This window comes from Pinus tabuliformis, chromosome 3_2 (assembly GCF_031772625.1).
Source record: "Pinus tabuliformis cultivar Carrire ecotype Pingquan chromosome 3_2, CPIR1, whole genome shotgun sequence".
In the NCBI taxonomy this organism is placed as follows: Eukaryota; Viridiplantae; Streptophyta; class Pinopsida; order Pinales; family Pinaceae; genus Pinus; species Pinus tabuliformis.
Window position 1 is genome coordinate 1,140,937,890 of NC_142302.1, and position 72,089 is coordinate 1,141,009,978.

Consider the following 72,089-nt stretch of genomic DNA (forward strand, 5'->3'; position numbering starts at 1 on the left):
ATGTGTGAATTCTTGACACAGCAGGGTAACTGACAGGGAGACAGTGACAAATTGCTGTGTAACAGATGCCCCCTAAAGCATGAAGACCGAGAGAGTGGGAGGGGTGAAATGCTTTACAACACGTTGCCGAACTGGACCACCACCAGGAAGGACCGAATATCTCTGATAATCAAGTACAGGCAGTCTAGGCATGGGCATAGCCATCCGAAAGACATGCGAAAAAGGTCTGTGGAATGGACGTAGCCATTCAGCTAAAGAGACCAGAATAATGATAAGGTATGGTCGCAGCCACCCATGAAGACTCAGGTATGGGCACAGCCATCCATCAATGAGTCATGTAATGATCATCCACAAAATCGCAGCCTGGACCATAACAGACATGGATCCAGGGTCTTGCGCTCCGTCCCGACCCGAACAAAGTACAAGTTCAAGCATGTGAATACATGAGTTGAAGTCGAACATGCGTGAACGTCGTCTGATTACCAGTCAATGATGAAAACTGTTAACAGACGCGAGAGGCACCACCAATAATGACAATGGCCCTCAAGGTACTATAGGTACAATCCGTGGAGTGTGAATCAATGAGCTGGTGTCGAACACCCATAGAATCATCTGATCGGAGGTCAATGATGAAAACCTCGCGTCGAACACGAAGAACCTGCCATTGAGGCATGCAGGCTCTAAGGCACCTGAAGGGAGTCTCTAAGTCACCTTCCCGGATAATGAGCTGAAGTCGACAGGAAGTGACCTTGACCGAAGGTGGGCCATAATGTTTCCCACATCATCGACACGAGATAGAGGTAACATGATTTGTGTGAGATAGCAGATGAGGTTGTATTATTTCAGAGGTCAACTTCTCTTGAACATATCGGTGGCACTATAGCGGATTTGGCAGTATTTTGACATCAAATGAGCAAAGGGTATGATGACGATAGCGATGAGCAGATGATAAGCCAAATAGGATAACCCAAACCCACGGAAGCCAGTGAAAGCGAGATGAGATGGTCCCACCCAGACACGAAGCAGAGGAGTGCCATGTTCAAGAGCGACATACTGCCGACACGACTACGATTACTATTCCTTTTTCCCCACCATTTCTGGCAGGTACCCCGATTATTTTTGGATGACAAGCTTGACGGGGATAGCATATGCTTGAAGAGTGTCATTTTGACAATGTCCGATGTCATCAAGGGTTTAACGAGCCTGACAAAGGAAAAACTCGGCGTCTTTTCTTATTTAGAGAGTCTGAAAAGACAGCGGAAAAGGAGACTCCAGGGGGGTCCTTTTTCGTGCAGTTGTGTCTCTCGAGCCCGAAAAAGTATAAAACAATGCCCGAAAGAACCGCCCGACCATTACGATCGAGGAGTACTTTTCGTAAATAGTGCTTTCGACCTGAAAAAGTAAAAAAGCGGTCGGAAACACGTCGTTTTAGAGCCGATAACGGGTGCGAAACGACAAACACCCGGCAATCTTTTTAAGTTACACGGTCAGAAGAAGAGCTTAAAATGACCGCCTTTCATTCCCTTTAACGAGCTGAAAGGAGGCTCGGCCATCTTTTCTTGTTTTGTGTCGGAAAAGAGCTCAAAGACGACATTGTTCGCGATCCAGTGATTTTAGGATCGTTATGATTTTCACCGTTTCGAAGGACCTGCACAACAAGAAACACCCGCATAAATCCGTTCGACATGTTAAAAACATATTAAAACATGTATAAAATAGTACAGAAGCGTAAAATCCATGGTAAAAACATGACCATAAACCCATATTCGCAAAAATTAAAGTCAATTAAGCCATTTTTACTATAAATAGAAAGGTAAATAGTCATTTTCACCATTGTTACCAAATTGAGCCTCTGAGAACGTTGTGAAGCTGTGAAGTTGACGGAGCCAATTCTTCCTCGTGCGGACACCATTTGGCGAACGGCTTGCTCCAGGTAGGTTCCTCTTGCCACGCGCCCTTTTTTGAGCATTTTTATTCGTAATTTAACGGTTGGATTGGCCCAATTGGGCAAGTTTTTGAGCCATGGGTGCGCTCTCGGTCAGCGCGGGTTTCCCGCTCGGGACCGCGCTGACCGATGAAAATAACACATACCAAATTTCGGGTCAGCGCGGAAAACCCGTGTTCTTCCGCGCTGACCTGAAGAAAATACAAAGGGCCGCCATTTTCAGCGCGTCTGTTTTAGAAACAGCCGCGCTGGCGCAGCCAAATATTATTTTTGATGATTTGGACGTGAAATTTTTATCCACCAGCTTTCTAATTGTTCTTATTGGCTATGCAGGGCACAATGGCCTTCCAGTGGCAAGAGAGGGCTCACGATGTTGAGGATATTGCCGCTTTTGAAAGAGCGGATTGTCGAGATGCAATGCGGGAATGCGGATTTTTAAAATTCTTCTTGACTCCACGCCTAAGAGCTCATCACGACTTACTGGAGTTCCTGATCCGGTCATGGAACCATATAGACGGTAAATTCACCATCCGCGGTAAGGATATTGAGTTCGACTTCATGGACATATATTTCTTGACCGGTTTGTCACGCCGGGGTGCGAGGCCCATTTTGTAGGGGCAGCGGCCTAGCGGCGAGACTCTCGACGAGCCCATGGCTCGAGTATGTCCATTGGCGGAGAAGACACAGAGTGGGAAGGTGGCAATTTCCACGGTGGGAGACATAGTTCTTCGCACCATCCTGTTTATGGTGACCCGGGTAGCGGGAAGCTTGGCCAACCATGAGGCCTCGAAGACCCACTTGCTGCTAGCTCTCGACTGTCTACAGCCTACAGTGTTTGATTGGGCCACTGCGGTGACCAACAACATGAAGAGGCAGCTCACCAACTGTCGACGCGGAGAGTCGAAACAGTTTGGCTATGGGTCGATCCTACTCCCACTCATTCTGGAGCGGGTACCAGTCATGCGGCTGCAGACTATAGCCGTGGATCCTCCTCAGAGTCCTCAGGAGACGCGGGCCACTCGATGGGCTCACATCATGCCACGCGGGGGTGGTGGCCGGCCAGCTCATTGGGGAGTGGTTTTTCGAGAGTGGTTGGAGCATCAGATTGTTTTTGTTGAGGATTGGCCATACGCAGGTATGGATTTCCGCAACGATCCAGACATGCCATTACCGCCGGGAGACCACTGGGATGATGGAGGTATGACACTTTGATTTTTTCTGAGTTTTTAAATGTTTTTGATTTTAATGCATATGTCTCAACAAATGTCGTCGTGTGCAGATGTGGGACCTGTCAGACCCGTCGGCTTAGCCCCAGAGGCACGGAGAGAGGGGCAGGGAGCCGATGTCCTTGCCTTGGTCCCTCCAGGAGTAGATACTTCCGAGACCATAGCTCGCAACCTTGAGGGGTTGCTGGTGGGCGTGCCAGACTATCAGGGAGTCGAGGAGGTTCCCATAGAGCACCAGATCCATACAGTGGGGGTAGCACCCAGGGTGCACCACTTGTTGAGGCGGGTGGCACGAGCGGCTGTGTGCTATAGAGAGCACAACCCAGCACAGTAGTCGCCTAGGTTTCTTTTTGATGTTTTGCGAGACATCTGTCTCGATGTATGGAGAACAGTGACTTTATATTTCGACACATACACTTATTTTTTGAGCGCCTTAGTGCGCCACACGATATATATATATATATATATATATATATATATATATATATATATATATATATATATATATATATATATATATATATATATATATATATATAGATATATATATATATATATATATATATATATATATATATATATATATATATATATATATACATACCGATTTTTTGGATGGATCTTGTTTACATGTGATGATGCTTTACTTATGTTATGCAAATGTTCAGTACAAATGTGATCTTATGTATGAATTGCACAACAGATGACCCATATATTTTTAATGTTTTTAATGCAAGCTTAAAAGCACACACTGCACGCATGCGAACTATGCTTGAGAAAATATTTACATATGCTTTACTCTATTATGCTTCCTATGTCTTCTTGTATGATGTTATCTATTTCGCAAATGTCTGTCTAATACATGATTCGCCAATGCATCAGTCAACGTGTTCAATCGTCTTGGAATATGTTGATATGTGATATAATCGAAATTCCTTTCTAACAATCGGACACGTAGGTACAACCTTAGGATACGTTGGTCTCTGACGGAATATCGCCCGTTAAGTTGATGAACGACCAGCTGGGAGTCCAGATTTACCATCATTGCTCGAATGCCGAGATCAACTGCTTCGGCTAGTAGCTCAATTACGGCACTGTATTCAGCAACATTATTAGTGGTGCGACCGAGACAGACTCCTTGAAGATCTAGCAACTCTCCGTGAGGATCGTAGATCGCCCATGCCGCAGAAGACAAATTGCAGGTACTACGGCAGGCGCCATCAGCGAAACCAACATAAAGTGTACTAGACATCTGCATGAGAAGAGGAAAACACAATAAGAGGCAAACACGCTTTCACACCAAGCAGAAAATGAAATCATGCACACAAAACACACTAAACACATGTATGTACAAACTGAGTGCATGAAATCACGCGTAATATTTCTTCAGATACAGCCCGTTGCGGGGCTTGTCAAGAGGGTTTCCTTCGTAATCAATCAACTCATATGCGCCCTTTTGTAAAACTCTTTTCACGATGTAGGGACCTAGCCACATGGACTCGAGTTTTCCTGCCCCCAGCTTATCTTTAGCTTGATCGTAGAGCAGTACTAGATCTCCCTCAACGAAGGAACGAGGATGAATATTCTGGTCAAAGTGAGCTTTGACTCTCTTCTTTTGCGCTTCGATGGCCAGAGAAGCTAAACGACGAGTCTCGTCCAACCGTTCTAGGTACAGAAGCCGTTCCTCCACCGGAGTGGTGTTGGGAAGCAACTCGACAGCTAATTTCAACGAAGGAATCTCGCATTCGACAGGAAGGGTAGCCTCCAGTCCATAAACCAATTGAAATGGAGTGAAACCGGTGGCATCCTTCACGGAAGTCCGGTAGGCCCACAAGGCTGGGAACAACATCAAATTCCAATTAGACTTGTGCGTATTGATGGTGCGTTGATTCCTGGCGCAAGCCTAGTTGGTTCGTTAGTTCTGTCATCATGTGATTACGGAAATGCTTTCCGTGATCTGTGACAATAGCCTGAGGGACTCCGAAACGAGTAATGACATGATTGAATAAAAACTGCGCCGCTGTGTAACCGTCTTCGTTTAATGTAGGCATCGCTTCGTCCCACTTGGTGAAATAATCCAGAGCAACGATAATGTACCCATGCCCCCCGGCCGAACGAGGGTTACAGGATGTATAATCAATGCCCCATTTGGCAAATGGTCCTACGGTGACAACAGGGTGCAGTGGTGCAACAGGTGCACGCATCTTCCGGTGGTAAACCTGGCATTCGTGACATGCTCGTACAGCAAGGATACAATCCTTGAAGATGGAAGGCCAGAAATAACCAGTACGGAGGATCTTTTGAGCGTTAGCATAGCCGGACATATGGCCGCCACAAGCGCCGGAGTGGCAGTCATTCAAAACCCGCTCTGCCTCCTCGAGAGTCAAGCACCGGCGGAGAACAGAGTCAACGCCGAGGTGATACAGGGTATCGCCCAAGATGCGATAGGGTTGAGCTTGGTGACGAATTCGCCGTCGAGCATATTTCGATGCATTCGGACGGAAGGAAGACGTCTGTAAATATACGATAATGTCCCCATACCACGGGTCGAGGGTGCTGATGAGAAACAGTGTTTCATCCGGAATATGCTCCTCTGAGCGAGATGGTGCAGATTGAGATGGTAAGGAACAGAGCAGTTCAGCAAAGACCAGAGATTTCTTAGACTTGGCTGCAGTGAATTCCAAGTCGAACTCTTGGAGGATTACGATCCACTTCGAGTATTTGCCCCCCAGCAACTGACGTGACAAAATGTAGGTCATGGGGTTGCAATCAGAGATCACGGTCGTCGTGCGCAACAGGATATAATGACGGAATCGTTGGATGGCACAGACAGCTGCCAATGCCAACTTCTCGACATATGCATAGCGAGTTTCCATATCCAGAAGGTTGCGGCTAAGATAATATACAACATGCTCGGTGCCAGCATCATCGTCTTGCACTAAAACCATGCCGATGGTGGTATCGGCGGCGGCCAGATAGAGGGTGTAGTCACGGTGGTAATTCAGAGGTCTTAAGAGCGGGGCTGAGACAAGAAGGTCTTTAAGACGCTCGAAAGATTCCTGAGCGATAGCGTCCCAGTGAAAGGGCGTGTCTCGTTTTAATAACCGTGTGAAACCCTTAGCCACCTCGGCATAATTTGGAATGAATCGTCTGAGAAAATTAGCTTTTCCCTGCAAGCTCTGTAACTGCTGTAGAGAGGCAGGGGGAGGAAGATTCAAAATGGCCTCGACCTTAAGGGGATCCAGACGGATACCTTCCCAGGAGACGATGAACCCGAGCAGTCGGCCAGATTCTACGCAGAAGGCACACTTATGCGGATTGAGTCGAATACGGTAGTGTCGACAACGGAGAAAGATTTCGCATAGATGAGATGAATGGTCTTGACGTTTAGCTGAATGAGCTGGAAGGTCATCCAGGTAAGGCTGTACGATGTGTCGAATATCATGAAAAGCATACGACATCGCCCGCTGGAAAGTGGCACCGGCATTTTTAAGACCGAAAGGTAGCTTCTTATAAGCGAAGGTGCCCCAAGGACAAATAAAAGTTGTCTTATGCTGGTCTGCGGGGGCTATGTTGATCTGGTTGTAACCAGAGAAGCCGTCCATAAACGAATAAATTTCGCTTCCTGCGCAGTCATCAATAAGCTGATCAATAAAAGGCGTAGGAAAGTTATCTTTTGGACATGCGCGATTGATGTCGCGATAGTCAACACAGACCCGAATAGTGCCCTGCTTTTTATTCACAGGGACTATATTGGATACCCATTCCGTGAGGGGAATGGCATAGATGAAACCAGCTCGAAGGAGTTTTTCAACCTCGGCTTTGATGGCTGCAGCCTTTCGAGGGTGCACTGGGCGTAAACGCTGACGAACAAGCTTAGCGCCGGGATAAGTAGGGATTTCGTGCACCACAATACTAGGGTCAATGCCGGGCATTTCCTCATAAGACCATGCGAAAACATCACGGAATTCACGAAATAAAGCGGTATAAAGTTGAACTTCCTCAGGAGTGCATGTGACTCCAATGAAAATATTCTCGACAATCCCTGATTTGACAGAGATGTCGATAGCCTGGGTTTGCGTGATGTTGCCCATATTGCCTTCCGAAGACACTTGATATAACTGAACAGGCGTTTGGAGAGGCAGAGATGGGACACATGAAGCAAACCGCTCGAGACATGCGACCATTTCCGAATGAGGGGGGAGAAACGAAGAGCGATGGTGGTGATCTAACCAAGGGAGCTCCTCGAGAGACATAGTCTCAATGATAGCCTCGTCGGAGGGAAATGATTCCTTCAGGGGATCCGAAGTGGCCTCCTCTCCCAACCAAGGGAAGTGGTCATATGAATCGGGAACACTGCTCGGAAAAGCAGGTTCAGGAGGTGGAGCCGATGCAGCGACAATCTCGATGTAGTTGAGCTCGGCAGGACTCAACGGCATCATCTCGCCCCAAGAGTCTTCCTGATTCAAGGGAGGGAGAACCCATGGATCAGAACGCACTGTGATCATGTTAACGGAGGTGAGATTCGGAGGTGGGAGGGGAAAGACTCCCATCAAGGAGGGATCTTTGAATAATCCAGCACCCACACTCACTAATGACTTGGAGGTATGCTCTACGAATGGCACATTCCCTTCAGAAAAGGAAGCAAAAAAGGACAGCTGGTCCACCGTGACGATTCTTCCTTGATGGGGGAAGTGAACGACATGGAACAAGGAGGAAGCCACGGCTTGCATGGCGTATGTCCAGCTTCGTCCAAGGAGGAGGTTGTACGTGAGATTAGCGTCAACGACTTCAACCTCTACTTCTACAGTTTTCCCTTCTAAAGAGATAGGCAATCGCGGGAGGATACCATATGGATGGGATTCTCTTCCATCGAAAGCCTCCAGGGTCGTAGGAGACTGGCTCAGAGCAGGAGAACCAATAGCCTTCCAGCAAGCAACAGACATGATGCAGGTTGAGAGGCACCTTCTTCAATGACTGTACGATGGATCGTTTTGCCGTTGATGAGAACCTGTATAAGGAAGGCCACCTGATGAGGCAGTCTTTGTGTGAAACCCTCAAGATCAAAAGAAATTAAATCCGAATCTGCCGGGTCTATGCCACCAATCCCTGATAGCAAGGACTTCCTCTGGGAGGGGCAGCTTTGGAGGACTTCTAATGCGGACATAGCAGACGGAGCCTGAGCTAAGTCCTCGACAATGCTATAATGCTGGGCAGCACGAGCATTGGGGTTATAAGATGACTTCCTGAGTACACCTTTGGGAGGGGGTCGGGGGATCCTCTCGGTGCTGGGCCGTTCGATGTGAAGGGGACCATAACTGGACGGAGGAGCGCTGGAGGGAGCCTCCGGCTCTTTCCCGGCTGGAGATGGATAATCTTTCGCTCGAGTTGAAACATGGATGGGGATGGTCCCAGCCATGAACACTTGAAAACCGAACGAGGAAGAGGATTGAGAAGGATCTACCACCTGATGTGTCTGCTGGGATGGGAAAGGCTCTTTAAGCACAGCAGGAGGCCCTGGAGCACCTTTCAAAAGCCGACTAACCTCGGACCGCCTAGGGAAATCCTTGGTGTAGTGATCCTCCTCGCAGATGAGACAAGGATACTTAGGCTTCCGTTTGGCTCCTTCCTCGGAGGGAGGTTTAGGAGGGTTCTGCTTGGGCTGTCCAGATTTATCTTTGGCCTTCCCTTTCTTTTTGCCTTTCGAGGATTTGTCTGCCGCGGTGGACTGAACGGCGTTTACCTCGGAGGTATTCCCAGAAATAGATTGGCCCTGAGGAGCATTCTCGTTAGAGGCGTTCTGTTTCTGCTTCCCAGGGTTCGCGGCCGATTTCTTAGATGATGAATTTACAGAACCAATGACTCCATCAACAGAAGGCTTTGGTGGAGCTTTGGGTTGTCCGGGCCTCGGGGCGTCTGGAAAATACTCATACAAAGTACCTGACTGAGAATACACTAAGTCGAGGTACTGAGCTCGCGCGATTGCTTGCTCCTCAGTCACACACGCTCCCATTGCGATATCTTTTGCAATTTTAGGAACAAAGGAAGTCGTGAACCAGTCGGTCAGGAGTTGATCAGGAATCCAAAATTTAATCAAGCGACGACGCCTTCTCCATTCATGTATATGATCAGAGATGTGCGTAGCCGTATCCTATTTGAGAGACGTGAGAAGATGGGTCCCAGTCTCGTACCGAATGGGTAACTGAAAATGAGTTAAAAAGGCCATAGCCAACGAGTTGAAATTTGAAAACATGCCGCGATTGAGTTCAATGTACCATTTAGCAGCTGAACCAGTGAGAGTCCTCTGAAAGAGGCGAAGCCAGATAGAATCATCAAGCCACAAGTTAGATGAGCACCAAAGGTGATAAGTCATTACGTGGGCCTGAGGGTCCTCACCGGCCTTGCCGTCAAACTTTAGATAGTCACCTGGTATTTTGGTTGGAACCGGTGGCCAATACGGATTATGCAAAATAGGGTCGTTTGTTAATTTGGACACATCAGGCAGTTCCAACGTTGCTAAAAATGGTAGCTACGGGTTAAATGACATCTGTGGCTGTGGATTCGAGGCGACATTAGGGTTCCACCCGGATTGTGGTTGCCCCCACGAACTCTGTCTGGACGGGCTCGGCCCAAAAGGGCCTGGCGCGTAAGAATTTTGTCCCGATGGACCTGGTCCAAAAGGGCCTGGCGCATAGGGAGTTTGTCCGTAGGGGTTCTGTCCGTATGGATTCTGGCCATATGCGGACGGCTGTCCCTGTGTCTGCCCCCCAGCTCCCCATGTACCAGCAGCTTTCCCGGCAGGTGCACCATATTGGTAATTTTGATAAGGAGTGACCTGTGGTTGCTGATAATTTTGATAAGGAGCAAACTGATTTTGCCCCTGGGGTTGCTGGTAGCCATATGACTGCTGGGCCCCATACGGAGCCTGGTAAGCAGGCTGCGTTTGGTAAGAAGGTTGATAACCTGTTTGAGTTTGAGGCCCAGGGTAATGTCCTTGAACCGGCTGGGGTTGAACCATATGTCCCGAAGGTTGACCCGGTTGGATTTGAGATGGACCTAGTTGGCTAGCATGATAGACTTGCTGGGCACCAGGTTGTCCATGTGCCACCAAGGGTTGTCCTTGCGGAACGGATGACTGAACTGGCTGGATAGCTGGTTGACGCCGAGGTTGGCCAGCTTGTCCAGGTTGACGATTAGGGCGGACGGCGGGTTGACCTTGCTGTATAGACGGTTGGCCCGTTTGCCCCCCAGTGTGAACAGATTGAGAAGAGGGTTGGGCTTGCTGCATGGCAGGCTTCCCTCCTTGGTGCATGGGCTGAGCAGAGGGTTGGCCTTGCTGTATAGTAGGTTGCCCCCCTTTCCCAGAAGGATTCGTGAATTGAGCGGTGGGTTGGCCCTGTTGAACATAGGGTTGTCCACCCTGCCCAGGGAGATGACCAGACTGGGCGGTAGGTTGGCCCTGTTGTACATAGGGTTGTCCACCCTGCCCAAGAGGATACCCCTGCTGGACTACTGGTTGATTTTGAGGATTATAAACTGACCCAGTTTGTCCAGATGGGTACCCTTGCTGGAAACTGAGTTGGCCTTGCTGAATGGAAGGCTGCCCTGGTTGTCCAGTAGGTTGACTCTGATGCGAATATGACGGACCTCCAATGCCCGTGGGTTGTCCCTGGTAAGGTTGACCCTGTGGGCCCCCAGATTGTCCTGGGTAAGGCGGGCCATAAAATGGTTGCCCCTGAGGGGTTTGCACATAGGGTGGCTGACCTTGATTGGGTGGTCCTAGGGGTTGTCTGGGAGGATCCCGGTTCCCATGGAGAATGTGAGTAGCGGGATCATACGTAACGTTCAACGGTTCCTCGTTTTCTTCGAAAGGACGATGAGGAAGGACCGAAATGTTCTCGAGGTACTCACCGTTTTCATCATAGTAAAAGAGGGGACCTTCGTAATCTGGGTCCGTTATGGTTTGCCCAAAAGCATCATACGGCCCCGCTCCTGGATTGCCACCAGAAAAGGGACCAGCTTGAGGGTTTGCAGATGAGGATGCCGGTTCAGCACTGACAACCGGAGTCGGACGTGCTACACAGACAGTAGGTTTAGTGGGAACTGAGGTAACGGGCGTGTTAAGCCCTGTCGTAAGGGGTGTACTAAGGGGCTGCGAAACAAAGGGCCTGGTGGAGGCAATAAGACTAGGATCCCATATAGTCGTAGAAGTCGTTCTAGCGGCTATCCTATCCCTCACTGATTGATATCGTGGAGGGAGGGGGGAGGAAGCCAGGATCGGGGTCTCGATGTCTGTCACCACGGGCGTCTCATCGGTGCTGGAAGCTGTCTCATCCATGGGGAAGGTAGACATTAGAGACGACATACCGAGAGGGGTACGAGGGGTATAATCGGGCTCCCAGATAGGATTCCAATCTTCTATGTAATCTTCGTCGCCTGGGGCACGTACGTTGATAGGCTGGATACTCGGAACAATAGGAAGAGTACCGCTTACAACTGGTACCTCTGGAGCAACAGAAGATGGAGAACCTTGATCACTTGGACCGGGAGTTGATGGGTCAGCCAGGATGACCAGACCCCTTAGAAAACCTAAAGGAAACTAACGATAAAACCCTACTCAAAACTATCACACACAAGATCCAAAACAGGTGATGTTATCGTGGCCAAATTAATTTTAAGACACAAGAACCAAACTTGACCTTTTCATGTTTCAGGAGTCGAGAAAAGGACGAAAAGATGACTCCAGTCTCCTTCGAATGTTTAATGAGCACGAAGTGACAAGACGCTCACAGGCACCTTTTCATTTAGGGAGTCCGAAAAGGATCAAAAGTGACTGCTCTGGAGACTCTAGGTATAAGGTTTACCAAGCAACCCGTAAAACTGCTTATACACCTCAGCAATCATATGAGAGCCAAGGACTTTCCGTACTGCAGTTAATCTTCCTGAATGCTGTGTTCGGTGCGTTATGGTTCACAAGGCGACAGACTCGGCTTCCTATGGATAAAGGATAAAAGCCTAGTGGGGTCTCCCTATATACGCGACGGTACGTGGGAGCACAGTCCGTGTTAGACCACTATCGAGTCACAGAAGGAGAAATCACCCAACCTAATGTGAAACAACAGTGACTATGTTTAAAGGCGCCGGAACACGTCTCTAACCTAGACCTCTAGATATTTGCGTTTAGTTCCAATGCGTTTTTAGATGTTTTTGGTTCATTTTACAGTTGATCTTGAGATTAAGTTTCGATTTCAAGCTCTATCATATGTTCTCTCACAATTACCTAGATGCAAACTACATGCCAAAGAATTTCATTTTGTTCGATGAATTCTAGTTTGAGAGGGCAAAGAATTTTGACCAAACAAAACAAATACAAGCAAACAAGCAACTTAATGCAGCTAAAGCGAGGAAAGGAAACTTTTTCTTTTGAAAATGCAAATCCACGAAATGTTCTTTTCCTTTTCAATCTTTAAAGCAAAGCTACTAGTTTGATTTCCTTTCAATGGCACAAAGCATCTAAATGAATTTGGAGGAACCGGAACACCAAGCAAATTACTTAATGAAGGCACACAAAGTTCCCAAAACACCCAACAAAAGCTTCCAAATCAAAGGAAAACTAAGTTTTGCACGAGCTATGTGATCTAAGCTCGGCAAGACAAGCAAGGAGGAAGCGAAAACCACTCAGAAACACAACCCAAAACACTTCAACAATCACTGAACAAGTGCATAAACAAATCTGAAATTGGCTGGTCAAACAAGCAAACAAGATTCCTACGGAAGGCTTGACACACACACGGCCTCTAGATGCCCTAGGGCTAGAGTGCGAAATCAATGGAGAAAAGCAAACACCCGAAGGATGAGAGTCACAACCAGTCAATTAGAGACTCAACACAATCCAGCAACTATAAAAGCAATGATGGAAACACAAACCAAGCAGTGACAGCAAAGAGGAAGGTATTTGCAAAACCGAAAAGATGAGCAAAACGAAACCTTGCGGAACAAGACTTCGTAAGCAAGCAGCTTCAGAGTTCAAATAGTGAAAAACAAGCCACAAACCAAGGGGAGAGAAGAGGGGAAAGTTAAAGGAGTAGGTTCAGTGGGCTGATATGGAAAAAATCAAATTTTACAGGATCAGCGCGGGTGGCCTTCAGCAACTTGGCGCTGACAGGAGGTGTCCCGTAGCAACTTTGCGACGTCAGCGCGGAAATACAGGGATAAAGCGCGTTGTCTCGGAAAAACGAGGTCAGCGTGGTTATAAATCACACAGACGCGATGACAGGAAAGACAAAGAAGCAAGCGCGCGACGTCAACGTGGAAGCACACGTATAAAGCGCGCTGTCTCCGAAAACGAGGTCAGCGCGACTATGGATGATACAGGCGCGACGACAAAGGAAGCACATAAGAAGGGACGCGACGTCAGATCGTCTGTTTTTAATTAAAGCGCGCTGAGGGCAAAAACCAATAAAGCCAAAACAAAAACTCCCCAAACCAAAGGTAAAGACCCTTTGACAGTTAAAACACTTCTCAAATGCACCCAGAAAGTTTGCAGGCAGAGAAACAATCCCAAAATCTCGACAAGAGAGAACAATCAAATTTCAACACAAAGATGGACTCAAGAAACAAAAAGGCTGATCCCCAGTGGAGTCGCCAAATTGTTGGAGAGGTAAATCCCCTCTACGGATAGAGGCGATCCCTACTAGCCCAGCAAGGGTCTAGCAACAATCACACAATGCTGCTATGCATGTTCCTAATTACAATTAAACAAGAGGTAAAGGGAACCTACTTGGATTCCTGCGCTGTCGTTTGACGAAGAGATGTTGCCTTCGCTTCTTCGCTTCGGCTGGTCACAATCCTCCGCGATCCCCGCGAATAGATACCTGCACACACGAAGAGGAAACAAACGCAAGCGTGAAATCTAGTAAAAGCAACCATACATCAGTCAGAAAAGATGTAATTCACATTTAACCATCGCATGTACAAATGAGAATGGAACAATAGTAGCAGTCATCTATTATTAATCAAAATAGAGAAGAGTACAACCAAATGTTCTGACGTCGGTATCCTTCTCAGGAGGGGCCAGTCAACAAGCGTCTCAAGCATTCACCTTTGAAAATGATTCTCCCAAGACAAGAAACTCTCTCTCACACTAGCAACACAAAACAACCTTCCCTAAGCTATCAATCACTTCCACACCTAGCACACCAAATACCTATAGTAGCAGCTATCTGAGCACAATAAGATCTACACAATCCAAGCTATTCCAAAAACTAGCTGCTCATGGTAATGGTGGCAGTTTATATAGGAGAAGGAGCCTCCTAAAAGGGTGGAAGGGTGAGCTTATCCTTGAGGGAAGTGGTTGCAAAGGGTCGAACAGACATGCCATAGAAGGGAGTTGACACTCACAAAGCCAACAACCAGGCCTGGAACAATCTGGAAGGCTGGCTGTTGGAACAAATTCGCCCAAACAGGATTAGCGCGGATTATAAGGCAACTGACGCGCTGACGTCGCGCCTCAATAACTGGGAAAGTCATGTCAGCGCGACTTAATACAAGTAGAGGTGCGATGGCGACCAGCGCGGAAAAGTCGTGTGCTTCCGCGCTGGCAGCGCGCTAAAAAAATTAAGAGCCGCCGGTCAGCGCAGATATTTTAGAGACAGATGCGTTGATGAGGAAAACTTTGGAAAAGTGGGGTTTGGGCCAGTTTAGAAGGCATGAAATTGATTATGTGTGAATTCTTGACACAGCAGGGTAACTGACAGGGAGACAGTGACAAATTGTTGTGTAACACTTCAACCTACGTCATGTCGGCTTCATGTTGGCTTGCCTTGGGTTCCCAAACCCTCTCACCACTGTCGAACTCCCTTAAAGCCTTCGACGGCCACACTTTTGTCCCAAAAGGATACTTAGCCAGTTTTCCCATCACTTTGGCTGGGAAAATAGTAACAGTGGATGTAGAAGTCGTAGACTGAAAACTTGACTATAATCTGTTGCTAGGTCACAGTTGGACATATGCCATGACGGCCGTCGTATCCACTGTCTTTTGTATCATCCTATTTCCTTTGGATGGAAAGGTCATAACAGTGGATTAGTTTTCTTTCTGCACCTCTGATTATTCACCATTTCCAAACGGCTCCGTACCTATAGTAGGAGGTGTAACTGATAGTTTTGTCAGTATCGGTACTGGTTTGTTGAAGGCTTCCTCCTTGATGGGTTGTTTTCCTCTTCCATCACCACAGGTTCCACAATTGGTCAACATGCTTTCATCAATTCCTCATGAATTGACCGATCCTTGGATCCTAATGGCGCCTTCAGACCTTGGCACATTCGGATACAAGATGTCGTTGTCATTAGCTGAATCAGCCTACCAAGGCATTCAATCAGCATCCACATCTCCAGTCAAGTTGGCTATTACCGACGGTACCACCCCCCTTCCCATAACCTCTCTTCCTTTAGATCCATGTGATCAAATCCCCTCAACGGATGAAGCCATTAGAGAAATCATGAGTTTTGGAGAGCTACATTAGGAAGAATGGCATATTCAGGGTCTGACCTTTGATTTGGACATGATGCCTCTTCAAGTCCTATCTTCTGACACAAATGAAATAATTTCCCCACCCTATACAAGCATTCAAACCTCTGGGGTGGAAGAAAATATGGATGACACTTCCAGGTCAATGCCCATATATATTTTAGTCACGACAGGCACCATGGAAGATACCCAAATGAGCATAGATTGCAGCCCTGAGGAAATTGCAAACTCCACCTGCCTACATGAGGAATTCCATGAAGAATTTGTTTGGTCTCAGGAGGAAATTCCCGACTTTAACCAGTCGTTTTTCGCACATGAGATCCAACTTTACGACGAAGAAAAATGGAATGGGTGGCCAATTCCTTCCCTCGATATAGCCGTTGAACCCATGCCCGGCCCTATGGCCGAAGAAGAACGCCTACTGTACCTCAAACAACTGGATAAAACCTGTAAAGCTACTAATTTAGCTCTTGCAGCTCACAAGGAGCGGGTACAAGCCAGATTTGCACAAGCGGTTAGGTTTTCTTCTTTCCAAGAGGGTGACTTCGTATCACGCTATCATTCAAAAGATAATCTCTTGGAGGCATGCACGCTTCGACCCATTTGGCTAGGTCCCTATGTCATAACTAAAGTCCTCCCCTTAGGGGCATATGAACTACAAGACTGGGATGGAAACCCACTCAAGGAGCCCACATACGGTCTCTAACGGAAAATGTATTTTGCCTAGTGTCATGCTGGGTAGGTACTTTGTAATTTTATGTATTCATAAGTTTTGCATCCCCTTTCTGATGCGATTGGATTGTTTTTTTTATTTAGTGGAGTACTTGTCTCATACATTTTGTTCGCAATGAAGAGTCGTCATTGCCCCTAGCATACGTAGGATATGCAGATGGTGCCAGTCATCACACATGGCACATTGCATCAGCTGCTTTGGTCATCTATACACCCGAGTTGGAACTATTTTGCTCCGGGGGAGTTTTTCTTGGTACTGCCACCAACAACATTGCTGAGTACATGTCCGTTGTTTCGGTTCTCATGGAAGCATCATCAAGGGGCATCTCCAATCCGGTGGTCAGGTTAGACTCCCAGCTAGTCATTATGCAGTTGACCAATCATTATCACGTCTGCAATCCAACCTTGTTACGTAATTATCTAAGGGTATGCCTCTTGGAACGCTGATTTGACACAATCACATATGAACATGTTCCTCGAGAATCAAATACTATCGCTGATTCGTTAGCTAACTATGTATTAGATTGGCATTTGTCACATTTTTTATAATAAGAATGCATGAGAAGTAAAAACATTTACTAAAGTTAAAAATTTGTCACAAAAAATATCAATATATATATATATATATATATATCTATATATATATATATAGATAGATAGAAATCCAATTTTTTACATCAAAAATATTCCAAAACATGGATGAGTTAAGTACAAAATGGCTCAAAGCCCAACTATAAACGCTCATATGGCTACGCTAGAACACTTTCTAAAATGATCCTATTTCTCCAAAAAAGCTAAAACAACTCTAGCTACCCTCCGAAGAGGAACCAAAAACTGCTCAGGTACACAAACAGTGTGTCGCTGCATATGAGCAGGAATCTCCCTCATAGGAAGGGGAGGGAAACCCATAGTCAAACCCTCTAGGTTCCTCAGAACCTCGCAGAGACTGTCAGCGTCACCCCCTCCAGCATGTAGTTTGCCACCACGTTGCATATAGCGAGGTTGGCTTGCAGGTCGTATTGTCGCCACATCTGTGTTAAAGCATAAAAGTTTCATGTCAGTTCTTATCTCATCGTTAAAAAACATTAAATATACATTCAAAAGTACAAAAATACTTAAGTAATATCAACATTATTCTCACCTTGAGGACCCTAGTTGGTCTCGGGCGATAGCATCAAGTCTGGATCGCCGATAAAGTCCATGCCTTCATAGGCATAGTCATTAATAATCACGATCTAGCTGCGAAGCCACTGGAAGAAGTCTTCGTCAAAAAAGTGTTGGAGTGGTCATCCTCCTATGCGAGGATCAAGTGATGACCAGCGACCCTGCCTCGGCTCCCTCAAATTAAAGGGACCTAAGCTCACCTGTGGGTGCATGACAGGTACCCTCTCAAGGCTAAAAATGAGACTATGATAGTACCGTACCTGAAACTGTGTTGGGTACGGGTCTTGCATGCTGTCAATTTTGCCTTCAACTGGCGAAGCACTGCTTAACACCAGTTGAGCATCTGGGGTTGGACACAGTCAATGGCAAGCAACAGTTGGGCCTTTGTTGCTACTTGGGGACTTTTTGACCCCTCCAAATGCACAATCAACCATAAAACTGCCCTCATAGACCGATATTGAATCCTCTCTATTGAGACTCTATTGCTGACTAATCCACTCCCAGGGATGTAGTAGATATATACCAGCTCTGAAGTAGATCATGGATCTAACCTACCATCGGTAAGGTTTTCATGTGCCCCACGGCACGACAAACCAGTCAAAAAATAAATGTCATCCTGGAAAATTGCCAGCTCTTGATCTCCAATCCTGAACAGTTGCTCGTGTTCATCCCAGTGTTGTATGATCCATCTCAGTAGCTCATTATGTCCTTTCATCAGATCTAGCCTTGCATACTTCAACAAACCGCAGCGGCGCAATGCAAGTATGCAAGTTGGATCATTTTGCATCAGTAATTCCTCTTTGTCGTGGGCCTGTTCTCTCCATAGGTGAGTCATTTCAGCTCAAAACCTACACAAAATAACCCTTAAATCAGTTAAAATGGGTCAAAATCACTTAAGGAACCCATGCATGAGGGTTTCAATTGTTCCCTACTACCTTAATGCCCCTCCTAGTGTTGCACAGGGAGGGTTAACGCCCTCCCATGGATTGTACAGAGCATTTAACGCTCCCTACTTGCCCGCTGAAGGGTGTTAGTGCACAAACATAGTTCTAGGGCACCTCAGATATGCAAATTTCCACCCAAAAAACTGATAAAAAAAGGTTTAATAAAGCATAGAGCAAGGTTTTAGCTCTCACCTGGGACTGACGGCACGTCGAATGTTTTCCCGGATCTCCTACAATGGTCCGCGGAAAATCTGCTCCTCTTTAGCTCCAACTAGCTCTCGCGAACTTCAAAATAGTGAAAATGATGCATGTGAAAGCTCAAAAAATTTCTTTATATAACTATGAGAGACATGATTTTTTGAAAAATCATTAAAGAGGAATAGTCCATTATACACGATTTTTTATCATGCATGAACCCAGATAATAGGAATTGCTACTTTTTTATTGCTTTTGATGAAAGTACTTCAGGAATGAAAAGTAGTAAAGCTACATGCAAGACTTTCTAGAGCACTGTTAGGGATATTTTATTGCTCTTTAAAAAATATAAACATCCCTGAGTTTTTGTCCTTGCGCTCGTTAAAATATATGCAATGATAAATAGAGCACTTTTGGAGACATTTTATCGCTCTTTAAAAAATATAAACACCTCCGAGTTTTTGTAGTAGAGCTCGTTAAACATATATACCACAATCCACAAAGCACTTTTGTGGGATATTTTATTGCTATTTAAACAATATAAACATCCCTGAGTTTTTCATCATTTGCACTCGTTAAATATATGCAAATGATGCTCTGAGAACCTCTCTTTTGATCTAGTTCCAGCTCATAAACTGAAAAATACTAATGGAGCATTCTTTTGAGGCACTTTTTTCTTTCTCTTTAAACTGAAAAAATCCCGAGCTGTGTCTTGTTGCTCGTTAAACATGCTAAAGATGACCCGAGCATTCTTTTAGGTACTTTTTTCAAGCTCGTTAAAAATTGAAAAATCCCGAGTTTTTCTTACTGAGCGCGTTAAAGTGTCACGACAAAACAAGAGTTTAGTCTGCCGCTTCGTACTCGTAACAAAATGAGGTCGACATCTACTAGAAAAATGTTTCTCTTTATCGAGGTCTAGTAAATTAAATACGGAAAAGTGATTGATACGGGTATACTATGAACCTTTTGTCACACCCATTTAACAACTATGACAAAGGGACCACCATGGAGTCTCTCTTTACGATCTTTTTAGACTCTCTAAATATGAAAAGGTCACCAAGTTGTCTAGTCTGGACTCTTTAAATACACAGACAAGATATAGAGTCGTTCTTTTTACGATACTTTTCAAACTCTTAAAAGATGAAAAAATCGACGAGTTTTCCTGTTTGAACTCATTAAACTAATCAGATAGGGCAAAGAGTAGTTCTTTTTGCAATCCTTTTCAGACTCTTTAAACATGAAAAGATCGATGATTTTACCCGTCTAGACTCATTAAAAATTAGATGGGGAAAAGTGGAAATACAACCGTATTCTGAAGCGTGGTTTGGCAGCAAAAGTTCCCTTGAACATGGCACTCCCTCAGATAAACCGTCATTTTGATAGCCTATCAATATGAACCCTATCAACCTATGAGTTTTTAGCCTATATACCCTGATGCCATTGCATCTTCGTATCTTAAACACTCTGTAGTGTTCATGAGTCTAGTGCTGTCTGGTTCAAACCGTTTTCGTGCCTTCTATTGTTCAAGGGTCCCTACTTGTTTCCTCAATCAACTGACCCTACATATCCTTTCATCATGCCCTCCATTGTCTAGACCCAAAAGCTCAAAAATTTCTTCAAAAAACAAAATCATCCTTGTCTGGTTTCGTGTCGACTGATGTAGGACACGTCATTGCCTACATTTCAACAGGTTCCTTCCTATCGACTTCAACACTCTATCTAGGAAGATAACCCAGAAACACATTCAGTGCCTTGGTGCTTGCAGACATTAGTGGCAGGTTACCTCGTGCTTGATCACGAGTTTTCATCATTAGCTCCTGGTTAAGCGATTCTACGAGTGTTCGACGACAAAAAATATTTCACACTCGCTAGTTTGCACTGTGCATCTTGGAGACTATCACCATTATCGGTGGCCTTCCTCGCATTTGTTAACAATCTCCATTATTAGTTGGTAATCAGATGATTTCGTGCATGTTCAACGTCAACTCACTTTATCACATGTACCGATCTATGCTATTCGATGAAGCAAGAATCAAGACCTTGGGTAGAGGCTTGCGTCATTCAGCGTTGTTTCCTCTCCCAAGCTGCGATATTGTTCTTTGAAGACAACCATTTCAGGATAATCTATTATGACACTAGATTCGCCCTGTGCCATATTGGCGGCCAACATTGTTATATCTCTGAGGAGCAAGTTACTCTGACATAGCTACTGAGCATGGGAATGCCAGACTCAGGACATGATTTTAGCAGTTCACATATATGTACTTTTGTTGTATCAAGTTTTCCTTATTGCCCGAAACTTCTCTCTCTCTCTACAAAGATTTTGACAGGAAACTACAGTATTTTCATAAATTATTTCGGCCATCATCTCTGCCTCTGATCTCATACTTTAGGGGGCATCTGTTATAGGACAAATTGACCTCTTAATCAACTCAGAGGAGAAGGACAAGATGACTGAAAGATTGACCACAGTTGCAGGCCAAGAATCCACACAAACGCTCTCTGTACACTGACAACCTGCTTTATAAAGCTTGTCTACAAGCATAAAGGAACGTTAGTCTACCTGCTAACTCATGTTTTTAGACCAGGGGGAGCGTTAGTGAACTTTAGTGATGCTCAAGTGGTTATGCCAATGAATTTGCGATAAAATATCTAGATATTATTTCCCTAAATTTGTGCAAGAAAAGCAGGGAATCTCCAAAAATCAAGATATTTGGAGAAATTCTATTCTGGAAAAAGAGGAAAATGGGAAAAAGCTGGTAAAAGAGGAAGGTTCATGGTTTTTACCCAAATTAACTACAAGTGGAGTTGGGAAGCCCTAATTCGATTGATATTTAAGCAATGAGAGGGCCATTGCACAAGGGCCAGACCATTTAGAAGGATAGTACATGGTGTTGTTGTGATATTGTCATATTCTTGAAGGAGCTAGCTGAAAGAAGGAGAGAGAGAGAGGAAGAAGGGATAAGGAAGGCTGATGCAACAGGGTTGTTGTAATCACTCTTTTGTTCTGAATATAGGACTGCGGTTGTATTCCACTACTCGAAGTGTCAGTGATATTGTGCATTTATTTGTCCATTCTGATGCTCGTTGTGTTGAGTAAATAAGTTACACATTTATACATGTTTGTTACAGATTCTTTCATTAATTTTCAGAAGTATATGTTGTGATTGGTTTGCTTCGTTCTTTTGTGCAGGAATCGTCTTAGAGCCGGTCAGGAGGAGTTCTTCTTACCGCATGGAGATCCCCAAGCGAATCTAGAAAGAACCAAAGGTGATCCTTTCTCCTTATCCTGTCAATATATGTCAGATAGATGAACATGTGTGTAATAGGTACCTTTTGCAAATAACCTTACGGTCTGCGAGATGTCCTGGGAAGACTTTCGAGGGTAGTTTTCATCTCGTGCATTTTACCCCACAGCAGCAACCCAACCATGACATCATCTCAACAAAGACTCCTATACCTCCCAATAATGCCTTTTCGACTCTAGGCAGATTGGCTCTTTTACAATAATGACTCTTCCAATGATGAAACTTTTACAAATGAATCTTTTACAACTTTACAATGATGACTCTTGGCCTTGACACTTCTTCACAATATATGGATGGTTGTCATGTCTTCAAAGGATGTCCTACTCTAATTATTCCTTTGATTTGATAAATCTGCTCTTGAATTCTTGCTTGAAGTTGTACTAGAATCTTATTCTACTTGCATGCAAAATTTTCCCAACGAAACTAATCCCAAAATGAAACAAAATACCCTTCAACTTACCTCTACCCGCAAAACACATGCAAGTGCATAATAATGAATAAATACAAATTAAAATTACAATGCGTACCTGACGTGTTCTTGTCACTTTTGTTGTTGACTTGTTGCAGTAGTAGACAAAGAATCCCACTCTTGATATAGGCCTGAACTCTATGCAAGACTATATTCAAACTGACCTAAAGATATATACAATAAAAACTGATGACAAACCCTAGACTTGTGATGGACCAAGTTGTAGGTTTTAACCCTGTACAGAAATTACCTGCATACGAATTCTTAAACAAAGAAAATAAACAATGCGAGAGCATAACCCATAAAACACATATGCACAGAGATTTTTCCCTGGATCCCAAAACTGGGACTACCAGCTTGATTTTTCATTATGTTCCTTTCAATGTTACAATACATATTTATACATGCCGAAGCATCCAATACCATGGACCAAAATCCATCGCGTCCAATACCATGGACCGAAAACCATCGCGTCCAAAGAACATGTGCGAAAATCATGCACAAAACCATAGGTGGGTCCGCCCAACCTAACATATGGTCCAAAACAAAAATTTTCCGGGGCGCTGCCCCGGACCCCATAAAGTGGGGTTACGGGTGCCCTTCAAACCCCCTATTAACTATGTGGAAAGAATATAACACAACCCAACAATCCCCCACTTGTTGTTTTCTTTCCACAGGGGCCCACAGGAGAGCTTAGTCATTTTTTTTTTCAACCCTGAGATTCCCATTGCTTCTCTACACCAAGAGAACTTCTCAGAGCTCACAGATTTTGTCAATGCATCTGCAGTATTCTTCAAAGTGTCCACCTTTACCAGCAACACCTTTCTGTCTTCTATCATATCCCTCACAAAGTGATACTGAACATCAATGTGCTTTGTCTTTGAATGATAAGCAGGGTTCTTTGCCAAGAAAATTGCACTTTGGCTGTCACAGTCTATTCTTATAGCTCCCTGTACTAACCCCATACTTGAACACAATCTCTGCAACCAAACTACTTCCTTGCTTGCATGAGTGGCTGCCATGTATTCTGCCTCTGTAGTTGATAGTGCCACTGCAGATTGTTTCTTACTCACCCAACTGACTGCACCTCCAAATAGGTTAAACACATACCCACTTGTAGATCTTCTCTGATCTAGATCTCCAGCCCAGTCTGCATCAACAAAGCCATGAATATCCAACACTCTGTCCAATCCTGGTCTTCCTTGGTAGCACAAACCATAATCACTAGTGCCACGCAAATAATTGAAAACCCGCTTCACTGCTGTCCAGTGCTCCTTCCCAGGTTTTGACATAAACCTGCTCAATACTCCCACTGCATGTGCAATGTCTGGTCTAGTACAGACCATTGCATACATCAGGCTACCCACTGTACTTGCATATGGAACACGAGACATGTCCTCTTCCTCTTCTTGTGTCTTGGGACACTGTTCAGCAGATAACGTCACACCTATAGGAATAGGAACCTTCACCGGTTTACTATCCTGCATATTAAACCTCTGCAGTATTGTCTCGACATACCTCCTTTGGTTTAACCAGATCTTCCTCTTTGACCGATCTCTTTTAATTTCCATGCCCAAAATATAGTTTGCAGCACCAAGATCTTTCATGTCGAATTTCGAGGACAGTTGGGTCTTCAAATCCTGGATAATTTCTTTGTCATTTCCAACCAGCAACATATCATCCACATACAAGACCAGATAAATAACACGGTCACCAATTAATTTAAAATACACACAATGATCTGCTTTGCTTCTGGTGAAGCCAAGTCCCCGTATAAATGTATCAAATTTCTGATACCACATCCTTGGTGACTGTTTTAACCCATACAGAGACTTCTTTAACTTGCATACCAGTTCTTTCTTACCCTTCACCACAAAGCCTTCAAGTTGCTTCATGTAGATTTCCTCTTCCAAATCCCCGTGAAGAAATGTTGTCTTCACATCCATCTGTTCTACCTCAAAATCAAAAGTAGCAGCAACAGATAAAAGTAATCTAATAGAAGTTAACTTGGCAACAGGAGAAAAAACATCACCAAAATCAATTCCCGACACCTGGGAATAACCTTTTGCTACCAACCGAGCTTTGTATTTCTCCACATTTCCTTCCACATTTTTCTTCTTCTTGAACACCCATTTGCTGCCAATGGGTTTCCTTCCAGCCGGCAACTCCACCAGATCCCAAGCCTCATTTTTGTGCAAAGATGCCATTTCATCAACCATGGCCTCTTTCCAGACTTTTCCATCCTCTGAATCCACTGCTTCCTTCACAGTTCTAGGATCATCATCAGTAACAGACAAAGCAAAAGCAGATGGACTATACCTTTCTGGTTTCCTTCTTTCTCGAACTGATCTTCTCACAGCCAGAGTTTGTGGCTCTTCATCTTCTGATTCCTCCTCTGCTGTAGAGTATGATTCTTCCTCCTTTGGCTCAAACTCTATCTTCTCAGGTTCCTTTGGTTTGACTTCATGTTGAATAACATCTTTTACCTCTCTAAACACCACATCTCGGCTGTACACAACCTTCCGTGTGACTAGGTTCCAAAGCTTATAACCCTTTAAACCATCCTTATACCCAATAAAGATGCACTTTTCAGATTTACTATCCAACTTGGTTCGTTTCTCCTTTGGAACATGTACATATGCATCACATCCAAATACCCTCAGATGTGAAAGAGAGGGTTTCTTACCAGTCCATACTTCTTGTGGAGTCTTATCCTCCAACGCTGATGAAGGTGACCTGTTGACCAGGTAACATGCAGTATCCACCGCCTTTGCCCAGAATTCCTGTCCTAACCCAGCACCACTGAGCATGCTTCTTGCCCTTTCCATCAACGTCTTGTTCATTCTTTCTGCGACTCCATTTTGCTAAGGTGTATATGGAGTAGTCTTCTGTCGTGCTATACCACACTTCTTACAGAATTTTTCAAATTCCTTGCTGCAAAATTCTCCACCATTATCTGTCCTCAACACCTTTATCTTCTTCTCTTTCTGATTTTCCACCAGAGCCTTAAATTCTTTAAACCTATCAAAGACTTCAAATTTCATCTTAAGGAAATATATCCATGTATTCCTTGAGAAGTCATCTATAAATGATACATAGTACACAGAATTACCCAGTGATGGAATCTTCACAGGTCCAAACACATCACTGTGCTCAAGCTCTAATATCTGTTTCGTCCTCTTACCACCAGAGGGGAAATTCACCCGATTTTGCTTCCCATACACACAATTTCACAGAAATCAAAATCCAGAGAGCTATCATTCATACCTTCTACCATACCTTTACCATGAAGTATTCGAAGGCCCTTCTCTTCCAATATGTCCAAGCCTTTGATGCCACAAAATGGTCTTCTCTCCAGAGACCACTAGATTTTCTACTCCATTTTCAGGAACATTAAAACTATTGCACCCATCAACAACAGTGCTACCTTGCAGCTTGTATAGAGTTACAATCCGAACTCCCCGCATCAATATCAGTGCTCCTCGAACCATCTTGCAGGTATCTTTCTCGAACACCGTCTTTACAACTGCATCATCCAACTTGCTTACATAAATCAGATTTTTGGCCAATGCAGGAATATGTAGAACACCCGGAAGTGTTCTAACCCTTCCACCTTACAACTTCAACTTTACTTTTCCCCGACCAATGATTCTATCCTTCCTATCATCTCCTAAGAAGACATCACCACCATCGTATTTCTCATACTCGCAGAACCACTCTCTATGGGGAGTGAAGTGAAAGGATGCACCTGAGTCAATCAACCATGCCTCATGATCTACATGTGTACTTGAAGAAGCCAAGTACACATCCCCACCTTCATCTGAGGTGGTTTTCGCCTCTGCAAAAGGAGCATCATCAGATCCCTTTCCTTTATCAGGAGCTTTAGATTTACAATCCCTTCTGAAGTGCCTTTCCTTTCCGCATTTCCAGCACACCACCTTTGTAGGTTTTCCTGGAGATTTAGATCTCCCTCTAGATTTAGATCTCCCACTCGATGACTTATTTTTGTTTCTGTTCTGGGACCGTCCTCGTACAGACAAGGCATCACCATTCTAGTTGTCCATATTTTTCCGTCTCATCTCCTCCATCAGTAAGGCTGAGACTATTTCATCAAACTGCAAAGCAGTTGCATTGCTACCTATTGCAATAACCAGACTATCCCACGAATCTGGTAGAGAACACAACAGACTGATGCACTTATCCTCATCTGAAATTTTAATATCAACAGATAATAACTGACTTACCACAGTATTAAACGCATTCAGATGCTTTGTCACCGAGTCTCCATATTTCATCCTCAAGTTATATAACTTTTTCCGCAGGAATAGTTTATTCACCAGAGACTTAGATTGGTACAAAGTCCTTAACTTGACCCACAAAGCCTTTTTCGTAGCTTCCCCTGATACATTCAACAATACTGAATCTGAGACACACAATCGTATTGTGCTCTTTGCCTTCCGATCCAACTTCTTCCATTCTTCATCGGTCACTCTCGATGGTTTAGTACTCGGATCTACCGCGATCCACTGATCTTTATCCACCAACAAATCCTCCATCTTGAGTTTCCACAACTCAAAATTCTGACCATTGAACTTCTCAATCTCTATCTTTCCACTACTCGCCATCTTCTTTCACTACCAGAATCGATCTCGCAGATCTCCCACTGAACAAGGTCTACCACAGGCCCGAGCGAAACCCCTCAGCAACAAAGGCGTCCCCTTGAAGCCAAAACAACTCTGATACCAAATGTAGGTATTAACCCTGTACAGAAATTACCTGCATACGAATTCTTAAACAAAGAAAATAAACAATGCGAGAGCATAACCCATAAAACACATATGCACAGAGATTTTTCCCTAGATCCCAAAACCGGGACTACCAGCTTGATTTTTCATTATGTTCCTTTCAATGTTACAATACATATTTATACATGCCAAAGCATCCAATACCATGGACCGAAATCCATCGTCTCCAATACCATGGACCGAAAACCATCGCGTCCAAAAAACATGTGCGAAAATCATGCACAAAACCATAGGTGGGTCCGCCCAACCTAACATATGGTCCAAAACCAAAATTTTCCGGGGCGCTGCCCCGGACCCCATAAAGTGGGGTTACGGGTGCCCTTCAAACCCCCTATTAACTACGTGGAAAGAATATAACACAACCCAACACAAGTTATAAGTACAACAACGGAGAACATTCTATCAACTATGACAAGACAAGTAAAATGAACTTACAACATCATATAGATTTATCAGACTTGGTGTAGCATCAAATGTGTAGTATCAAGAATAGGACATCCGAAATGTGGTATAAAAACTAACTATGACATATAGAGACATAGATATATAACCGAGACCCTATATGTAGTTACGTTGTCTTGCAAAAACATATGTTAGAGATGATACTCATATTTCAAATGTAAATACTAATCGTACAAGAAAAATACCTTGTTGTAGGAGACTTACCCTTGACTGTTGATGTGTGGTCCTTACTGCAATGATCCTTGAATGCATTATTTTTCTTGCCTTCTAGGAGCTCAATATTAAATATGTTGTATCTATGTAATTTCAAATATCTAGGGTCTAAAATTTCATCCTATGGTATCCCTCTAAGTTCTCTTTCCAACCCCATAGGTCTGGTCAAGATTTAATTCTTCAAGAAAAAGGTATGCCCAATCTCCCATGATGACCTGATTATAGACTGGTTCAGTAGAGTGAACTTGTAAGAAGTGCCATGTGTCACTGTTGCTACCTTCGGCCCTGAAAACACTAATAAAGAAACTAAAGTCTATCTATTTATGTGACGATTTACAAAATTTGAATCCAATGCTCAGAGACAAAGTTATGACCATTTTCCCAACGTCACCTATTTGATATGGAATTCGGGAGCCTGCAAAAATCCAAACTTCTTAGGTGATATCTTTGAAAATATAGTGAACCAAGATCTAAAATTTAGTCACGAGGTTCATCATGATTTCGTCTCAAATGGGTTTTAATTTCAGATTTTGAAGCTTCTCAGAAACAAAGTTATAGTGAAAATTCCATGATGACCTGTTTGAAGCCACAAAATACCTACTAGAGGAGGATATGAGGGTCATTATTTATATGAATGTCTTGAGTTGAGAGGGTCCTCAACAAGTGAATGTTGGAGAAATTTTAGGAGATTTATTTTATTATTAATTATTGACTATTAAATGACCACAACCAATTATTAGTTCCATGCCACAACCCCATAGGGTTTTAGCCCACTAACCGGGGTCACTAACTTCAAACATGAATATCTCTCAAACCGTGACGAATTACTTGGCATGCCATTTGTCAACAGAAACATCTTGACAAGTAGAATCCATCTAGAAGATCCTTGACTCATAATAGAGTAAGTTGTCAAGTCAAAATTCCCATGAAAGATCAAGGTAGCCCTTGATACTACTTGGGTTGACATCAATGACAACCACTGATCAACAGGGGGTGAATCAATATTTTAAAAATCACAAACTTTTCATTTTATATTCTGATTTTTGTACGCAACTTTATTGAAATGAACCCACGTGTGTACGTGATTTTTCTTAAGACAACTATCGTACATCCCGTAAATTTATGATTTAGTTAATCCTTCATCTGTTTATCTTCATCCAGTGCATCAATACTTTATGAGACATTAGAGAGATAGTAACCATGTGTAGTAAGAACAAAATAAACCTACAAACATAAGCAACATACATGAACACCAAGATTTAAGGTGGAAACCCAATGTGGGAAAAAACCACCTGTTGTTGTCATCTCTGTCTTTTTCTTAATATAAAGAAATTATTTTACAATATTGTACTAGCGTAGACTCATACCAGTACACAGGCACCCACCTGCAGAAGGCTACAACCTTTTACCATTTTCTAGTTCCTACTGGAAGGGAGCTTCAACCCCATGGCTCTTGTACTCACGTAAACTTGTACCAGTATGTAGGCACCAACCTGTTGAAGGCTTCAACCTTCACTCGTTCTCCAGTTGCTACTGGAAGAGAGCTCCAACCTCTTGATTTGATTTACCAGCTACTACTGGAAGGAAGCTCCAACTCCCTCAATTTCGAGGACCACGTTTCATAAATTTTCATACTGGATTGACCTGCTACATATTATCACAACTTGTAGGCCACGTTTCATCAAATTTTCATACTGGGACCACTACCAACATTTAAGCTTAATATCAATCATCAAACTGTAACACATCACTGTAACTGAATCAACCAATCTCTGACACAACTGACTCAACCAACCAGTGAAATCCAATCAACTGTAACTCAATCAAAACTCAACCAATCGACTAAATAGTCATATCACTATAACCAGAACATCAAACATCATACTGCATATCATAGAAACCAGATTCTGTTACTGCAAACCTTGATCAACCATCTGTAAAAGTGTATACGCTACTTCTGACTAGAAATCCCACATGTGTATGCACCTTTCATGAAGCATACCTGTGTATAGATCTTAAACTTCTGAAAATTGAAAATTGGACCACTGTCATTGTGAAACAAACACCAAATCATAATCAGATCGAGTGAAACATTCTGAACCAATCACAGGACAATCTCTGATATTCAATCACAATCAAAATGTAATATTAGAAATTCTAAATCAATCAATCTACAATAAAAACATCATTGTTTAAACCTAGATCAACAAGAATAATTTATTGATAGACATCAGAAATACGTCAGAACTGATAAAATTGATCAGACATCCTTTGATCAAAATCCCTACTTTATGTACGTGCTTTCCTCAAATCATAGCCACGTGTGTACACACTTTTTGGGAACCAAATCCACGTGTACACAGCTTACCAAAAATACATCCACGTGTGTATGTGCCTTGTAGGTTATAAAACTCGTGTACAGATCTGCAAATTCAGAATAACTTCTTCACTGCAACACAAAACTTCAGTCATACCTAGTTCTTGACATACACAGAAAAATCATGTGTTAAGATGCCATCAAAACAAATCAATTCATCATGATTGCCATCTCAGATCTATTGGATCTGATCCATTATCAAAATCTCGAGTGCATCTTAGTTTAGATGAAGTAAAGCATCAATAGCCCATAACATGCATACTTTCTTCAGATCTAACTATTTATAAGATTTCCACCACTTGCACACATTTCATACTTTGATCTTCATTACTTTATATAGTTTATCCTTTTTCAATACCACAGGTCAAAACCATACTTCAACCTATGGTTTTCTTAGAAGATATCAAATCATCTGTTACTAGGCTCAATACCACAGGGAAATACCATGGTAAGGACCCTTGGTATTTAGAATACCATGGTGCGAAAACTGTACGCGCCTTTGTTTCTTTAAACTCGCGTGTGTACACAGCTTTGCTTAACAAAACCTATGTATACTTCTTAAACTTCTAACTTAATCATTATTCTGTCTCTGAACTTCCATGCCTTTGTTAAAGCACTCTGTCACACCCATAAAACACTTTGTCACATTCTGTTTACATATTCCCAAGTAGGTTTCCATTAAGAGACAACTCATTAGGTAGGTTGCCATTCATATTATCATCAAGGATAACTCATGAGGTAGGTTTCCATCAAGGATAACACCTAATTCATAATGCCAACACGATCCACAACATTTCCTTTTCATAACAACAAGCATTAGGGGAATTTTGAGGTATAAAATGGGTCTCCTAAGGAAATTATAAAATAATAGTGGAATAATAAAATAAGGTTAGATTGAATCATCAAATTTTAGAGTGAAAAATGAAAAAACTACTTTTTCAACTTGTAGTTTCGACTTATATCCATATGGGTTTACTCAAATTTCAAGTGGGAACAATCGTTGGATGAAAAATTTGATTCCTCATCCAAGGAGTACCCATTTTGCATACTTTTGTTGGATCCTGCTACACGAAAAATGAGAAATACATGAAAAATGTTATTGCAGTCACGTTTTTCATGCATTTCTCATTTTTCGTGTAGTAGAGTCCATTAAAAGTATGCAACATGGGTACTATTTTGATGAGGAAATAAATTTTGCATCCAATGAGTACTCTTGCTTGAAATTTGAGTAAAACATTAGGGAGATAAGTTAAAAATACGAGTTGAAAAAATAGCTTTATTATTTTATTATTTTTTAATATTTTTCCTTTTTTACTCCAAAATGGTGAATCATCCCCCATGGTTAACATCATCATCTTGAATCCTATTGGTTCTTATAAAGTTTATTTTGGTTGTACATTTTTCTTAGGAGACCCATTTTAGACCTCAAAATTCCTCTAATATAATGTCAACAAAATGTTGGCATTGTGACTAATGAGTTGTCCTTAATGGGAACCTACTTGATAAATATTGCAACATGATGGTAGTAGGATAAGTATACAGGCCAGTACAGAAGTAAGAGAGACACTGGAGAAAGGAATATCAGTTTAGCAATAGAGGAAGGATAAATGCAATGTTTTAAGAAGTATACACAAATCCTGTGAATAAAGGCCATGTACATACGCGGGTATGGTTAAGCAAAGTTGGGTACAATTCCGCACCAAAGTATTCTCAATACCAGGGGTCTTTACTATGGTATTGTCCCATAGTAATGAATGAAACAACATATATTTGATCCCATCAAAAAATACCATCGGCATAACTACAGAATTGGCCTAAGGTATTGGCTAAGGCCTAAGATATATAAGGAGACGGAGATCAAAGTGACATGTGTGCATGTAGTTTTATTGATGAATGGTTTGATCTGAAATAGGTGTGCACCAAGGAGGATGATAATGGATTAGATCTATTAGATTTGAAATGACTATATTGGATAATCTGCTTATGGTTTGATAGATTTGTGATGATGATTTTATGATGTGTATCTATTATGGTGTATGTCGAGATTTAGTTTTGACAGGTGTTCTGGTGTGGAGCGAAGGTTTGAATCAGTAATTACAGATATGTTCATAGATTTTCTTTAGAAAGGTCACATACATAAGTGAATCTTCTTCTGGAGAGTTGCGTATATATTCTACAGTATGAACAGATCTATATGCGAGTGTCAAGTATGAAAGGCTCGTACATACACAAAAATACTTTATAAGGGTTGTGTACATATGCTAGGGTTTTGTAGTATGATTTGATGATAGTGATTGATTTTTTTTATTATGTTTGTTGTTGTCTGTCGATGGATTCTTGCATGATAATTTGTGTTTAACAATGCTGGTTGGGTTGAACTGATGAATAGTAATGATGTTTCTATGTGATGATCTGTATGTGGTTAAGAGATATGTGATAGGGTGAGTATGTGTTTTAGAGATTGCTTTAGTAGTGCAGTAATTTAAATTCAATTTTTTGTGTTTTGAGATTGGTACGCAGGTCATCCTAAGGGAAAGCGCGTATATACGGGGGTGTGCCTTTGAACAATAGCATATATATTATGACACGAGTTTAGTCAGGGTTTGCAGTGAAATATTTGGTTTTTGTGATGAACAATATGTAGTCTGATATTCTGATGAATGGGTATACAATTTTATAAGTTGGTCTGGTTGTTTGAATAAGTTACTTCAATATTTAATTTGGTGATCCAATTGATTCAAAGACTTGATACAGTGTTGATTTCAGTATTGCTATCTAATATTTGGAATGGATCCAGTTTGAAATATTATGAAATGTGATCCACAAAAATTTGAGGATAAGGGGGTAGTATCTCCCTTCCAGTAGAAGCTGGAGAATGAGAGAAGGTTGTAGCCTTCTGTAGGTGGGTGTGTGCATATTGGTATGAGTCTTCACCAGTATAAGATTGTAAAAAATTTCTCTTTACAATAAAAGAAGAAGACAAAGACTACAGCAACGATGATGTTTTTCCCACATTGGGTTTCCACTCAAAAATCCTGGTGTTCATGAGTGTTGATGTGTTGTTAATGTGTGATGGTTTATTTTGTTCTTATTGCACATGGTGACTGTTTAATTAATGTCTAATGAAGTATTGATGCACTGGTTCAAGTTAAACAAATGATTGAATTAATTGAAAAGTTAGTTAACTAGATATATGCTACTTGTCTTCATCACATTTGTGTACATATGCGAGTTTACTTCATAATAGTAGCGTAAAAAAATCTGAATGAGAAAGGAAAATGTTAAGTAGTTTAAAACACTGATTCACCCCCCTTCTCAGTGTTTTTCATAACAATTTGTATAAGAGCACATCCTTCAAAAGAAGCTTGATCGCTTGAAGGAAGATTCATCAAGATGAGCAACCAAGAGGGAGCAACATATATCAGGCCATCATTGTTTAATGGATCCAATCTAGTTTTTTGGAAAGTCAGAACAAGAGCTTACCTATAGTCACTTGGAGTAGATGTTTGGGGAATCATTGAAGGAGATTATCAGTATCCATCCTCCATTCCCACAAATGAATCATAAAAGAAAAAATATGAAACCAACGCAAAGGATTTGAATGCTTTGTTAGGAAGCTTGGGAGAATCTGAATTTTTCAAAGTCATGCAGTTGAATACCACAAAGGATATATGAGACAAGATCATCTAATTTTATGAAGGTGACACCAAGGTAAAGAGTGCCAAACTTCAAACACTTGGAATTCAATATGAAACTCTCAGAATGCATAATGATGACAGGGTTTCAAGTTTCTTTCCTAGGGTAGATGAGATTGTTAATGTGATGAGAAATATTGGTGACGAAGTAAAATAATCATCATTGGTCAAGAAAATATTAAGATATATAACCCCAAAATTTGATTCGAAAATCTTTTCCATTGAAGAAATGTAGAATTTGAAGAACCTTACTATTGAAAAAATTCACGGGATTTTAACAGCCTATGAAATTAGAAAAGGAGGTCCTTCAGATATCAGAGAAGTTGCATTCAAAACTACTTCTAAAGGAAAGTAAAAGGAAGAGCTCAAGGAATCAGGGTATGTATCAGATAAAGAAGAGGAAAACTTTGTAGAGAAACTCCAAGTAGGTATTGGTAGATTTAGAGGTAAGCTTCCTTTCAAGTGTTTTTCTTGTGGTAGAGTTGGTCATTATGCTACTAAATGCCCTTATCAACAAAACCATGATAAAGGGAAGAATTCAACAAAGGTAAATTTTAGATGGAGGTTCAAAAACAAGATAAGGTTCTACACACACGAAGATAGTGATGGTCTCTCAAATGGCAAAGAAGGTGAGTCTAATCAATAATATCAATTACTTATGGCATTTAAAGATAAATGTATTGATGAGTCTGATGATGTTTTTATGGATGCCCTAGAAGAAAAGGATAATCTCATTAAAGAAAAAAATCAGCTTAAAATTCATTTAGAAGAAGCTAAATTAACAAAATAAGCTTTGAAGAAACAAATTTTATAAAAAGAGAGGCACAATGAAAAGTTAAAACTAGAAGTATTAAGTCTAAGGAAGGAACTTGAGAAATAAAAAAGTCTAAACCTTAGATTTTCTAAAGGATCTGACACCATAGAAGAAATCATCAAAGTACAACACTCTTCTCCTATAAAAACAAGTATCAGATACAGTGGAGAATCATCAAAGACTGTAAAATCTTCTGAAACAGGCACAAGAAGCTATCTCAATGCAGTAAAAGGAAGTAGTCAACAAAATTCTAGCTCTCAGTAAAGGAATAAGGGATCAAATGTTTCTCAGGTAAATCACCCTTACCACAATCAAAGGGGAAGCTACACAACAAGGTACTACACTCCCGGGAACTTTTAATTTAATGGTCAATGCTTTACTTGTCATAATTTTGGTCATAAGGCTGCTCAATGTGTTGCTTATAAAACTATCATGACTAGAGAAGCAAGAAAACAAAAGAATGAGATTTGGTTAAATAAATGCTCTTACAATACCTTCTCACCTCTTCAATATGAATCTGAATGTTCCTTTGCAATAACTTTGGGCATAGAGAAATTGAATGCAAAAGTAGAATGCGATCAACTATTCAGAATGAACAAAAAACAAGAACATCTAAGGTATGGAAAAAGAAAACCATAGAATATGAGAACTGTGGATTAGCCTTATATGCAAGAGATCAAGAAAATATATGGTACATTGGCAGTGGATGTTCAAAACATATGACAGATGATAATGATAAAATTATGTCCTTTAATGAATTAAAGAAAGAAAATAATGTAACCTTTGGAAATAATTCACCTGCTACTATTAAAGGACAATGAACTATTTTGTTGAATGAAAAGGTTAAAGTAGAAAATGTTTTGTTTGTTGATGGATTAAAACATAACTTTTTGAGTGTTAGTCAAAGGTGTGATCAAGGGCATGGGGTTGTTTTCATATAAAAGAATTGTGTGGTACGAAATATTGATATAGATAAGATCATACTAAAGTGGAAAAGAACTCCGAGTAATGTCTATGTCTTGGAAGGCGGACTAGAACATTGTTACTTAAGTAAATAAGAAGAAAGCCAACTCTGGCACAAAATATTGGGACATCTAAGCTTCAGTCAATTACTTAAGTCAAGAAAAATGGGAGCAATTCACAACTTGCTTGACATCTCTCTACCATAAAATACCATATGCAAATCATGTCAATTTGATAAGCAAACCAGGGTGTAGTTTAATACGAAGAAGGTAATTCAATTATGCCACTTGAACTTATTCATACTGATTTGTGTGGTCCTATGAGAAATAAGTATCCTCGGGGGGAAGAATACTTCATATTATTCATTCACGATTTATCTCAAATGTGATGGATTGGCTTATTAAAACATAAAGATGAATCATTTGATAAATTTAACGTCTTCTTGATCTAGTAGAGAATGAGGTAGATTTGAAAATAAAATGTCTTAGATATGATAGAGGAGGAGAATTTATACCATATGAGTTTTTCGACTTTTGTGAAAAACATAACATCAAGAGGTAGTTTTCTATAGCTAAAACTCCTCAACAAAATAGAGTGGCAGAAAGAATGAACAAAACAATCCAAAAAATGGCACGTGCCATGCTTGATGAGTTTGAAACACCTCATACCTTCTGGGGGGAAGCAACACATACAACAATAAATATCCTCAACAAAGCTCATATTCGGGTAAACAGTGACAAAACTCCTCATGAACTATGGTTTGGTAAGCCTCCAACTGTCAAGCATTTTAGAGTCTTTGGAAGAAAATGTTACATAAAGAATAATGATGATAAACTTGGAAAGTTTGAAGCTAGAGCTAATGAAGGAATTCTCCTTGGATACTCCTCTAGAAGAAAATGATATAAATGCTACAATAAAAGACTTCAAAATATTGTTGAATGCATTGATGTTGTGATTGATGAAGCATCCACAAGTACCAAAAAGGAAGCACCAGTAGATGACGAAGATATTCCTACAACAAGCCAAAAGGATGTAGGAGAGGGAATCAATGAAGCATCAAAAGAAGGAATTTACAGTGCAAAAGCATTAAAAAATAATCCATCAAGGTATGTTCATAAAAATCATCTAGAATCTCAAATTCTAGGTGATAAGGAAGATGGAGTACAAACTAGAAGGACTCTTATTAGAACTTCTAGTTATCTAGCCTTACTATCCACAATTGGAACACAAAATGTAAATTAAGCTAGAAAATATGAATGTTGGGTTATGACTATGGATGAAGAACTTGACCAAATAGAACATAACCATACATGGGAATTAGTACCAAGACCTCATGAAAAAAATGTTATTGGTACAAAATGGGTATTCCAAAACAAACTAAATGAAAATAGAGAGGTAATTAAAAACAAAGCAGGACTTGTATGCAAAGGTTATGCACAACACGAATGAATAGAATTTGAAGAAACATTTGCATCTGTAGCCAGACTTGAATCCATAAGAATGTTCCTTGCATTTTCAATATTTCATAACTTTACAATATATCAAATGAATGTTAAATCTACATTTCTGAATGTGGACCTAAAAGAAGAAGTTTATATTGAACAACTTGAAGGGTTCATTCTAGGAAGTGATAGAAATATTGTTTTCAAACTCAAGAAGGCATTATATGGGCTAAAACAAGCTCCTCGTGCATGTTATTATCGCCTTGACAAGTATCTTCAACAACAAGGTTTCACTAAGGGATCTGTAGATAAAAATCTATATATAAATATGGATGATGGTAAAATTTAGATAGGGGTTGTTGATGTAGATGAAACAATATTTGGAAGCAATGAAGATTCTGAGTCAAATATTTGCTTCATTCATGCAACAAGAATTGGAAATGTCCTTACTTGGTGAACTAACATACTTTCTTGGTCATCAAGTTTAGCAAAAAAGGAATGGTATTTTTCTCTCATAGACTAAGTATCTCAAGCAGATTTTAAAGAAATATGAAATGGAAGAATGAAAGAATGTATGCACACCAATGGTAATAGGATGTAATCTCAGTTCACATGATGATTCTCCCTTAGTAAATCAACCAGAATATAGATATATGATCGGGAGCTTGCTCTATCTTACAAGCACAAGACCAGACATCATGCATGCAGTTGGGATTGTTGGACGATTTCAAGACAATCCTAAAGAGACTCATATGCAGTCAAGAGAATATTGAAATAATTAAGGCACTCAAGGTTATGGTCTATGTTATCCCAAAGATGTCGAATTTTCTCTTCATGCTTACATAGATGTAAATTGGAATGGTAACATTGATGATCGAAATAGTATTAGTGGAGGAGAATTCTATTTGGGACCTCATTTGGTATCATGGTTAAAAAAAAATCAAATCTCTATTGCTTTATCTACTGTTGAGGCAGAATATGTTTCTGTTGCATCTTATTTTTCTCAACCTCTATGAATGATGCAAACATTACAAGATATTCAAATCACTTTTCCTCAACTTTTACCTATTTTGTGTGATAATAATAATGCCATAATTATTTCTAAAAAATTGTCATGCACTCAAAAACCAAGCATATTCCAATCAAATATCACTTTATGAGAGAATAGGTGCTTGAAAAAACGGTCAAACTAGAATATGTTCCCTCAAAGGAACAAGTTGCAGACATATTTACTAAACCACTTCCATGTGATTCTTTTGAATATATCAGATATAAACTAGGAGTGGTCTTTGTTGGTTGAGTAGTTAATCAAACAAGAAAGAAATTAAATTAAATAACTTATTGGAAACTTTTGTAGTGGCTACAACCACCCTCCAAATTTTTTCCTTACCTGTTTTGGAGCCTCTCTACCAATCTTTCACAACACTTTGTCTTGCTTCATCAATTACTCAAGCTTCAGTGTTTTCCTTGCACAAAGGCATCCTGTCGATCATAGTCGATCCATTCCCCTCACAGGTTTTTCACTTAGACTTGGTCTAGCTGCAAGCTAAGAAACTTACCCTTGAAAACTGGTCATTTCTGGAGGGAAACCAACCTTCCCTCCCAAAATTGTGCAATCCTCTCTGGCAGCCTACTAGGCTCCAGGATTACGCAATCATGCTTGCCAACAATACTAGTAGGATTTGCGCAAATTTCCCCAGCAAGGCTGCTCAACTCAGAATTTGTGCAAATATGGGTAGTAGTCAGCTATTGTGCCTAGAAATTGTGCAAATCTCCTGGGCAGTCAGCCTAGCTCCCAGCCAGAAATGTGCATTTCCTTCAAGTAGTCGAACAACCTCTTGCATGTGCAACTGAGTTAATTGGTTCCCTCCGGGATTAAGCAAAACATACTTGCATGCATAGTTTGCTTCTCCTAAGCCCTTTTCTCATGGATCTATGTTTAGTAGTCAGAGGTTACATGCAAGGAGAAATTCTGAAACCTCCCACCAAGTGTCGCTTCCCCTAGATTCATGGCATGCACGTCACAACCTCGATGTTATCAAAACTCATCAACCAGACGTTGCAGATCTCATTCCTCACATCAACCTTACCTCTCTGACATCCCACATCACATCTAGGAGTAGTCAGCACATTCAGCTCAGTTGTTTTGGGGTAAGCCCACTTCCCATGCCTTGTGCTGCATTTTTGTCGCTTTTTGTGTTTTTGATTATAGGAGTATTGTTTGCTTGATTTATTTGAACACTTGCTTTCATTTACATGTATAATAACTTTTCCTAGCTCCGTTTCAATTTTTTTTGCTATCTCACTGCTATCACATGCATGAAACTATTTTGCATGGACGTTTTCCCAACAATGAACTACCTCACCTACATGCATGTTGATCTGTTTACTGAATATTTCATTCATGTTTTGCATGCAACATCAATCACTTCTACTATCACTTAGTGTCACCATGCATTTACTGTCTTAGTTACTTTCGGTTTCCCATCAGTGATTCAGGCCAAAATTGGCCTGGATTTTGCCTTCACCAAGGTTGCATTCCACAATATGGGGAAGGAAGGCTCACCTTCCTCTCCAGATTTTCACATTCCTGCCTAGCAATGGCCTCTAGGACTGTTTTTCACATTTCTAGAGGATAGTGGCTGCTTGGTCCAAGAAATTGCGAAAATCTGTCCCTAGGCCAGCAGTCCTTCCCAACTGGAATTGCGCATTGCATACTCCCAACTGTTAGTAGCTAGACTGGACTATGCATTGCACAATTCCAGTAGTCAGCCAGTCTCCCAACAACGTAGACAATTCCTTATGCAGTCTTGGTAGTCGGTCTCCCAACCTCCCGGCCGAAATTGCACAACATTCATGATCATGCACCCAGGTATGTTGCAAGTCAGTTCTCATGTTCATTTTGTATTTTGACTGACAGATTGCTTGCCATGAGTGTTGCCATGTCTCTAGGTATCCTAGGTGTTCATTTGCCTCTCAATAGTACAAGTACAATGGTTTCTAGGAGAGAAAAGACAAAAACACCGTTCAGAGCACACTTGGGGATGCAGTCGATCAAGTGTCCATGGACTTTCCTACTCACAAAGACATCAAGTTGTTCGTAGACAAGGACATCAAGGTATCACATCAGAAAAATCACAACGAGCAGCATCGTGAAAAACAACTGAAGGCATCATACCAAATGCAACAAATGCAAGAGGAGGGTTGTTGACAACATGGAGGTGGAACAAGGTTGCAAGCTCAAGCAGGTCCATTGATGATGAAATAAACTATGGAGACTCCACACATGAAGATCACGCGAAGGCAGAAGGTGGAACAAAGAAGGAGTTGCATGTGCTAAAGTGGCAACTCAGGAAGAAAATGAAGTTGCATAGACAGACGAATGAGTTGCAATAGGAATAGGAACAACAATGGGCGCAACATGCACTCACAGATGAAACTACACTTGTACAAGTTAAGGATCCATCCCAGTAGCTAACATGGAGAAAACATGGTGAGAAGTGTGGTTGATCTCATGCAAGGGATTCAACAACAAGCATGTCATTATGTGCACTCATGCAATCCAACCCATTCAACACACTCACCAAGGCGAAGACAAGAAGCAAGTCCAACTGGAGCCGAACAGGTACTTCTGCAAGTTGATGCGCATGACCACTAGCACACACTTGAAGACTAGCACGAACACTATGCATCAGTGTGTTGCCAGTTTATTTGCACCTAAGAAGACCATGCACATGTTAATAGACAAGTTGGATGAAGGGGCCAAACCCATGCATTGGTTGCAACAAAAGCAAGAGTTCGCTTTAGAAAGATGTCACCATGAGGTGCATGCACACCATCATAGACAACCAAGCTTGGCATCAACTCACTAGATTCACCATCACAAGCATGTCAAAGAGTTGGTCTCACCATAGTGGATTGAGTGTCAGTGATGTCTTGTAAGGCTTGCTCAAGCCATGTTGTCTCACATGAGTACATGTGCATTGTAATGTTGAGTCATGTCAAGTGTAAGTCAAGTGTCAAAAGTTGGATGTAATAGTCATATAGTAGGTGAAGAGTCATGAGGGTAGTTGAACTGTCACAAAGGGGAATGTCAAGGGTCACCCCACCCTTTGCTATAAATAGTCCCTCATAACTCATTGTAGAGGTTTTTAGTCAGCCAAGCTTCTACTAAGACTATTTTGAAGAAGGCTTGGACAATATTGTAACACGCCTTGGCTTCTCCACTGCACGGAGCTAGTACATATTTTTGGAGGAGCAGGCGGATGTGGCTATAACATTCCACTTTTGGGGCTAGCAGTTTTACATGGATGTCTTGTATGATTGTGACTTACACTTCTTTATATAATAAGAGCAAACACATTTCCATTCATATGTTGTTATTACAGTTGGACTGCTCCAGTTGCTTTAATGATATGTGTTGTTTAACTTACGTACTTGTGTATGACCTTATTCACATGCAATTATAGGAATCTTGTTGTTAATGTGTTGCATATGTTGTTAATGCTATCACCGTCTGTGTTGACTGCTATGCTAGACATTAGACAGACCTTTCATTTGTACCGTGCTATAATAATCGTCACACTCATCTGAGTCTGATTCGTGAGTGTTGTGCGGGTTATCTTACCTTGTATGATGTGATTGTTGCATCTGAGTGGATTGATCCACTAGAAGATGTGCATGTCCTCTGTGTTGTGTGTTCCTAGCCGAGTTGGGACTGATCCCTTTCAACTTGGAACTCAACTTCACCTCCTTACCCCTTCGAAGTGTTGGAACATCTCATACACCTTCCTTAACTCATTGCATCAGTCACCCCCTTGTTGCTGACAAAGTTATTCTACTTGCCTTTGTGTGACACTACGGTAAAGGCATTACCTTATGAACTGCTGCTGGGACTCCTACACAAAACGGTCTGAGGTCTAATTAGGACTTCTTACCAGGGAGATCCACTTGACATGTTGGTGAGTCCAACAACATAAAAAAAAACTAAAAGAATCACATAAGTAAACACATGATTTTACACGGTAAAATCTTAACAGTGTGTCAAGGAAACATCCACCGGGCAAGGGATTGGATATTTATTAAATCAACAATGATTCTCCATGATTACATGATCTCGGGCATTCACCAGTTTTATAAGAGCCTCTCCTCCATTAAATAACTATTATTAGTTAGCAATCTAGTTTTAAAACTAACTAGTAGTAAATAATAAGATTTTACCCTTAATTACATGTATGGTTATCACATTTCAACAAACTCTACCTTGACAACAATTTTCCTAATCCCTTGCCCATGCCCATTCATCATCTCTTATACAATACAAGAGAATCCAAACACCATCGCAACTTCTCTATTGTAACTGGCTTCGTGAATATGTCAACATAATTCTCTTGTGTATGGACCTTCTTGAGAGCTACTTTTCCGCCATCGATCACATGTCATAGAAAATGATACCTTACATCAATGTGCTTGGTCTTTCTATGATAAGCTCGATTTGTAGCCAAGTGAATAGCACTCTAACTATCACAGAATACATTCACTCTCTCGTGCGTCCTTCCAATCTCATCAAGTAGATCTTATAACTAGATTGCTTCTTTACTGGAATCTGAAGCAGCTATATACTCTGCTTTGGTAGTGGACAATGTGACTGTTTCTTGAAGCTTTGACATCCAACTAATTGCTCCACTTGCAAGAGTAAAGACATAACCTGTAGTAGATCTCCTTTTTTCCAAATCACCTACATAATCAGCACCCACATATCCGCAGATTAATCCCTCACTATGATTAAAGATGATGCAATGATCACTTGTGCCTCTTAAATACCGAAGCACCCATTTCACTGCTCGCCAATGTTCTTCACCTGGATTTGCCGTGAACTTGCTGACTAATCCAACTACATGTGAAATGTTAGGTCTTGTAGATACCATCACATACATTAAGTTGCCTACATCATTTGGATATGGTACATGAGACATATACTGCTTTTATTCATTAGTTCTAGGACTCAAAAATGAAGAAAGCTTAAAATGGGAAGCTAATGGAACATTAACAGGTTTCACATTGTTCATACCAAACTTTTCAAGTACTCTTTCCACATACTTCTACTGTGATAACCAAATCTTACCAATTTTCCTATCTCTGTGTATCTCCATGCCCAAGATATGTTTTGTTGCTCCAAGATTATTCATATCAAATGTCATAGAGAGCTAAGCCTTTAACCTATTGATCTCTTCCATGCTTTTGCTTGCAATAAGCATATCGTCAACACACAACACTAGGATAATGAATATGTCATTGAAATTCTTGAAGTATACACAATGATCATACTCACTTCTAATAAACTTCTGGCTCACCATGAAGGAGTCAAAATTATTGTACCATTGCCGGGAGGCTGCCTCAGGCCATACAATGATTTCCTGAGCTTGCAAACTAATCTTCTGCTATGATATTGTACGAAACCTTATGGTTGTTCCATATATATCTCTTCATCCAAATCACCATGTAGGAAAGTTGTTTTAACATCTAACTGTTCTAACTAAAGGTTATGTAATGTAGTTAGTGCCAATACAGTACAAATAGAAACAAGTTTTACATCTAGTGAAAAGATCTCATGAAAGTCAATACCTTCAACCTGAGAATACCCTTTTGCTACTAGCCTCGCCTTATACCTTTCAATACTTCCATCAACTTTCCATTTCAATTTGAATATCCATTTGCATCTAACAACACATCTCCCTTAAAGAAGTTCTACAAGATCCCAGGTATTGTTCTTGCTAAGGAATCCATTTCTTCTTCCATAGTCATTTTCCATTTTTCGCGATTTGTATCATCCACTGCTTCCTGATAACAAGAAGGTTCCACATCTTCAGTAGTCAAAGCAACAGATGAAGTAGAATCTTCATACCTTTTGGGAGTTTTTATTTCCCTTGTAAACCTTCTTAGAGTGACTGGTTGCTGAATTGCTTCAGAAACTTCAACAATTTCCTTTGTATCTTTATCACCTTTTCCTCCATAAGCCTCTCCTTCCTTTCAACTGTCGAAAAAAGGTCTAGCCTCCAACTGAATTTGTTGATTTGGTGATACCTGTTCCTATTCAATTCTTTCAACATTTGATTTTAAAAGAGAATATTCATTAAATTTTACATCTCTACTAATGATTATCTTCCGTGACGTAGGATCCCACAACCTGTATCCTTTCACAACATAGTCATACCCAACAAAGACATAACATTTCGATTTTGGATCTAATTTTGAACACTGATTTTTAGGAATAAGAGCATAAGCATCACAACCAAATATCCTTAAATGTGAATAATCACAAGAATGACCTAACCAAACTTCTTCGGGAATTTTAGAATTAATTGCTATTGAAGGTTATCTGTTGACTAAATAACAAGCAGTGGATACTTCTTCTACACACAACTCCTTTTGTAGGTTAGCATTGCTAATCATGCTTATGGCTCTTTCCATAAGAGTCTGATTCATACGTTCAGCAACACCATTTTGATGAGGAGTATAAACAACAATTTTATGTCTAACAATTCCTTCATCCTTACAGTATTGTTCAAATTCTAGAGAAGTAAATTCACCATCATTATTAGTTCTTAAAAATTTAATTGATTTGCATGTTCTTTTTCCTACCATTGCTTTAAATTGTTTAAAGACATTGAATACATCAACTTTTTTTTTGAACATAAAGACCCAAACTTTACAAGATAAATCATCAATAAATGTTAAGAAATCCAACTTCAAGGATTTCAAATCAGGAAGTAATTTACAGTTCATCAGTACCTAAAGGCCTTTCACTGGCCTGAGTACTTCCTTTGAGTTTGTAAATATTTCCAACCTTTTATTCTTTCATAACAACTAAGGCACCTTTTGAGACTTTCAGCACTCCATTCTAACCTATAAACTTATAACCATCCAAATCCAACACTCCCAAAGAAATCAAAATTTCCTTCAATTCAGGTACATGTCTAACACTAGTTAATGTTCTAACTATGTTATCATACATTTAATCTTGATATTTCCCATCCCAACAGTCTGACATGATACACTATTACCCATAAAAACAGAACTACCATTTACAACTTCATATGAAGTAAAACAATTTATGTGTGGAGTCATGTGCTGAGAAGCACCAGAGTTTCAAAATTCCGAGAGACATTACATACAGATAAAGTTTCATCTATCATACATAATTCTTTAGCAGATAAAACTTCATCTATCATACTTAAATCAACTTGATTTGCTTCCTTATTTGGGTTATCAGACTCTTTCCATTTCCAACAATCTTTCTTGTGGTGTCCAATTTTATTGCAGTACCAACATTTCACCTTACACTTCTTTCCCTTTGATTTTGATTTGGAAGATCCCATTTTTTTTCTCCTCTTTTCTTTGACCATCCTCTGGCTATCATGGCTTCTAGTGTAGCTGCTTCAGTACTGGATTTCCTCCTTACTTCAGATAAGAGAGCTCCCACAACTGATTCAAATTTCAAAGAATCAACAATGCTCAAACTGATTGAAGTTACAAAGTGGTCCCACGACTCGGGCAAAGAACACAACAAGGTTATAGCTTTGTCTTCTTCCTGAATTTTAACTTCCATATCTGATAATTTGCATATAAGTGTATTAAAAACATTTAAATGGTCTACAACTTTTGTACCCTCCTTCATCCGAAGACTGTACAATTGTCTTTTGAAATAAATTCTATTGGTTAACGATTTTGTCATAAATAGTTTTTCCAGTTTTTCCCATAAACTTGTAGTTGTACTATCTTCAACAATGTTGAAGAGAACTTTATCCACCAGGAATAACCTAATGGTACTAAGAGCTTGAGCATCCAAGTCCTCCTAGTCCGAATCTGTTATGCTAACAGGTTTCTTATTCACCCCGTCCAATGCTTTGTGCAACCCTTTTTGCACCAACAAATCCCTAACTTTCAGTTTCCTAAAGCAAAGTTGTCATTTCCGGTGAATTTATCCACCTCGAAATTTGCATTCGTCATCTTGGCCATTTCTTTCCTTCTAGGGTTTTGGTCTTTCAACTAGGGTTTCCTGGCTACTTGAGTTTCCTTTTTTCTTTGCTTAAAAAAAACTGAACAGACAACCTACTCCAATTTCTGTTACTTAAAAAAAGAACTCTAGAATTCTTTTCCTTTCCCCAAAAAATTGGCCCCCCTTTTTGTTTTTCAACTTAATGAGAATCTGGAAAATTATTTTCTTCAATTCTAGAAAAACCACTATAGCTTTATGGGGAAAATTTCATTGATTTTCTGAACCCACAACAAATAATTTCTGAAAATTTTGCTTATTTTTTTTTTGCACAAATAACTGGATTTATTTTTAGTGGTTTTTCCTTCAGAAAACATTCTTCACACAGTAGCAGTGGCCTCCTCTTCCTTGTTCAACAAAAATAACAAAATACTCCTCGATTACACGTAGTTCTGGATAGGCCAAAAATATTTTTGGGTGGCTCTGAACAAGCCAACAATTTTCAAAACTACTACGTTCAACCTTTCTCAAACAGTAGTACCACCAGCGGGTTGAACCCCTCCTCGATTGCGTGTAGCTCTGGATAGGCCAACATAATTTTTGGGCAGCTCTAAAAAGGCCAATGGTTTTCAAAACTATTACATTCAATATGGTCTAATTAAATACATCGTGGTCTTCAATATGCTCCAATTCAAAGGGTAGTCTTGATGAGGGTTGCGCATTTTTTTTATTACAACAGACATCAAAACTATTGGGGCTCCAACACTAAATGAAATGGAAGGATGAATGCTCTGTGCCGAACAGGCAATGGAAGATGTGGGCTCCAACACTGGATGACATGGTAGGGGTGTGTCTTTCTCCACCAACACGGCACTCTGCGCATCTTTCTCCAACTACACGACCACCAACAGCTAAAGTGGGCTCCAACACGGGCTCCAATGGCGAATACACTGCATCTAAACTTTCACAAATACACAATGCGTCCGTCAGTGCATCTCTTGTCCCTTAGTGCATCCCTCGACCATTCTGGCTTCGATACGACTTGTTCGTTGAGCAGTTAATCGAACAAGAAAGAAATGAAACTAAATAACTGATTGGAAACCAAAAGAATCACACAAGTAAACACAAGATTTTACGTGGTAAAACCTTGACAGTGTGTCAAGGAAACATCCACAGGGAAAGGGATTGGATCTTTATTAAATAAAAAATGATTCTCCATGATTACATGATCTCGGGCATTCACCAGTTTTATAAGAGGCTCTCCTCCATTACATAACTGTTATTAGTTAGCAATCTAGTTACAAAACTAGCTGGTAGTAAATAATAAGATTTTACCCTTAATTACATGTCTTGTTGTCACATTTAAATAGTCTCTGCTTCATCACTTTGTTAATTATTCTGACAGATCTTTCATGTTCAAGGGGAGCTGAGTTTGAAATTACTATAGTTTACTTTATGTACGCAGATCCCATGAAGGACAATCGTGTATATACGCAAGTTTGGTTCTTGACAGTAGCATATGTTTCTCTATGAAGAAGAAACTATGGGACAGAGTCAAGGAGAGGTTCTAGTATACTTCAGTCAGTGGTTCTTTGGCCTTCTGCTTCTGATATTGACTGGTTACAACTTGTTGTTTCTCAAATGAAACTTAGAAGTGATAGTGGCTTCTAATGATTGCTAAGTGGCAATGTTATTTTGACGGTTTACTGATTGATGAAGTTGCTTTGATGAATTTACTAGTGAATATGATCAGTCCTGATAGTGAACAAATGACATAGGTTTAGGGGGAGAATTTGCTATATTTCTAATAGTGCACATTGTTGGCATTTGATTTCTTGAGCATTCCTTGTTGCATAATGATGTTTATATTATATATCATTTTCTGGGATTCAACTGTGTTTAGTAAGTCATTCATCTATGACCATTTCCATGAGAAGTAGTCGTAACTGACTAATTTCTCATGATTTTTGAATAGTCCACTTAGCACTCATTGAATCGGGTGATGCTCATAGGGGTGAAGAAGTGGGATTGAAACTAGTGAAATGAATCACATAGTGTCAATCATCACTTCCGGGGCTTGCACCCGGTAACTAAGACTTCCTGGGAGGTCACTTACTGCTGACAGATGCTCATCCTTATATGGTGAATGATGGTTACTGATGACTATCATGGTCTTGCTACCTCACTATTGAGGTCATTGGTTTTGGTTATAAATTTCATATTTGTCTCTTGATGTAAAGGTCATATAAAGACCCATGATGTATGTTGGGTTGTGTTATATTCTTTCCACGACTAGCCCACGTAGTTAACTGGGGGTGGAATCCCCCCCTCGTTGTGCCGATTGCGTAGTGGGGGGAGTCACAGGGGGTTTGAGGGGTGCAGGTAACCCCACTCTATGGGGTTCGGGGTAGCGCCCCAGAAAGCTTTTTTTTTGGACCCTATATTAGGTTGGGCGACCTACCTATGGTTTTGTGCATGATTTCCGCACATGGTTTTGAACACAATGGTTTTTGATCCATGGTTTTGGACGTGATGGTTTTTCGGTCCATGGTATTGGATGCTTCGGCATGTATAAATATGTATTGTAACATTGAAAGGAACATAACGAAAAATCAAGCTGGTAGTCCCGGTTTTGGGATGCATGGGAAAATATTTCTGTATATGTGTTTTATGTGTTATGCTTTATATTGTTTATTTTCTATGTTTTAGAATTCGTATGCAAGTAATTTTTGTACGGGGTTAAAACCTACAACGTAAAATTGTTATATTCAGTCATGATTAGACTATTGGATTCAAGTTCTTTATGTCTGTAATCCATTATTTTGGGCATTTGATGTAATGTTGAGTCAAATATGTAACCCCACTGTGTTAGGTAATTGATGTCAGCATGATCCCTTGGTGATAGGAAAGGTCATATTTGGTTGAGTCACAACATCATGTACTTCTTTGTATATCTTTCAGCATATGCTCAGGGTGATCATGGTCAATGCTCATATTCAGCAACATTAGATCTACGATGCTCATCTCTACAAAAGAGGTATTCATTCAACATTGGTCATCCCTTTTCCCTTGATGTCAAAGGGGGAGAGAAGCTTGGTGTTTGGGAATGCTTGGTGACTTGGGAGAGAAGCTTGGTATATCAACAGATGTGGTTACAAGTATCTATAGGTGGTGGTGACCAAACACCAAAGTGGTTTCCATTAAGTCCAAAGGAGGAGATTGTTGGCATTATGACTAATGTGTTGTCCTTGATGGAAACCTACTTGATAAAGATGTCAACATGATGGTATAAGAATGAGTATACAAGCTAGTACAGATGTGACAAAGAGATTGGACAAAGGAATATCAGTTCAAAGACAGAGGAAGGATAAAGGTGATGTTTTAAGAAGTATACGAGAATCCTGTGAACAAAGGTCACGTACATACGCGGGTATGGTGGAGAAAAGCCACATACATTTTTTTCACCATAGTATTCTCAATAACAGGGGTCTTTACCATGGTATTTGTCCATAGTAATGAGCACAACAACGGATATTTATCCCATTAAAGAATACCATCGACATAACTACGAAATTGTCCTAAGGAATTGGATAAGGTGTAAGTTATATAAGGAGATGGAGATCAAAGTGACATGTTTGGATATATTGGGTTATTTATGATTGGTTTGATATGAAATAGGTGTGCACCAAGGAGTATGATAATGGATCAAAGCTATTAGATATGAAATGACTATATTGAATAATCTTCTTATGGTTTGATAAATATGTGATGATGCTTTTATGATGTGTATATGTTATGGTGTGTGCCGAGATTTGGTTTTGACAGGTGTTATGGTGTACAAAAAAGGTTTGACTCAGTAATTACATATATGTACGCATTTTTTCTTCATAAAGGTCATGTACGTACGTGAATTCTTCTGGATAGTCGTGTATATATTCTGCAGTATGAACAGATATGTACGTGGGTGTCAAGTATGAAAGGCGCATACATACACAAAAATAATTTATAATGGTTGTATACATCTGCTAGGGGTTTGAAGTATGAGCTGATGATAATGATTGATTTGTTTTATTATGTTTGTTGCTTTCTGTCGATGGATTCTTGCATGATAATTTGTGTTTCACAGTGCTGGTTGGGTTCAGCTGATGAATAGAAATGATGCTGCTATGTGATGGTCTGTATGTGGTTCAAATATCTATGATGGGGTCAGTATATGTTTTAGTAGTGCAATAATTTAAAGTCAATTTTTGTGTTTTGATATCTGTACGTAGGTCATCTAAAGGGAAAGCGCGTATGTACACAGGTATGCATCTGAACAATAGTGTATATATTTTGACATGTGTTTAATCAGGGTTTACAGTGACAAGATCTAGTTTCTGTGATGAATAATATGTAGTCTAGTATTCTGATGAATGGGTATACAGTGTTATAAGTTGGTCTGGTTGTTTGAATGAGTTACTTAAATATCTAATTTGGTGATCTAGTTGATTCAATGACTTGACACAATGTTGATTTCAGTATTGCTATATGATATTTGGAATGGATCCAGTTTCAAATATGCTCATCCATAAATATTTTAGGATAAGGGGGTAGTAGCTCCCTTCCAGTAGAAGCTGGAGAACGAGATAAGGTCATAACCTTCTGCAAGTGGGTGCATGCGTCCTTGTATGAGTCTACACTAGTACAAGATTGTAAGAAATTTCACTTTATAATAAAAGAAGAAGACAAAGACGACAACAACGGTGGTTTCTTTCCCATATTGGGTTTCCACCTAAAAATCTCAGTGTTCATGAGTGTTGGTGGGTTTTTTACGTGTGATGGTTTATTATATTTTTACTGCACAAGGTTGTTGTTTAATTAATGTCTAATGAAGTAATGGCACACTGGTTCAAGTTAAACAAATGAATTAACTAAAAATTTATTTAACCAGATATACGCTACTTGTCTTCATTACAGTCGTGTATATACAGAGGTTTACTTCATAACAATAGTGCACAAAAGTATGAAGAAGAAAAAAAAATGTTAAGTAGTTTAAAATACTGATTCACCCCCCCTCTTAGTATTTTTCCTAACATAGAAATCACATAAGAGACATGTATCAACTTCTCCAAATCATCAACCATAAATCGATATCTCAGTAGTAGTAATTAGCAACACATAACAATATACAGTGGCCCAACAATAATATGTATGAGCAACATCATGAACCATAAATATAAACATCTACGAAAAATATCAAATATTGCTAAATGTAGTAGCAACAATGAAGAAGATCCATTTGCAAGTCAACTAATATAGGTAGCATATCATCCATGCACAAACAAAATGCAAGCTCCTACAACAATCTCACATAACACAGAATACATAGCCAACTCCTCCAAGGAAACATATGCCATGAAAATCACTGAAATATTGGAAGCATACGAAGTGCTCCCCCTAAACATGTGCCATCTCCACTCATCACAACATAAAATCTCCCGATCACAATAACCTCGGGAAAAAAAATTCATTAGTAGAAAAAATCCATCGTCAAGAAATCACAATCAAAGAGATAAGCAGTATTAACATCACATCCTAACTACATGCAAAACAAGATGTGCCTTATACTACCCCTAAGCCAATGGAGGCCTCACATTCATTTTGCATTCTAAAAGATATATCATGCAAGAGTGCACTACAATATGTGTTGATCTCTTCTACTCTAAATTTGAAGATGAAGAGTACTTCTTTGATCTCCTTTCTTTTCTTATTCTTCCCTTCAATACATAAACATTGTCAGGTGTCTTGACTCATTTAGCTATTGCTCACTTTGATCCTTCTTTTTGGATGAAACAACCTTTGGAGTTGATGACCACTTCCTTACCTCAACGATCCATAAATATTTAGCATTGGTACTCTTTTCACCAAGGTTGGCCTTGCCACTTCCCAATACTCTTGCTAGTTCACTCCCTTCAAAAACAACATGACCACTTTTGATTCTCTTCAAGAAGTGAAATTTTCTCCTATATCTTGACATATGATGTGAACACTGCTTTCAATATACCATTTATCATCCTCATCATGAGAACAAAGAGAAATACCACACTTTCCTAACTAATTTTCCTTTTCCTTCCACATAGCTCCTTATTGGTTCCTTTGTTGTGCATGCTTCTTTGGCTGCTACTTCTGTACTGAAGGTACCATGGATCTAGGCATATGGCAATCCTTGGCCATGTGTCCAATCTTGTGACACATATAACACTCTACATCACTAGGATAAGAAGCCAAAGGATCTAACCTTATGTTGCTCATGCTAGATTTTCATCTTCTCATACTAGATCTGCAATCAATGGCCTTATGACAACATATGTTACAAGAATAACATAAACCGCTAAACAAACTTGAATACCTAAAATAAGATTCCATTCTTTGCTGTCCAAATTGCTGCATAGATGCATCCATTTTTCTTCTACAAAAGGCTGCCACATGTCCAAACTGGTGACAATTGAAACACTCAATCTTGTTCATCAAAGGAGAAAATGAACTATGATTTCTCATTTGAACTATACTACTATCAACTCTAGGAGAATATGATATTCTTGGCACAGAATCTCCCAAGTGGGTTGGGAAAAGTACCCATGTGGTTGGGGTTTTGACCCAAAGTTGTGGGCTTGAGATCCAAGTTAATTAATTGTTTAATCTAATTTGTTGTTAAGTGGTAAAATAGTGGGTTTTTGATGGACAAGGAAAATCCCCAATATCAATCACACAAAAGTATAAATAAGAGGCCAAAGGAGAGGCCTAGACACACAAGTGGAGAAGGAATTTCACTTATGGAGAGAGGGAGGCTAAAGGACCTAGACACATATATGCTTTAGGGTGAAGCCCTAGCTATCCAAGAAGGCCAAGTATTGAAGTCATATCTGTAAGAATAAAGTTAGATCTGAGTGTTGGAAGGTCATATTTGCAAATATAAAGCTATATTTGAATGCTGGAAGGTCATATCCGCAAGAAGAAAGTCAAATATGAGTGTTGGAAGCTTAGATATGCAAGAATAAAGTTAGATCTACTAGAAAAATATTATATATGACAGAGAAATGCAAGACATATAATATGCGAAAAAACACAAAAACATAAAACCAGAGAGACATAGATATATGTGGTTCACCCAGTTTGGGCCTCGAACAACCAATCCTTCCTTTCTATTATCCAGTAAAATGAAGAGATACAACCTACAACAGATCCAGAAACAGAGTTACTAATGGCCATTACTAAACCATTCCAACTTTCTGGAAATGAACAGAAGATTAATAGAGCTCTAACTTCATCATCAAAGTTTACCCCTACAGAACTTAACTGACTTTTTTTCCCTTGGAAAAATCGTAATCTTTCATTAATTTTGAAAAATTACATGTTGTAGATGCTATTAGCATATGTTGTATCCTTCTTGCCACTAAGGCTCTGTCAAAAGTTTAAAGTTTGCCAAAAACTTGTGCTACTTTGAGCTTTCATCACCATGCAAGGTGTTCAGTCATTTCTGTTATGCAAAAAAATAAAAAAGAGTATGTTATATGGCTGTACATATGCCACGCAGGGCAATAACACTTAAAAAGATAGCCTGAAAAATATATACACAGAGTTTGTCAAGCATGTTCATCAAAAAATAATTATAATAAAAAGCAGTAATCAAGGGCTCTCTGCCCTATGGTAGATTTTATCAATAGACGGCCAGTGGTAGTAGTAGTAGTATTCATTTGCCCCTTGCTGTTCCTGGATCATCCACTCTCCTCGGGGAAGTGCCATGGCCTCCTTAGATAGCCCGTTAGCACATCTGTTATTTTCCCTATAAATGTGATTGCATGAGATAATGTTAAACTGTGCCTTGTACAAATTCACTTCATCCAAAATATTACTGAGTGTGTGAGAGTGACAAACAATAATATTATTGAACCAATTTACAATGATCTTTAAGTCCCCATATATGTTTAGAATCATGCAATTATGACCCAATGAGAAATGCAGAAGATGAAGAAGAGTAATACAAAACTTAACTGATTTTTAACTGTATTAAAATCATTTAAATGGTTTGCAACAGATCCACTTTCCAACATATTCATATTAAATAACCGTTTCATAAGAAATACCTTGTTTGAGGCCGAGGGTTTTTCATATAGTTTCGCCAACGCTTGAATCAAACCCTCTGTCGTTGTTTCCTTCTAAATGTTGAAGGTGACCGATGCTGCGAGGCACAACCGTACTGTTCCGAGTGCCTTTCTATCGAGAATGTTCCATTCTTTATCTATCATAGCCATCAGCTGCTTTCTTTTTCTGCTCAATGGTAGGTACAGATCTTTTTGATACAGATAATCTTCCATTTGCATCTTCCATAGTGGGAAGTTTTTGCCATTAAATTTCTCGACCCTAAACTTACCATCTTCCGCCATTGCTCCCACTCGAACGAGGAAACCTTATTTCCTGCGAGTTTATCAGCCAAATAGACCTTTGGCTCTGATACCAATTGTTAGAAAAATATTATATATGAAAGAGAAATGCAAGACATATAATATTCAGAAAAACACAAACACATAAAAACAGAGAGACACAGATATATGTGGTGCTACAGAGGCTAGTAAAGAAATGATTGGTTACAAAGGTTTATGGATGAATTGGGTAAGAAGCATGATATGGGAACATTATACAGTGATAGCCAAAGTTCCATTCATCTTGCAAAGAACTTAGCATTTCATTCCAGGACTAAACACATACAGCTCAAGTACCATTTCATACGATCGGTGTTGGAATATGGAGAGTTGAAGCTGGAAAAGATACGCACTAGCCAGAATCCTACAGATATGCTAACAAAAGTTGTAACCCAGGAGAAACTGAGAATATTCTCAGTTTCAATTGGTCTTCAAGGATGAGGATGAAGATGAGAAACAATAATGTCCAGAGAGGATTCATTGTCCAGAAAATGAAGCAGTAGTGGAGTTGCTACAATCATTCTCCAAGTGGGATATTTTTGGGTGTGGAGCATGATTATCATCCTAATTTAGAGGTCTTTGTTTCACCCAGATGTATACCCCAGGAAGATTGTACACCCCTTCACGTGGGGGGTGCGGGGGCACTTGTACACCCTAGGTTATAGCTTTGTCTTCTTCTTGAATTTTAACTTCCATATCTGATAATTTGCATATAAGTGTATTAAAAACATTTAAGTGATCTACAACTTTTGTACACTCCTTCATCCAAGACTGTACAATTTTATTTTCAAATAAATTCTATTGGTTAACAATTTTGTCATAAATATTTTTTCTAGTTTTTCCCATAAACTTGCAGCTATACTAGCTTCAACAATGTTGAAGAGAACTTCATCCACTAGGCATAACCTAATGGTACTAAGAGCTTGAGCATCCAAGTCCTCCCAGTCTGAATCTTTCATGCTAGCAGGTTTCTTATTCACCCCGTCCAATGCTTTGTGCAACCCCTGTTGCACTAGCAAATCCATAACTTTCATTTTCCTAAAGCAAAGTTTTTATTTCCGGTGAATTTATCCACCTCGAAATTTGCATTCATCATCTTGGCCATTTCTTTCCTCCTAGGGTTTCGGTCTTTCAACTAGGGTTTCCTGGTTACTTGGGTTTCCTTTTTTCTTTTCTTAAAAAAAACTGAACAGGCAACCTACTCCAATTTCTGTTACTAAAAAAAAGAACTCCAGAATTATTTTCCTTTCCCAAAAAAAATTGGCTCCCCTTTTTGTTTTTCAATTTAATGAGAATCTGGAAAATTATTTTCTTCAATTTAATGAAAAACCACTATAGTTTTATGGGGAAAGTTTCATTGATTTTCTAAACTCACAACAAATAATTTCTGAAAATTTTGCTTAATTTTTTTTTGCAAAAATAACCAGATTTCTTTTTAGTGGTTTTTCCTTCAGAAAACCTTCTTCATGCAGTAGCAGTGGCCTCCTCTTCGTTGTTCAACAAAAAACAACAAACTTCTCCTCGATTGCAAGTAGTTTTGGACAGGCCAACATGCTTTTTGGGCGGCTCTAAACAAGCCAACGATTTTCAAAACTACTGCATTCAACCTTTCTCAAACAGTATGACCACCAACGAGTTGAACCCCTTCTTGATTGCGTGTAGCTCTGGACATGCCAACTTACTTTTTGGATAGATCTAAAAATGCCAACGATTTTCAAAACTACTGCATTCAATACACTCCAATTAAATACGTCGTGGTCTTCAGTACACTCCAATTCAAAGGGTAGTCTTGATGAAGGTTGTGCATTTTTTTATTACAACATACATCAAAAATATTGGGGCTCTTATGCGCATGGATGGGTGTACAATATTCCTGGGGTATACATCCGATTGAAACAAAGACCTCTAAATTAGGATGATAATCATGCTCCACATCCAACAATCTCCCACTTGGAGAATGATTGTAGCAACTCCACCACTGCTTCATTTTTTGGACAATGACTCCTCTTTGGACCTGTCTATTTCTCATATTCATCGTCATCCTTGAAGACCAATTGAAACTTAGCATATTCTCAGTTTCTCCTGGGTTACAACTTTTGTTAGCATATCTGTAGGATTCTGGCTAGTGTGTATCTTTTCCAGCTTCAACTCTCCATCTTCCAACACTGATCGTATGAAATGGTACTTGAGTTGTATGTGTTTAGTCCTAGAATGAAATGCTAAGTTCTTTGCAAGATGAAAGGCACTTTGGCTATCATTGTATAATGTGCCCATATCATGCTTCTTACCCAATTCATCCATAAACCTTTGTAACCAAATCATTTCTTTACTAGCCTCTGTAGTAGCAACATACTCTGCTTATGTTGTTGAAAGTGAAACAACAATTTGGATTTTTGAAACCCAACTGACAGCTGTTCCACCTAGAGTAAATACAGATCCTGTAGTGCTCCTCCTGTTACCTCTGTCACCTGCCATATCTACATCAACATATCCCCGTAGAGAAATTTTTGAACCACCAAATCATAATGCTTGATTTATGGTACCTCTCAAATATCTGAGAATCCATTTCACTGCCAGCCAATGTTCTTTTCCTGGTTTGTTCATGTACCTGCTTACAACTCCCATTGCATGTGCAATATTAGGCCTTATGCAGACCATTGCATACATTAAGCTTCCAACTACTGATGCATATGGAACTTCAGACATATAATCCATGTCTTCTTGGGTCTTTGGGCACATCTCGTTACTAAGTTTGAAATGGATAGTAAAAGGTGTGCTAACTGGTTTTGCATTGTGCATATTAAATCTTTTCAACACCTTTTATATGTACTCATTATGAGACAATGTTAATTTGCGATTTTTCCTGTCTCTAGTTATTCTCATACCAAGGATTTGTTTTGCAGCTCCGAAATCCTTCATTTCAAATGAATTTGCCAATTTTCTTTTGAGAACATTTATTCCCTACATGTTAGACCCTGCAACAAGCATGTCATCTACATACAATAACAATATAATATAGCTGCCATCATTTTGCTTTTTCAGATAAAAACAATGATTAGAGTGACATCTAGTATAACCTTGTTCAAACATGTCAAATTTTAGATACCACTACCTTAGATACTCAAAGGTGTGTTCCTTCCACGGGTTAAGGTGTGTCAAGCTGCAGAGGTAAAATATATGCAAGTTTGATTTTGCAGTCATCATGGTCAAAATTTGGCTTAAACACGAGTCCAAGTGAAGCCGGCTCAAGGCCAAAAGGTGCAAATGGTCAAAATGCAATGCAGTGGTACAACTCAACACAAAGGAGCCTCTAGGGTATAAGGCCAGAACAAAGCGAAGAAGAAAAGAGGAATGAGGCTTCATCGCATAATTCATAGCGGGACTAAAGAGGACTCCCGAGCCTAGGGACGAAAAATCAACATGAGTGCCAAGCGACAACGAGGTACTAACTAGGGCACCCATGATAAGGTAGGCTCTACCACACAAGTCATGATACTTCTAAGCAATGAGAAGGTTCCACACCATAACTTGGTGGGGTCGATCCTAAGGCAAAATGGGAAAGGAAACTGATAAGTGCACAATGCAGGTGGAAAAACCTAACCTATATGCCAGTTTCGAGAACCAATACTTGTCAGAATGGACCAACCATAAACTTCCAAAGGAGAAATCTTCCAAGTTCTGTAAACATAAATAGGAACACTAGACAAGAAGTTAATACATCCCACATATAAACTTCATATAAAATCTTGTGTTATAGAATAAAAAACTTGAAAATGCGTACCTTATATATACAATATGGTACAGGGAACCACGCAACCTTGTGGCTTACGTATAATAGCTCTTCTGGACAAACCCCTTGTAGGGATCGGACCAAGGACTCCTTTGGTAGTCAAGACTCATGGCTTCAAAGAGTTCCTCCTGTGAAGGCAAAACAAGTTCTAAGAAATCATGAGAACTACAAGGATCAAAAGAGGGAATTAAGGGGTCCCATGTCCCTATAGGAAGAATCTCTCAGTCAACTGCCGGGACCAAGTCCCAAGAAGGAGAATAATAGGTCAAAGGATCCTTCTTAGAAGCGATTGAACATTGAGTATTTAGTGTCACATAATTGACCTGTGGCGGGGTAGAGTCTATTTGAACACTCGGAACAAACCTAGGGTTATCCTGCAGTAAAGTTGAATTAGGGTGGTAATTATCAGATACAAGCTGATCAATAGTGACAATATTCCCGTTATGAGGAAAGAACATTACTCGAAAGAGTGAAGACACCACAGCATTCATAGCATAGACATAATCATGCCCAAGTAGCATATTAAATTCTAAAGGGCTATCAACCACCATCATATCGATTAAGACAATCTTCCCACCTAAAGTGATAGGCAATTGAGGAAGAACACCCATAGATTCACCAAGTCTTCTATCATAGGCTAACAACTGACTTTGAGCTGTCAACAACTTTGGGGAACCCAAAGCTTTCCAAGTCAAAGAGGATATAATACTTGCAGAGGATCCTTCATCCACCATACATCGATAGACATGTGTGGAATTAACTCTAACCTTTGTTTGGAAAGGTGCAGCGGAACGAAGACGAGGCTTAACAAGACTATCCCAATCAAAGGAAACACTCTTAGAACTTGGAGGGGGAACATTTGAAGAAACCGGAATTCCCCCTATACCATAAGACTCTCTACTAGAGATCAAACAGACTCTTTTATTAGGCACTTCAACCCCCAAAAGAGGAGTGTAATCAGCCAGCGATTGCACTAGCTCTACCACATTATCAACCAATGGTTGATGGGATTTATGAGAAACCATATCAAATTTAGGAGTAGAAGATCTTTCAGACTCGGACCATATCCTTTGAACCTCTGGAATACCAAGGCATAAATGAGTAAGGTGGTCTCCCTTGCATATCTTACAAGGGAACTTAGGTTTAGAACTTCTATGTCCAGGTTTCTTATCAACCTCCATTCCACCAACATGACTAGCAGTGGTTTGCGAAGAGTCCTGAACATGACTTGCAGAGGTCGGTGACTCTTTGCTAGTATGACTCGCAGTGACTAGACTCATGCCCCTAGCATGACTTGCAGTGGCTGAAGACTCATCTCCAACATGACTGGCAGAGGTTGAGGATGAAGTGCTAGTGTGACTTGCAGTGACTAGACTTGTGCCCCCAGCATGACTTGCAGTGGTTGAAGGCTCATCTCCAACATGACTGGCAGAGGTTGAGGATGAAGGGATAGAATTATTCTTCTTCTTTGACTTCCTCTTTCTCCTTTTTTTAGATTTCTTGTTACAAGAAGGAGGAGAAGAAGGAATCCCAGATTTCTCTTTGAAAGAAGATGAACAATTAGCACCCATGTGATGCCCTTGAAATAAAGCATTCAACTGAGAAGCTTCAAGAGCATTTGGAATATTCGGATTGGACCATAGCCAAATGGGTAGTCCAACATTCAAATATTCAAAGTGGCCATCAAGGGAGTACCAACATTTCCAAAGAAAGGAAAAGCACAAGAATCTCCTTTTGGAAGGGTACCTTGGTTGGCTTCCACACGAATATTAGCCATATCAAAGTGATCCTCAGAGCCTTCCCTTACGGGAATGTAGAAATAACTTTTCAAGGAATATGGATAAGCAATCAAAACCTTTGACCTTGAGGAGGCAACTCCACAAATTCTGAAAGAATGACCAAAAGCCTTTCAAGATCGGTAGAGTGGTAAGCCAGTCACTTAGAACACAAAGTCCAAATGTGACTAGACAAAAATACCTAAAGCCAACTATATACAAGGAGCAAAGAGCACTCACTAAAAAGTTCCTAAAAGAAGTCAACCATTCAAACAACTTCCAAATATTTCCACTCTGGGTGATTAGGACCGGACACAAAAATACAAGAAAGTGGAGTAAGGGGCCTTCTGAAGATAGTCTGGGATAATGACGGCCCAATCTTATCAGCGAAGGTAACAGAGGAAGTTATGCTGACCTCCTAACAACAACCTGCGCTAGTGCAAGCCCCCAAGCTTCGCAAGGGTGCCCTCCAGTAGTACCGTTGAGAGTGATGCAACATCGACCTCAGGTGCCATGGGATTCCCCTCTCTAGCCACCTGTGTAGATCCCTAGGAGTAGCAACTATGGATACCAACTCGTCACAGAAGCCAGGCGGAACAGTCATGAGGTAAGTTCGGACAAGTAGGAGAGGGGGTATCTCTCTTCCCTGTCTTCACAGACCCTCGTGCTTAACTCCCAGATCTGGAGCTTTCCTGGTCTTCCTAACGCTATTGGATTTTCACTCACTATTCAGACTCCTATGTTTGACAGTTTAAATGGCCTTGGAGAGTTATCTCTCCACTCGCCTAATCCAAGGCCCTAAAATCCTAAAACTTGTTGGTGTATCTAACTTGATAATAAAAAAGTTTTAGTGAATTTTAATTAGCGCTTGATTTTAACATTGGTTGTTCTTTATGTCACGGGATAAGCAGAAGTGAAACTAGTGGTGTTTTGACGCAAAAGAAATTAATAAAAACCAAACTACATGCAAATGCACTTGTTTTCGTTTTTCAATGAAAAGAAATTTCTACAGGGTTAAGAGGAACTTCAAGGAAAACAACAAATTTTATTTTCTTTTCTTTAATTCACGCTTCACACTCACAAAAGTTAACAAAGCTATGGATGCCTAAAAAGATGTGCAAATCTATCCTAATGCAACAAGTACATGCTGATGCAAGACTTAAGACTACTCTAAATCAAGAAATAAAAGTTGCTTGTTTATCAATTTTTATTTTTCCACTTAAAATGTTCAGATGGAATATGAGTTGCTACTATTCATTTCGTCTACACACTAAAAACAAGTTTCAAGATAAACAAAAAAGAACTTTCATTCACTAAAAGGAAACCAAAACAAAACAAAGTTCAAGAAAGCAAAACCAAGTTTTTCAAAAAGTTTTCTTCAAAAGCAACAACAAAAAAGTCTTTTCGAAAATGCTCTCAACAAGATTGAAACTTTATGATTGAATAATAGGCAACAAACACTTTTGCAAGTTGACAACACAATGGATGAAAACTCAACAAAAATAAATGTGTTTAAAGATGCTCTTACCAATCAAAAGCAACAATGAAAGCTTTGGCAACAAATACCAAAAGATCAAAAAGAAAAATTTCAAGAAAGTGTCAATCAACAACTTCCATGAAACAAAAAAGTGGATGGTCACAAAAATTGGTTTCGTCAAGCAAACAAAAAGTCACCAAAAACGAGATTTAACACAAAGATTGAGATCAATCTTTCTTCCCTGATGAATCAGAGCAGCCAATATTCCTAGCAAGAAATCTTGTGTGCTTAAGCAAAAAATGATGACGCTTGCAAAAACAAAAACAAGACCAACACTTCACAATCAGAGAGAATTTGAAATTAGATACTTGTTGTAAAACTAACAACTGACACTAGAAAGTAACTGTTCATGACCAAATCAAACTAGCAGATAGACCTTCAGAAAGAAGAAAAAAAAAAATTAAAAAATATTGAAAATTGCAAGATATATGCGACTGTACTGATGTACAACTTGCGTGTATACACGACTGTGCCTAAGGAAACCTGTGTATACACGGGTTAATTAAGGAAACATGCGTATATACGCATCTATAAGCAAGAAAAATAGCGTATATAAAAGATTTCAAGAAAAAATAAAAAACAGACAGAAGAAATTGACCAAACTTACAATTCAAGAACAGACTACACAGCAACAGCAAGCAAACAGGCAATTGAGCCCTTATTGGCTTGAACACACCCAAACTAGGAACAACAATGATGTTGTCCCAGCCGAGTCACCAATTCTGTTAAGGGAAATGTTCCCCTAGGGTCTTGGGTTGATACCCTAGTAGACTGAAAGTTGTCTATACAGAGAAACACACATTCCACACAACCATTATGCTAATATAAGCAAATTCTACGATAAGGGACATACCTAAAGTCCTACGTTTGAGAAGGTCCTTCCAGTGTCCAACCCCTTCTTGGAGTTCCTTTGCTCCTTTGACCTTCAAAATAATCAATTCAAGAAAGTACAAGAGTATATGGACTAAACATTATAAAGAAATCATCTTCATATTATAAAGAAAGGTAGTTAGTTATGCAATTAAACAACCATTCACATATGAATTCTAACATGAATATCATAAACATGAAGAAGCTTTATATCAGTGGTTGAAGGGAAAGTACCCCTAGGGTCCTTTGGGCTAAGACTCTACCAGACTGAAAATTGCTTATACAAAGAAACACACACACACAGCCATCTTTTTTACTTTTAAGCCAATTCTAATGTTTAGGGTACATACCTAAGGTCCTATGTTCGAGAAGACCGTTAGGGTGCAAACCCTTCTTGGAGTTCCCTTCTTCTTTCTTTGACCTGCAAGACAAACAAATCAAAGAACACAACAGTACATGTATAGAAGTTTATATATAAATCATCTTTATGCTATAAAGTTAGTTATAAAAAATCTTTAAGTAACCACTTTCATAAGAATTCAACACAAGAATCTCATAAGCATAAAGAAAGATTATTCGGGAACAAAGACGTGTTTCTTTATATATAAAGGCAAATAAAGTACATATATCGGAAAGATATCACCTGAACACCTTCAGCAGGCTCCAAGCAAGCTTCCTCCCGGATTCGTTCCAGCCTCCAGCCTCCAACAAGAGCTCCTTCCAAGTCTTACTCAATGATGATGTCAAGGATGAATGATCACCAATACACATGGAAACAAGGGTTTCCTATGCAAAATGGGAGAAGTGCAGAATGCACCAAGGACTTCAGACCTGGTCTAAGGGAAAAATCTCAGCATAATAATCTTGCTCTCCTTTCTCTCTCCCCTTGGCCTTCCCTTTGATGTCTTTTTATACCCTCTCCAAAGTAGTTTTTTAGTTAGGAGTTGGTTGGGAACAGTTGGGCCACAGGCACTAACAGGTGATCCAGCAGGTAAACCCGCGATCACCGCCCGAAAAAGAGGAAATTATATTTTTTTTTAAGTGTTTTAATAGATACACGCGGGTTGGGTATGACAGACCCGCGTGTACACGCGTTTAACACAGGGCAAAGTCGCGTATAGGGAATAAAACACTGTTTTTTAAATTTTTGGACCAGGTCTGGAAGGAGGGGTTGCCCTAGGCCATAAGTGCAGCATCACAAACCATAAGAGTGAGATTTGGAGCTATAACAGATGCCCCCTAATGTATGAGGTCAGAAGGGGAACATGATGGCCGAAATACATTAAGTAAGTACAAGGAAAGGAACTCTGCCGAAAAACCGAGGAGGACTTCACCAGAATTCAGCCTGCCAAGCCACCGAAAGGAGATCAGAAAGAAACACTGTCTGAGGCGGGCATACCCATGCTCAGGAAAAGTAAAGCATGTCCGCATATCAAGTACAAGCGGATCCACTAAGTATACAAGTATAAATGACTGTAAAATACATAATGGATCATCTGATCATAATGAGTAAGTACATGTCTGAATATCACATATAAAACTGTCAATGATGCTGAAAGATGCAACGGATCACTGAAATCAAAGACTGATCCCATAAGGTACCAACTGAACATGATGGAATAGGATGGTACTACACTGCAAACTCAGGTGCCAGCATATAGAATGTCGCCATGACTGACTGCAACATATAAGGTGGAATGGTATCAACTAGCAACAACAGGAGCAACTGTCAAGTGAACCAATGAATGCTGATACAACCTGAGGTCTTCACCGACCGCCGTGGTACATTTCTACACCATGGGAATAAATGATCTGAAGTCGACCATGTGAGAAATCGTTTGATTACCGGTCATTGATGTATACCGTTAACAAACGCGAGACTACTCACCGATAATGATAATGAGCGTCAAGGTACCCAGTACAATCTAACAAGTGTGAATAGATGAGCTGAAGTCGAACACCTGTAAGAATCTATCAATCAGGAGACAATGATGGTTTCCCACTGTCGATAGCGAGGAATCTGCCACTAATGACTGCAAACCCCAAGGTACTGCCAAATGGACTCTAGATCTTTGCCCCAGAGCAATGAGTCGGAGTCGATAGGGAAAGATCCGCTAGAAGGAAGGCATTAAGGCATCCTCCATCAATCTAGCGCGAGTGTAACCCGTAGGCCAATAATGTGGAAGGAATCGGACGAAAAAGATGTAGTAACCCAACCGAAGTACGTTTCCGGCGTACACAAGATGTGGCTAGCGCACGGCAGAAACCCTCTGAACCAACCAATAATGAAAGCTGACACAGAGGCGAGGTATCCACCAATAGGGTCAAATGGAAACCAAGGTACTGCACGAATCCCAATGTGTGATAATGTATGCTGATGTCGAACACAAGGGAAACCACTCAGTCAAAGACCCATGATACTGATCGATGCTGAGCACAAGGTGACCTATCAATAATGAAAATAGGGCCAGGGTGCGGTCTCTAGGTCTGCCCTCAGAGCAATGTGTCGTCGTCGATAAGGACAAGACCCGCCAGCAAGAAGTCAATGGGGACCTTCTCAAACCGGCACGAGTGAAGGACCAATATAACTGATGTGATGATAGACATGACACTGACAACCAGGGATGGCCGACTAAAAAATGAGTCAAGAGACACCGCAGAAAGGCCGACTCAGGCTAACTTCCCTTGAACAAAAGCACGACTCAATGTGACTATGTGGCAGCATATAATGAATCTGTATAAGTTCGTCATGCAGGAGGCACGAACGAACCCTCCATATGATTGGAAGAGATAACCAATCGGGGGAGAACTGACTCGATAACAAGGTTATGGCTTACCTAAGTCAAACTAAATCCCACCCATGCGGAGGAGACTTTGTTTTGAGTGCTTTGTTCAAGGGCGACACGACTGACTCTAGCTGCCAACAATAAATGGAAATAATGTCCCTGTTCCCGCTCTTTTTGGAATATTTAATTTTTTTGTCTTTTTCTGATAAGCCGGAAAAAGAATAAAAGAATGCTATGGTACAGTGGAAAGAACGAGTGTCGGTGAAACAGATGATCTAGTTCCTGGGAAAGGAACGTTCCTATGCTCAATGCAGGGAGGTGAAAAACTGGTCAGTGACACTCAGAGGTATGTCCCTTCCACGGATCTGGGTATGTCAAGCTGCAGAGGTCAAGGGTATGCAAGGTTGATTTTTGCAGACGTCATGGTCAAAAGTGGGCTTAAACACGAGTCCAAGTGAAGCCGGCTATAGGCCAAAAGGTGCAAATGGTCAACATGCAATGCAGAAGTACAACTCAACACACATAGGAGCCTCTAGGGTATAAGGCCAGAACGAAGCGAAGAAGCAAAGAAGAATGAGTCTTCAACGCATAAGTCATGGCGGGACTACAGAGGACTCCCGAGCCTACTCAAAACGAAGCAGCATGGGCAACAAATGTCAGTGAGGTGCTAACTAGGATGCCCATGTAAAAGGATGGCTCTACCATCATGTCATGATTTAAAGAATCGGCGAGTGAAAATGGCTTGCGAACCATAACATGATGGGGTCGACCCTACGGCAGATGTATCGGTCAAATGGAGGCTAGTATGCATAATGCAACGGAAAAATGGTGTCCCTAACCTATATGCCAGTGAGAACACGATACCTGCCATGACGGGTCAGCAGTCATGGAACCGTCTCGAACCGTCGAAAAATGTCCAAAATGTCCTGAAAAACAACTCAATCTCGACATTCCAAGCTCCCAAGTTAAAAGTGACATGAAACCAAACAAAATAAAATTTTGAAAAAATTTTGCATTTTCAAAACTTATAAAAAGAAATTTTGGACTTACCATTTTCACCGTTTGACTTGGAGAGCAAATTGTGGAGCAAAAGGAGCAAACTTTCCCCGTGACTTATTCAACCGTTCAAACTTGCCGAAAACTTCCAGGTAAGCACTAAACTTGTCTTGCAATCAATTGTGATAGTTTTTAGGAAGTTTAATTAATGTTTCACCGTTAGATTTTTGCAAAAAATTGCTCTGCGGCGTACACGCGGGTTGGATGTATATAAATCGCGTATACGACGGCCCTACACGCGACTGTGTATAGGGTAAACCGCGTGTGCGCAGCGAAAAATTTTTATACAAAAAACTAATGGATGAAAATGATTTTTTCTTCCAGGATGACTCTCACATGGCGTGAAAGAGAGCACTCAGCTGTAGATAATGAAGTTATGGACAATGATGAGGCATTAGATGCCTTACGGGGATGCGGATTGTTAAAATTCTTCAAGTTGCCGAATATGAAAGCAAATGTGCGTCTGCTCGAGAGACTTATTGATTATTGGGATGTCGAGGAAGAAGCTTTTATGATTGATCAGATGCCACTCAGGATAGAAGTGGAAGATATATATTTCATCACGGGCCTTTCCCGAAGGGGAGAGGTAGTCCACTCCCGGGGCAGGACCCGGAATAGTCTCAGCGTAGACGACTATGTACAACTTTACTGCCCAGGTCATCGGAAGGTCGGGAGTCAGATCTCGATCCCACACGTGGCGAGTTTGTCACTGCGGATAATCCTGTTCACCATAGCTCGAGTGAACGGGTCATCTTCGCTACATCAGGCATCACGGGTAAACATGAGCGTAGCAGTGGACTGTCTCACCACGGTGTTTGACTGGTGTACTCCTCTACTTGCCAACATGAAGGAGCAGCTTGCTTCTATCAGGAAGGGACAGACCAAGAACTTTGGGTACGGAACCATTTTATGCACGTTTTTCTTCGAGAAGGTTCCCGCACTCCGCCCCAGGGTAGCAGTTCCCATCAGTAGTCCACGTGATCCACGCATGGGCCGGTGGGCTGACTTGATGAAACGTCTGGGGGGTGGGGAAGTGCCCAGGAATGCATTCGACGACGACTTTTTTGCTTGGTGGGAGCAACAGATCATCGCCATAGACGACTACCCCTATGCTGGACTGGATTTCCGAGGAGATCCTGACCTAGTGTTACCACCAGATGCAGCATGGGGCGAGATCGGTAAGATTTTTTTGATTTTTATGATTTTATGATTTTTAGGATTTTTCAAGCATAATGATGAACTTTGAAAAATATATTTTTTTTGATGAGATTCAAATGACTGATATGATGATCATGTTCCAGACATTGGGCCTGTGCGACCAGATGGATTCCCACGGCATGGACGGCGTGGCCGAGGAGCCGAAGAGGAGGCTGCAAATGCGGAAAGGACCCTCAACAACGTCCAGCGACACTTGGCGAGATTGAGCTACCAAGTACCGATGGCCGAGATAGAGGACCTTCCTCCAGATATGCAGCGTCATGTGGTTGGGATGCCACGTGACTGGGTTCGCGTCTTTCGGCGCGTGGCCACTGCTATAGTTAGTTATTTAGATGCTCATCCAGAGCCGAGGCATTAGATATGCCTGACATGATTATGGGCATTTGAGTCCCGCATATGTACACTCGAGACGCTTTGCGATATATATATATATACAGTTTGACTTTTTGATGCATGATTTTATGATGATGAATGATTGATATGCCAGTCTAATGCTTGATTAGCGATAGAATCAGCTAACCAATTTTGAGATCTTGGAATGTGCAAATAATTAATGTAAATAAATGATCTTTGCAACAACCTCACCCTTAAATATTGGCGATATAATGATGGATCTCTAACCCGATAAATGTTATTTAACTGAGACACTATCAATTGAGAATCAAGATACACTACCAACGAGTCGATCCCATGAGAGATTGCCTCGGATAATAAATTGATAACAGCTGTATACTCGGCCATATTGTTTGAAGCAGGACCGATACACACGCCTCTCGATGTCATCAACTGACCAGTTGGGTAATAAAGTACCCAAGCTGCGGAAGCAAGATTCCGAGTGTGCCGACTAGCACCATCGGCGAATCCAAAATAAACCAAATCATCCATCAACACCTGCCAAAGCAGACCAAAAGTGCTGATATCAGAAAACGCTCGATAAGATATGTACAAATATACATAAAATACAAAGAAGCCATTGCCTGGTAAAACTAAGCAAAATACTTCTTTAAATAGAGCCCATTTCGGGGCTCCGCCAGCTTGTTTCCTTCGAAATCAATTAACTCATACGATCCTTTTTCTAAGACTCGTTTGATAATGAAAGGACCGTACCACATAGGCTTGAATTTTCCTGCCCCCAAGGCGTCCTTATCTTGGTCATAGACCAAGACAAGGTCACCTTCAGAAAAGACACGAGGTCTGACAGACTTATCATACTGAGTTTTGACCCTTTTCTTATGGGCCTCATTCGTCGTGGCGGCATCTCGACGCTGCTCATCGAGATGTTCCAGGTGAACTAGGCGCTCCTCGAGACTCGAAGTCTCAGGAAGAAGCTCGACAGCCAATTTCAGAGATGGAATTTCACATTCAACCGGAAAGATAGATTCCACCCCGTAAACTAACTGAAAAGGAGTAAAACCAGTAGCCGTTTTAACGGAGGTTCGGTATGCCCAAAGAGCCGGATACAACATAATGTGCCAATTGGACCGATTTTTATCGATTGTCCGTTGGAGTATCGTCTTAAGAGTTTTATTGACCGCCTCGACCTGTCCATTGGCCTGAGGATAGTAAGGAGACGAATGCTCTTGACGGAAACCTAATTTAAAAGCCAATTCGGACATTAGCTGATTTTGGAAATGACTGCCATGGTCAGTGACAATCTCTCTTGGGATACCGAATCTTGAGATAACTTGATTGAAAAGAAACAAAGCTGCCGTGTCACTGTCGTTCTTATAAGTAGGCATGGCTTCAGCCCACTTCGTGAAGTAGTCTACAGCCACGATAATGTACTTGTGATTTGCCGCTGAAGGCGGATTACAAGTCGTAAAATCAATACCCCACTTAGTAAAGGGACCGACGGTGACAACGGGAAAAAGGGGAGCTGGATGCGCGCGCATCTTGCGAGTAAAAATTTGACACGGGTGACAGCGTTTTACCGCTTCCACACAGTCCTTAAAGAGTGAAGGCCAAAAGTAGCCGGCACGTAAGATGCGCTGGGCTGTAGCAAGCCCGGATAGATGACCACCACAAGCTCCACTGTGGCAATCATTAAGAACAGACTCTGCTTCCTCTAAGGTTAAACAACGTCGAAGAATTGAATCAACCCCTCGACGGTATAAAGTGTCACCAATGATAACATAGTTTTTAGCCAGGTGACGTAACTTGCGACGTTCATCCTTGGAGGAAGTAGAGGGAAACTTCGAAGTCTGGAGATAAACAATGATATCTCCATACCAAGGGTCTTGTGAAGAGATGAGGAATATATGTTCGTCGGGTAAACTTTCCTCATAAACAACATCCTCTCCACAAGGAAGCTCAGAAATTAGCTCCGCGAAGACCATAGATTTCTTAGACTTGGCGGACAAGAACTCGAGGTCGAATTCTTGTAAAATGACTATCCATCTATTATATTTGCCCCCAATCACTCGCCTACTGAGGACAAATTGGAATGGATTGACCGCCGCTAAGACAAAAGTTTTGCGTAGCAAAATGTAATGACGGAGCCTCTGGACAGCATGGACTGCTGCCAAGGCCAACTTCTCAACTGGAGAATAGCGGAGTTCAGGGCCTATCAAGCCTCGGCTCAAATAATAAATCACGTGCTCGACAAGAGCATCGTCTTCCTGAACTAGAACCATACCAATGGTAGATTCTGCTGCAGCGAGATATAAAAGGAAGTCTCTACCATAATCCGGTGGACTCAAAAGCGGGGCAGAGACTAATGCCTTTTTCAAAGCATCAAACGACCGCTGCGCAAAGTCGTCCCACAGGAATGGAACTCCTTTCCGTAGCAAACGCATGAACCCTTTAGTGATCTCGGCATAGTTTGCTATAAACCTTCTTAAGAAATTGGCCTTCCCTTGAAGACTTTGAAGTTGACGAATTGAAGACGGGGGAGGCAACTGAACTATTGCCTCAACCTTGAAGGGATCAACCCGAATCCCTTCATTGGAAACTATAAACCCTAACAACCGACCTGATGTAACCGCGAAAACGCACTTATTAGGATTCAACCGGATTTTGTAAAAACGACATCGCTCAAAGACTAATCGAAGATGACTAGGATGATCAGTTCTCTTTCGAGAACGAGCAGCGAGATCATCTAAGTATGCCTCGATGATATGTTTGATGTCGTGGAAAGCGTAAGACATGGCCCGCTGAAAGGTGGCTCCAGCATTTTTAAGACCGAAGGGCATCTTTCGATATGCAAAGGTACCCCAGGGACATATGAAGGCAGTCTTATGCTGATCCTCAGGACGAATAGAGATTTGATTATAACCTGAGAAACCATCCATAAAGGAGAAAATCGCATTACCCGCACACTCGTCAATAATTTGATCAATAAATGGCGTGGGGTAATTGTCTTTTGGACAAGCCTTGTTTAAGTCCCTAAAATCGATGCATACGCGGATTGTTCCTTGCTTTTTGTCCACAGGGACTGGATTCGAAACCCAATCCGTAAGAGGAACAGGGTATATAAAACCCGCCCTTAGCAGCTTCTCAACCTCAGCTTTGATAGCCGCTGCTTTCCTAGGGTTAACCGGCCGAAGCCTTTGACGAATCGGTTTTGCGTTTTCGTACGTCTTGATCTCATGTTGGACTATAGAAGGATCAATGCCGGGCATTTCCTCATAAGACCAAGCAAATACATCACGATATTCCTTGAATAGGTCGGTGTAAATTTGAATTTCTTCAGGGGAACACTCACTTCCGATGAAGATATTCTCGATGATGTTAGGATTCTTAGAGATGTTTATAGGTATCGTTTTTGAGATTACCGACATATTACCTTCAGCACGTGTGTGTGTTGGAGCCAAAGGGTTCGATACCGTACAAACATCACTACCAACGAGCTCGGAGAATCTAGATTCTACTTCCTGCAATGGAGGAAGAAAATATGAGCGATGGTGTAAGTCTTCCCAAGGTCGATCTATACCCATCATAATTTCGAGGATTGCTTCTTCAGAAGGTAGAACCGAATCTAAGCAGTCCAAGGCAGAGTTAGAATCAAAGCTCCAAGCGGGGGCCACATGACCATCTAGCTCCTCTTCGGAAAAGGGAGTAGAATGGTTATCTGCAGAGTCTACGATAGCCTGATATCTAAGCTCAGCTGCAGATATAGGAAATGCCATTCCATTAACTTGCCCTTCAACTAATGTGGTCGTAGGTGAAGGCAAGGTCCAAGGGTCGGAAAAATGATGAGTTCGGAAGAACTCCTCTCGAGAAGATTCCTTGGATGATGAAATAGCATTGATTCTTGCAAAAGGAGAGGGAAGATCAAACGTACCCATCAATGAGGAATACATCCCTACTCCTAAATTCTCAGTC